Raw genomic sequence first — 72,089 nt, 5'->3', positions numbered from 1 at the left:
CGCCCTCTCTCACCACTCCTATTCAGTATAGTACTGGAAATTCTAGCCAGAGCAATCAGGCAAGAAAAAGAAATAAAGGGTATTCAAATAGGAAAGGTGGAAGCCAAATTGTCTCTATTTGCAGACGACATGATAGTATACCTAGAAGACCCCATTGCCTCAGCCCAAAAACTCCTGAAACTGATAAACAACTTCAGCAAAGTCTCAGGATATAAAATCAATGTGCAAAAATCACAAGCCTTCTTCTACACCAATAACAGACTTAAAGAAAGCCAAATCAAGAGTGAACTGCCATTCACAATTGCTACAAAAACAATAAAATACCTTGGAATACAACTCACAAGGAACATAAGGGACCTCTTCAAGGAGAACTACAAACCACAGCTCAACGAAATCAGAGGGGACACAAACAGATGGAGAAACATTCCATGTTCATGGTTAGGAAGAATTAATATCGTGAAAATGGCTATACTGCCCAAAGTAATTTACAGAATCAATGCTATACCCATCAAGCTACCATTGACTTTCTTCACAGAACTGGAAAAAACACCATGAACTTCATATGGAACCAAAAGAGAGCCCGCATAGCCAAGTCAATTCTAAGCAAAAAGAACACAGCAGGGGGCATCACACTACCGGATTTCAAACTATACTACAAGGCTACAGTAATCAAAAAATCATGGTACTGGTACCAAAACAGAGATATAGACCAATGGAACAAAACAGAGGCACCGGAGGCAACACAACATACATACAACTATACAATCTTTGATAAACCTGACAAAAGCAATGGGGCAAGGATTCCATGTTTAACAAATGGTGTTGGGAAAACTGGCTAGCCATGTGCAGAAAGCAGAAACTGGACCCCTTCCTGACACCTTACACTAAAATTAACTCCAGATGGATTAAAGACTTAAACATAAGACCTGGCACCATAAAAACCCTAGAAGGAAATCTAGGCAAAACTATCCAGGACATAGGAGTAGGCAAGGACTTCATGAACAAAACACCAAAAGCATTGGCAACAAAAGCCAAAATAGACAAATGGGACCTAATCAAACTCCACAGCTTCTGCACGGCAAAAGTAACAGTCACTAGAGTGGATCGGCAACCAACAGAATGGGAAAAAATTTTTGCAGTCTACCCATCTGACAAAGGGCTGATATCCAGAATTTACAAAGAACTCAAGCAGATTTACAGGAAAAAAACAAACAAGCCCATTGAAAAGTGGGCAAAGGATATGAACAGATACTTTACGAAAGAAGACATATATGAGGCCAACAATCATATGAAAAAATGCTCATCGTCACTGGTCATCAGAGAGATGCAAATCAAAACCATATTGAGATACCATCTCACGCCAGTTAGAATGGCAATCATTAAAAAATCTGGAGACAACAGATGCTGGAGAGGATGTGGAGAAATAGGAACACTTTTACACTGTTGGTGGGAGTGTAAATTAGTTCAACCATTGTGGAAGACAGTGTGGCGATTCCTCAAGGCCTTAGAAATAGAAATTCCATTTGACCCAGCAATCCCATTACTGGGTATATATCCAAAAGACTATAAATCGTTCTACTCTAAGGACACATGTACACGAATGTTCATTGCAGCACTGTTTACAATAGCAAAGACCTGAAATCAACCCAAATGCCCATTGATAATAGACTGGATTGGAAAAATGTGGCACATATACACCATGGAATATTATGCAGCAATCAGAAATGATGAGTTCGTGTCGTTTGTAGGGACATGGATGAATCTGGAGAACATCATCCTCAGCAAACTGACACAAGAACAGAAAATGAAACACTGTATATTCTCACTCATAGGTGGGTGATGAAAAATTAGAACCCATGGACACAGAAAGGGGAGTACTAAACACTGGGGTCTATTGGGAAAAGGGGAGGGCCAGTGGGAGGGGAAGGTGGGGAGGGATAGCCTGGGGAGAAATGCCAAATGTGGGTGAAGGGGAGAAGAAAAGCAAAGCACATTGCCATGTGTGTACCTACGCAACTGTCTTGCATGCTCTGCTCATGTACCCCAAAACCTATAATCCAATAAAAAATTAAAAAAAAATTTGTTCTAACATTAATATAGGTACGGGTCAATTGTTCATATTTGGAAGCTGAAGCATTCCCTGAATGCACATGCAAATTATTTTGAAATAACTTGCCCAAGATTTTATTTTAAATATTGATACTTTTAAAGAAGGATTAAAGAGCACAGCTTTTTAAAATGCACTTTGAAAAATATCAGTGAATTTGTTAAAGGTAAAACCTTTTCAACTTTTTTCTAGTTAGGATTATTATATTATTTCCTAATTAGTGTAAAACAACACAGGAAAGAAAATATGCCCTGGAAATAAGCTTTATCTTAAAACTCAAACAAAACTAAAGCAATGTACAATAAATGAATGTGTTGCTGCTGCTGCTGATGTTCTAAAAAACTGATGTATCATCTCTCAGTGGCAAGGCTTAAGACGGAAAAAAAGATAGGGCATAGGAGAGCAATCAGAAATATGCAGGTCACTTGAAAATTAGGTAATGAGGGAAAATGCCAAGAAGAGGTTTTTAGTCTGTTATTCTTCCAGTTTTTGTGTTGAGACAAGGTACTCTTTAGCTTTGGGTCTAATAATTTTTGGTTTCAAAAAGAGTGATTTGAAACTTGCCTAGAGGTTAATATGGGTAGGACTGTGAGGAAATCAGATTGGCAGTGAATAGGTGGTGACAAAGTGAGAAACACTTCTGCAGAATGAGGAACAAATTATTAACTAATTTATTACCTATCCTGGCAGAAACAGCTGCTTAGATAAGTCTAAAATCTCCTCTCAAATCTAGAATTACTTGGTGGGAAGGTGGATGGTAAGGAGCTTATAAATAGCAAAATCAATTTGCATTTTGAGTTTACTTGTCCCTGTCCTGCCCATACCCAGGAAAATTAAGTGAAGTTTTAATAAAATTAACTGAAGTTTTACTCTTTTCTTTTTTTGGCCACATCTACAATTGATAAAAAGAATTAGCCATGTGGTGAGAGACGAAGCTGCAGTGATTGTCTGCTGCACTAATTTTCAGAATTGCACATTACAGTGACCTAAGAAAATTTTGTCAAAGATCTCAAATTTAGGCTTTCTACTGAAGATTTTGATATAATAGATCTAGTAAGGCCTGAATGTGTTGAAAAATGTTTTCTTGAAGTTGAAAACAGTGGCATGTTCCTGTGGTTTCTAAAAAGCCAAAGAATTTAAAAAAATAAAAGCAAAAAAAAAAAAAACCCTCAATGTTTGAATACACTCTTGATTTAGAACTTCAGAATAGATAATGCAATACATAAATTGCCATATCTCAAAAATGTAAATCTCAAGAATTGGCATTTGATAGGTGCTACTTTCTTCCAAGTTTTCCTTTTCAGTAATATTAGCCTGACTTTTCTTTCTCTACATCTGTGATTGTGAAGTGAAAGAAAAATATTGGCAGTATCTCAGCTTTCAAAATAAAACCTTTTTCTTCCCACCATTAATCATTCACTGCCATTCAGAGAGTCTTAATTTGCTTATGGGTAATCTTTCAATAAGTAGAGGCTGACCTTTTCATGATTTCATGTCCCTTTGTCACCATGCAGGTGATTATCTGTCAAAAAATGTTCATTACAAGTTGGGTTTTCTCAATTAAAACAGTAGCAAATCCAAAACATTTTTTTTCAGTTAAAGTTGTATGATAAGCTATCTCAATATGTCTTTTGAATTTATAGACCTTTAGCATAATCAGAATGTCAGTTTCAAAACTGAAATCCATAAAGTCAGTAAAAACACAGATAGTATTCTTTTAATCATTTAGTTTTAGCAGTTCTATGAAGTAATTATCTATTTCGTTAGCAATCTGGGAAAAGTATATACAAATAAATTTTAAGTGAATAAATGTTGGAAACGTTATGAAGCAGGCATATGAGTCCTTTTAGCAATTTTTATTATATGAGGGCCTGATTTTCTGGTAAAACATGTTACTAGAGAAAAAAATATTTTATTTGGATTATACACAATGATTTAGTATCACATTCATAGCAAATATAAAACCACAAGGCCTCTATTTTAATGTGGCGCACAGATTTGTTTGTTTGCCTCTATAAATTGAGTCAATTTTTAAAATTTAGAATAGTACAAATATCTGGACTTTCAGGCTTGTCTTTAAAAATCAAACCAGGTGTCCCCTGAGTTTCTGCACTGTTTGGTCTGCTGTACAGAGGTTGCCCCATTACAGAAGGCATGTATTCTTCAGTTTGTGACTTTGCCCACCTCAGTTCCTCCCTTACTAGGGTAACCTTCCTTTTTTTAAAGTATTTGAATGTACAACTCCTTTGTTGTAGCATATTTTGGTAAAGATTTCAAGGTTTTTAAGTCAGCATGTATTTGTTTATAATATATATTCCATAGATTATATTAATCCTTCAGTTATGGGGTTGAATTTCAGAATTTAGAATTTTTAAACACTTTTTCTTTATTTATTTTACAAAGAATCATCTGCCACACAGATGATTAAGCCACACAGTTTATGGTACATTGATATAGTAGCTTGAGCTGACCAATATACTAATGGTGTAGTTCCAGTCCAATTCTTGGTGCCTGAAAACAAGAAGAAACAATGATATAGTTCAAATTAAAAAGTTGGCAAGCTCAGCCAGGTGTGGTGGCTCACGCATAAAATCCCAAAACTTTGGAAGTTTGAGGTGGGCAGATCATGAGGTCAGGTGTTTGAGACCAGTCTGGCCAACATAGTGAAAACCCATCTTTACTAAAAGTACAAAAAATTAGCTCAGCATTATGGCAGGCACCTGTAATCCAAGCTACTCTGGAGGCTGAGGCAAGAGAATTGCTTAAAATCAGAAGGTGGAGGTTACAGTGAGCTGAAATCATGCCATTGTGCTCCAGCATGGGAGACAGTGCAAGACTCAAAAAAAAGGAAAAGAAAAAGAGAAAAGAAATTTGGAAAGCTCTAGAGCCAGAAAGAGCCAATGGTTCAGTGTCAGTTTGAAGACAGAAAAGAAAAGGTCTCATTTTAAAGGCAGTCAGGCAAGAGTAGTTTCTTCTTACTCAGAAGATTAAAGGAGAGTCAGCCTTTTGGTTCTAGTCAACATTCCAACTGATTAGATGAGACCCACCTACATTGGGGGCAGTTTACTGAGTCTACCAAGCCAAATGTTAATCTCATTCAGAAGCACTCAGAATATCTGTGCATCCTGTGGTCCACTCAAGGTAACATATAAAATTAACCACCACAGTTGGGCCACTTTTTAAAATCTATTCTGACAGTCTGTCATTTAAGTATGCATGCAGATAATTTACATAGAATGTGATTATATGTGCAAGTAGAGGTTTAAGTATCTTCTCTATGTGTTTATTCTGTTTATTTTTCTTTTCCCCTATCCCTATTTCCCTATTTCTTTTATAATATTTGATCTTCTCTCTCTTTCCCTCTAGTATCCCATTTTGACATATTTAATGTTTCTGGAGAACATATATATTTATCTTTTTTTAGTGATTGTTCCAGGTGTTATACACACTTAACTTTTAAATTTACTTAGAATTAACTTTTTACTACTGCAAATAGATTGTAAGAAACCTTACCAGCTTCAATGTCCCTATACTGTCCTCTCTTTATGTTATATTGACTTCTTTTTTCTTTTTTTGAGATGGAGTCCCACTGTATCACACAGGCAAAAGTACAAGTGGCATAATCTTAGCTCACTGCAGCCTCTGCTTCCTGGGTTCAAGTAATTTTCCTGCCTCAGCCTCCTGAATAGCTGGGACTATAGGCATGTGCCACCATGCCCAGCCAACATATATATAGTATTTTTTGCAGACGGGAGGTTTAGCCATATTGGTTAAGCTTGTTTCAAACTCTTGACCTCAAGTGATCCACCTGCCTCAGCCTTTAAAAGTGCTGAGATTACTTACAGACATGAGCCACCATGCACAGCCTGTTATACTGACTTATATATTATACCTACAAACATCAAGAACCTTTTCAAAAATGTTTTCATTTTTCTTTCAACTGTGAAAAATATTTTAAAACTGAAGAGGAGAGGTATATATAGTCTTTTGTATTTATTCACATATTTATCATTTCTGTTTCTTGACTTTTTTCAAGTTTTTTTGAGCTTATGATCAAATTTTCCTTTTTTGTGAAAATTTCCTTTTACAATTAATTTTGAGCAGGTCTTCAGATAATGAATTATCTTAGTTTTCTTCCACTTTAGATATACTTATTTGATCTTAATTCTTGAAGAATATTTTCACAGGATATAAAATTCTAGGGAGATGGTTCTTTTATTTTCAGCATTTAAACTTCCCCTAGATGCCACGGGTTAAGATGAGATTTTTGCAGTCATCATTCTACTCTAAGTAGTATATCATATTTCTCTAATTTCACAAACTTTTGTGTTTGGTTTTCAGCTATTTGTTTACGATGCGTCTGATCTTGGATTTATTTACATTTATCCTGTTTGGGAGTTATTGAGTATATTAAAGCTATTATTAGTTACTGAGTGTTTTTGGTCATTAAATTTCTTAAATATTTTTTCTCACCACACTATTTTGCTTCTCCTTCTAGGGCACCAATACTATGAATGTTAAAACTTTTGGTATTGTCCCACAAGTCCTTGAGATTAGGCTAATTGTTTTTTCAATTAATTTTCTCTATACTGTTTGAAATGGATAATTTCTAATTCTCTATCTTCAAGTTCAGTTATCTTCTACCTTGTCTTCTCTATTCTACTATTAAAACTTTTCAATAATAATGAGGTTTTTCTAATTCCCATATTTTAATTTTTAGTGGTAAAATATATTTTGTTATTCTTTTTCTCTATGACTTTGTTGAAAACTTCTATCATCCTATTCATTTCAAAAACAGTGTCTGCCTTTACTATTGTATCATTTTTATAAGAGCGGTTTTAAAGTCCTTGTGAGATAATTCTGATTTCTGTGTCCTCTGGGTTTTAGTACATGCTGATTATTATCTCCCATGACATTAAATATTTTCCTGCTTCTTTTATTTATTTATTTATTTTTTTTTTTTGAGACGGAGTTTTGCTCTTGTTACCCAGGCTGGAGTGCAATGGCGTGATCTCGGCTCACCGCAACCTCCGCCTCCTGGGTTCAGGCAATTCTCCTGCCTCAGCCTCCCGAGTAGCTGGGATTACAGGCACGTGCCACCGTGCTCCGCTAATTTTTTGTATTTTTAGTAGAGACGGGGTTTCACCATGTGACCAGGATGGTCTCGATCTGTTGACCTCGTGATCCACCCGCCTCAGCCTCCCAAAGTGCTGGGATTACAGGCTTGAGCCACCGTTTCCTGCTTCTTTCTATGTGGAGAAATTCTGAATTGTGTTCTAGACATTTTAAATATTATGTTATGATTGTCTGAGTCTTGGTTACAACCTATGAGGAATGTTGATATCTAGTTTAGCAGGCAATCAACGTGGTGAACTTCAGGCCCCAAGTTCTGCTTAGCCTTTTAAGGGTTGTGGTTTTAGTGTTAGTTCCATTTTCAAAGTCTTTGAAATGCTATTTATATCTTTCTATGTTTTCTACACCCAGTGGCTGGCCTGAGATTTTGGTGGTGGTCTATATCTTATTTCTGTTTTCAGAGTTCTTAGTATAATATTTAGGGTCAGCTTCATGTATACAAAGCTCAGGGGTGAGGCCAAGAGTGTATAAGCAACTTCATCTGTTGTTTACCTAAATTTCTTTCTCTCCATTGATATCCCCAGTATTTTTTGTCCAGAAAACTGAAGATTTCATGATCCTTCTCCCTTGTGCACTTTCTATTACTGTGGCTTCATCCAAGGCCAAGCAGAAGAAGGGCAGAGACATAAAAATGAAACAGGGATTTGCCTATCCCCTAAAAACTACAGCTCCTATGGCTGGAGATAAAGGTTATCCTTCCTCAGAGCAGTAAAGTGTGTCCCTTGCTGTGACGCTGTTACTAATAGAACATTCCTACCCCATAAGTCAGAACCAAAGGGTTTGTTGTTGTTGTTGTTTTGAGACAGAGTCTCGCTCTGTCATTAGGCTGGAGTGCAGTGTTGCGATCTTGGCTCACTGCAACCTCTGCCTTTCTGGTTCAAACAATTCTCCTGTATCAGCCTCCTGAGTACCTGGAATTAGATGTGTGCACCACCATGCCAGGCTAATTTTTTCTATTTTAGTAGAGACGTGGTTTCACTATGTTGGCCAGTATGGTCTCAATCTCCTGACCTCGTGATCTGCTTGCCACAGCCTCCCAAAGTGCTAGGATTATGGATGTCAGCTACCATGCCCATCCACCAGAGGGTCTTCTATAGCTTTCTCTATTTATCCTAATGCCCACTGCCAAGTCTCAGGATGTGTTGAGTCCAGACCAGGGAGATACTGGAAGGGAAGAACACAGCATGGTAACCTCACCACTAGTGTGGTTAACTCCAAATTCTGGTTTTCTCTAATTTGACTGCTCTTTATTTTTCATAGGTCTTAGATAGCTGCTCAGTGCATTCTCTCAAAAATTAATAGCTGCCTTCAATGATAGATAAGGATGAAGTGTGCTTACTGTGTATAACTCAGAATCAAAAAACCATGGTTGAGTTTTGAAACCAACCTTATGACCTGTTTTGTTTGGAAGTATGCTAGACAAAAATGTGCCAAACTAAAATTTTATTTAACCTATGATAAGTTTGCTCTTCATTTTAATATGATTCTTAATATAAGATTATTTACTATAAATAGACAACAGATGCTGGAGAGGATGTGGAGAAAAAGGAACACTTTTACACTGTTGGTGGGAGTGTAAATTAGTTCAACCATTGTGGAAGACAGTGTGGCGATTCCTCAAGGCCTTAGAAATAGAAATTCCATTTGACCCAGCAATCCCATTACTGGGTATATATCCAAAGGACTATAAATCGTTCTACTACAAGGACACATTTACACGAATGTTCATTGCAGCACTGTTTACAATAGCAAAGACCTGGAATCAACCCAAATGCCCATTGACGATAGATGGGATTGGAAAAATGTGGCACATATACACCATGGAATATTATGCAGCAATCAGAAATGATGAGTTCGTGTCGTTTGTAGGAACATGGATGAATCTGGAGAAAATCATCCTCAGCAAACTGACACAAGAACAGAAAATGAAACACCGCATATTCTCACTCATAGGCGGGTGATGAAAAATGAGAACACATGGACACAGAAAGGGGAGTACTAAACACTGGGGTCTATTGGGGGGAAAAGGGGAGGGCCAGTGGGAGGGGGAGGTGGGGAGGGATAGCCTGGGGAGAAATGCCAAATGTGGGTGAAGGGGAGAAGGAAAGCAAAGCACACTGCCATGTGTGTACCTACTCAACTGTCTTGCATGCTCTGCTCATGTACCCCAAAACCTAAAATCCAATTAAAAAATTTTTAAAAAGCTATTTATAAAAACCCAGTTCCAATTTAGTCATTTAACTCAAGAAATAGTTGCAGAACAGTTAGTTTAAACAAGACAATTTACTAGGTGCTACAAGATATAGTGCTATTTCACATGGTGTCAAGGCAAAACAAATTGTCTGGTAGTATAGAAGCCAATATACAACAGATTCCCCATTGTTAATATGAAAATTTTTTCACTTGGGAAGATCCAACTATTTTTTTTATCTTATTAATTTTAGTCTTGTGTCCTTACCTCAGCAGGCTGTCATGTTTATAATACTAAGAAAAATACTATTTTACTTTCTACTGCACATCTCTTTCCAGTTCTATATTTTGTTATATCAGATTGATTGCTTGAAAGCAGCCATGTTAGATTACTTACACCATGGAAATTGGCAAACATGAAAAACTTATGTGCTTTTCTCTCCAGTTATGTATGTTAGACAGTTAACAGCATAATATTGAATCTAATTATAGCACATTGCTATATGTATCATCAGAAAGTAATGACATGCTGTAGGAATATAAATGATGTGAGCAATAAACCCTTAATTGGAGAAATCAAGAAAGGCTTTGTGGAAAAGTAAATATTTCAATTATCTTCAGAAAAAGATGACACTTTAACAACTCTAAGGAACACAAAGGGTCTTTTAAAACAGTGACAGACTATATTACTGTTCCCAGCTATGCAATCCCCTTCTTGTTTTACACCACTTACATTGCTTTATGACTTATTACATATTTACTCTAAATAACTGTTGTTATTCATACATATGTGTATTTAATTCTTACCAAAAAGAAAAATATCAACTATGAAGTATTACAATATTTCATTTTAACTAATAGAAATCTTAGGCACAAATAAGTTGCCCATGATCACACAGCTGCAAGGTGTCGTTAAGATTTCACAGCCTTACTCCTTATCACTGGGTCAATCTCCCTCATTCATATTATGAATGCTCTATAAAATGCCAAGAACTGTAAATATAACATTCGATTCTAAGGGCCAACATGTTTTTTTATCCTTTTTTTAAAGCACCACCGTGCTGCCTTAATGTGGGAAAATTCCTCTTTCACTTTATGAGATGCATCACTTTTCAAATTTCTGCTACCTGTAATCAAAACCACCTACTTAGAAGATTGATCTCTTTTTGGGGAAAATGGGGTGCTATTTTGTTTGTTTGGTTTTATTGCCTTGAGTTAGAATGTTCTCTTCAAGAATACCAAAACTTAAACATTACTAATTTGCTTAAGATTCATAATGTTAATAATAAAATACTCGTTAGGGAAAGAACCAATGTTTTTTAAAGAGAGTTAACATCTTTGTGTTCATCTCAACAAATTAGAACCTAAGGTGTACCCTCTTATTGAACATTTTGTTCACATCACTTTAGCTTTTCCTAGTATCTCCTTCACGTCTTCACTTCCCAAACATTCTTCTCCCTAATATCATCTAAATTTACCTGGGGTATAATGGTGTTTACTAAGGTGAAGCATGAAGAAGAGCAGAGTTTTCCAGAAGGTTATTTTTTTTTGGTCAAAATTATTTTTATATAGGAGTTTTTCTATCTTTGAAATTTGCCACCTGATAATAAATAGAAGTTTGTCAAGAGTTTACTTATATCTGTAGTAGAATTCACTCACTGAGCTTTCTTTAATATAAACAAGCATAGAAATTAGGAATTTCACTAAATAAAAAATAGATAAATGATGAAATAGCTTGTCCTTATGATTGAATTTAGTTCTAAGTCTTCGGTTTAGAAAACGGTTTTTAATATCTCTGTTTACAAAATTCGTCTAGTAAAAGACACTAACCTTTTTTATTTCTTTATAAGCCCACATCTTTCTTAGTCATATTTTATCTACACACACACACACACACACATGAAAGTGCACTTTTTTATTCAATTGTTACTTTAGCAGTGTTTGCAATTAAGAACCAGCTTACTAAATGAACTGTGATTATTGCAAATTGTGGTAAGCACTAGTAATTAAAATGTTGAAGTAGAGCTAGCCAGTTTTGCTATGTGCCCTTTGAGAGAAGCATAAAATGATATTATGTCTTTAACTGCTATTTGTATTACAGATGAGAAAACCTGAAAAATCAGGCTTTTAGAATCCTTTGGCAGACACTTTAAAGCACAATGTGAAGTGGGGATTAACAGTGTTCCAGTGAATTCAAACTTTGATGATAGTCAATTTGGTTAATTTCACAGTGAAAGTGGCTTTTTCTTTCAAATGTGCAATCTTTAGGGCATAAACATACATGGCTTCCCCATGGGGAAAAAAATGAACAATAAACTATAACCTCTTCTTTGTGTTTTCAAGATGCTAATAGTGAGCCTTCTGGCTACAAAAGCAGGAGGGAACTCCTTCAGTCCGCAACCATCTTTTGAGGATCCTCACCCACCTGCTACTCCCAGTCAACCCTCCAGCTGTGTAGTCATTTGGCAGGGTGCACTGTTATGTATAACTTATAGCTGTTTGTGACTCTAAAACAACTGGTGAATACATATTGCCTGTTTGAAAACCCCCAAATGACCTGCAAGTGAAAAAAAAATGTAACCAGTGATTGATGATCATGAAAATGACCCAAATTTTGATGGTTTAGTGATTATGAAATGATTTGATGATCATGAAAATGACCAAATTTTTAGATTTAGCATTTGCTGACTCTACCATCAACATATTTGTTTCTTTTCTGCTTTTGCTCTAAATAATCCCAAAATGCTATCTGATTAACCGAAAGTTGTGACTTAGAGAAATATGTGCTAAGATGGATTATCATACACTAACTAATGCAAATAACATCAACAGCTATTCAAAAAAAAGGGCTAATGAATAAGCACTGTCTTTTATACAATTTAATTACAATACATCTCCATAACGTCCTCAGAAATTATAGAAGACTGGGGTAGGGAAAATATAAAGTCAGAAACTAAGGTGAAGCACAGATATTTGCCATTCTATGATGCTGAAACTATGCTGGTGACCACAAACATTCCAAGTGCATAAACCAATGGATAGGACTTCTGGTCTTGGCTAGAACAGATAACTGGATATGAAAATAATCTTCCCACCATAAACATTTGTGAATCTAGACAAAAAGTAAAAATCAACTGGTCTCAGACATTGCACAGCAGACAATATCAGGGTTTTTAAATTATAATTATTATACTTTAAGTTCTGGGGTACATGTGCAGATCTTGCAGGATTGTTACAAAGTATACCATGTCATGGTGGTGGTTTGCTGCCTTTATCCACCTGTCATCTACATTAGCTATTCTCCCAATATTATCCCTCCCCTATTCCTCCACCCCCAACAGACCCCAGTGTGTGATGTTCCCCCCCCGTATCCATGTGTTCTCATTGCTCAACAATGACTTAAGAGTGAGAACATGTAATGTTTGGTTTTCTATTCTTGTGTCGGTTTGCCGAGAATGATGGTTTCCAGATTCATCCATGTTCCAGTGAAGGAAATAAACTCATCCTTTTGCATGGCTGCATAGCATTCTGTGGTGTATGTGTGACATTTTCTTCATTCAGTCTATACTTGATGAGCATTTGGATTGGTTCCAAGTCTTTCCTATTGTGAACAGTGCCGCAATGAACACACGTGCATGTGCCTCTTTAATAGAACAATTTATAATCCTTTGGGTATATATCCAATAATGGGATTGTTGGTATAAAGACAAATATTGTTATTAAAAAGACAAAGAAACTCATTATTATTACTAGCTCTAAAGAGAGAAATTGCAATAATATAATGGTGGGGGACTTTAACACCCCACTCTCAGCATTAGACTGATCATCTACATATATAAAATCAACACAGAAGCAAAATTTAAACTGGACTTTATCCCAATAAACCAAATGTCTTTTATAGAGCATTCTATCTAAAAACTGCAGAACATATATTCTTTCATCAGCACATGGAATATTCACCAGAATAGACCATATGTTAAGCCACAAAATAATTCTCAAAAGAGTTTTAAAAATCAAAATTATATCAAAAACATCTCAGACCACAGTGAAATAAAGCTAGAAATCAATAATTGGAGAAACTTTAAAAACTAGACAAATATATAAAAACTAAATAACAGGCTCCTGGACAACCACTGGTTTCAACAAAAAAATTACAATAAATCAAAAAATTACTTAAATGAAAATGAAAACATACCATATCAAAACCAATGGATAACAGCAATAGTAGTGCCAAGAGGGAATTTTATAGCAATAAATGACTACATCAAAAAAGTAGAAAGATTATAAATTAACAATCTATCTCTGAACCTCAAAGAAAAAGAAAGGCAAGAACCAATCACAGAATTACTAGAAGAAAAGAAAAACAAAGATTAGAGCAGAAACAAAGAAAGCAGAGACTACAAAGACATTATAAAAAATCAACAAAACAAAAATGCAGTTTTTCAAAAAGATTAACAAAACTTATCAAAGAAAATCTGATTAACAAAACTGTTAAACTAGACTATCTACAACAAAAGAAATACCCAAATAAACAAAATCAGAAATAAAAAAAGAAGACATTACAACTGATACCATACAAATACAAAAAATTATCAGAGATTATTGCAAGCAACTATATGCTAACAAACTGGAGAAACTAAAGAAAAAAGATATATTCTTCAACACATAAAACCTACAAAGATTGAATCAGGAAGAAATAGAAACCTGAAGGGAGCAATGACGTGGATCAAGACTGAATCAATAATAAAACTTTCCCAACATAAAACAGCCTAAGACCTCATGGGTTCACAGCCAAATTCTACCAAATGGACATAAAACTTGTACCAATCCTCCTGAAACTATAATAAAAAAGTGAAAAGGAGGAAATTATTAACTCATTCTACAAGGCTAGCATCACTCTGATACCAAAACCAGATAAAGACACAAAAAATAATAAAACTACAGGGGAATATCCCTAATAATCATAGATGCAAAACTCCTCAGCAAAAACTAGCAAACCACATCAGCACAGCAAAAATACACCATAATAAAGTGAGATGTAAAACAGGAATGCAAGGATGATTCAAGATATGCAAATCAATAAACAGGATACACCACATAAAAAGAATAAAGGACAAAAGCCATATAGTCATCTCAATAAATGCAGAAAAAGCATACGACAAAATCCAACATCGCTCCATGATGAAAACTCTCAACATATTAGGTACAAAAGGAACATTTCTCAAAATAGTAAAGGCCACATATGACAAACCCACAACTAACATAATACTGAATGGGGAAAAGTTGAAAGCCTTTTCTCCAAGAACTAAAATGAGACAAAGATGCTCTCTTTCACCATCTATTCTACATAGTAATGGAAGTCCCAGCCAGAGAAAACAGGCAAGAGAAAATAAAATAGAAAGCCTCCAAACTGGAAAAAAGAAAGTCAAATTGATAATACTATCTTATACCTACAAAATCCTAAAGAATCCAGAAAAAAAGTTTCGATTTCATAAACGAATTTAGTAAAGTGGCAGGATACAGAATTAACATAAACAAAATCCAAGGAGAGCAGTACAAACATTTCTCAAAAATCTGAAAATAAAATTACAATTTGATCTAGCAATGCTACTGAGTATCTAACCCAAAGAAAATTAATATATATCAAATGAAAATCTATACTCACGTTTACTACAACACTATTGAAAATAGCAAAGATAACAGAATCAACCTAAGTGTCCACCCATAAGTAAATAAAAAGTTGTGTATATACACAATAGAATACGATTCAATCATAAAAAACACAAGATCTTGTCATTTAGAGCAACATGGGTGGAACTGAAGATGTTATCTTAAGCAAAATAAGCTAGGCACAAAAGAACAAGTATTGGCCAGGCGCAGTGGCTCGTGCCTATAATCCCAGCACTTTGGAAGGCCAAGGCGGTTGGATCATGAGGTCAAGAGATTGAGACCATCTTGGCCAACATGGTGAAGCCCCGTCTCTACTAAAAATACAAAAATTAGCTTGGCGTTTGGCACACACCTGTAGTCCCAGATACTCAGGAGGCAAAGGCGGAAGAATTTCTTGAACCCAGGAAGGAGAGGTTGCAGTGAGCCAAGACTGAGCCACTGTGCTCCAGCCTGGTGACACAGCAAGACTCCGTCTCAAGAAAAAAAAATACAAGTATCACAGGTTCTCACAAGTCAGACCTAAAACATTTCATAACGTGGTGGGAGGTAGACAGTGAGATAACAGATATTGGAACAGGTACTTGAGAAAAAAAGGGAAAATGAGAAGTGGGTTAAGGTGTACAAACATACAGTTAAATAGATGGAATAAATTTAATGTTTGATAGCAGAATAGGGTGACTACAGTTAACAAAAATGTATTGTCCTCTGGGTGATGGGCACCCTGAATATCCTTGAATGACTTATACTTTACATACATGTAATGAAATTTCACATGTACTCCATAAATTTGTACAATTTTTTTTAAATTGTTAAATAAGAAATATGTATGATCACAAAGTAGGTAACTTAAAACAATATAAAATTTATTCTCTCAAAATTCTAGAGCCTAAAAGTCCCAAAATCAAAGTGTTAGCAACTTTCCTCTGGAGGTTCTGAAAAAGAATCCGTTCCATTCCTCTTTATATATATATCCAGTGGTTGCCAGTAATCCTTGGCGTTTCTTGGCTTATACGCATATCACTCCAATCCCTGCCAATGTCTGCACATGGCATTCTCTCTATACCTCCATGAATCTGTGTGTCCTCTTCTCTTCCTGTAAGGGCCCATCCTAATCTAGTGTGACAATCTTAGAACCTAACTAGTTATATCAATAAGGACCCTCTTCCCAAATAAAGTCACATTCTGATATTCTTAGTGTGGTGGACATAGAAATGTTTTTTGGGGTTGGGTGGGATAAACTATTCAATCCATCATGGAGTCCAAGTCCTGAACTGTAAGGTTAAGGTGATTCACATTTTTATTCCCCAGACACCTAGACCATATGGAATGAACACCAAATAAGAGACACAGCCAGGTGTCTGGCCCATGCCTCTCATCCCAGTCATGCTGGAAGCCAAGGTGAAAGAATTGTTTGAACACAAAATTTTGAGACCAGCCTGGGTAACATAGTGAGACCTATCTCTATAATGAATTTTTAATTAGCCAGGTGCAGTGGCTCATGCATGGAGCCCCAGCCACTCAAGAGACTGAGGTGAGATGACTGCTTGAGCCCTGGAGTTCAAGGATGTAGTGAGCTATGACTACACCACTTCACTCCAGCTTGGGCAACAGAATGAGAACCCATCTCTAACAAAAAATATAAAACAAATACAAAACGTGAATACACTAAAAATATTAAAACTAAAAGTCTGTCCTGCAACTTTGAATACTTTGTGGATTTTTTCCCCTATTTCAAACATATATATCATATATTGGTCCCTGGAAGCCCATTCCCAAAAGGCCATGTTCTCCACTGTAACAACATCAACAACCATGAGCTGCAGTGATCTGTCAAAACAAGCTTTATTCACAATAGCTGTTTCAAGTTGCAAAGCACTTAAACAACACAATCGTAACCCAGTAAGAGCACACAAGGCAATTTTGAAATCCCTTCCACTTTGACACAGACCTCGTATGTTCACTCAAATCCCACATCTACCATGATCTAATAATTATATGTCTGTGTTTACCAGGTTATTAGTAAAATAATATCACAATCATGTTACATATAAACAACACGAAATACTGCTTTTTTCAGTGGAAGATGTGGATGTTATAAGAAACAAAGGAAATGGTCCATAAAGTCCATCTCAGACCAAAATCTTGGCCTACTTCCAAATTTCTAAGGCCATATGATCAGTTATGGTCAGACATACAAAGAACCATTTGATCCAATCATTAAATTTCCCCTGTGCAAATTCAATCTCTGCTCCATGGTTCTGTTTTCATTCATCCTCTTTCTTCTCTTTCTTTTTTTTATTGCATTTTAGGTTTTGGAGTAGATGTGCAGAGCATGCAATACAGTTGCATAGGTACACACATGGCAGTGTGTTCTCTTTGCTTTCTCCCCTTCACCCATATTTGGCATTTCTCCCCAGGCTATCCCTGCCAACCACCCCCTCCCACTGGCCCTCCCCATTTCCCCCAATAGATCCCAGTGTTTAGTACTCCCCTCTCTGTGTCCATGTGGTCTCATTATTCATCACCCGCCCATGAGTGAGAATATGTGGTGTTTCATTTTCTGTTCTTGTGTCAGTTTGCTGAGAATGATGTTCTCCAGATTCATCCATGTCCTTACAAACGACAGGAACTCATCATTTCTGATTGCTGCATAATATTACATGGTGTATATGTGCCACATTTTCCCAATCCAGTCTAACATTAATGGGCATTTGGGTTGATTCCAGCTCTTTGCTATTGTAAACATTGCTGCAATAAACATTCGTGTGCATGTGTCCTTATACTAGAATGATTTATAGTCCTTTGGATATATACCCAGTCATGGGATTGCTGGGTCAAATGGAATTTCTATTTCTAGGGCCTTGAGGAATTGCCACACTGTCTTCCACAATAGTTGGACTAATTTACACTCCCACCAACAGTGTAAAAGTGTCCTTATTTCTCCACATCCTCTCCAGCATCTGTTGTCTCCAGATTTTTTAATGATCGCCATTCTAACTGGCGTGAGATGGTATCTCAATGTGGTTTTGATTTGCATCTCTCTGATGACCAGTGACGATGAGCATTTTTTCTCCTTTCGTAAAGCGTCTGTTCACATCCTTTGCCCAATTTTGAATGGGCTTGTTTGTTTTTTTCCTGTAAATCTGTTTGAGTTCTTTGTAAATTCTGGATATCAGCCCTTTGTCAGATGGGTAAACTGCAAAAATTTTTTCCCATTCTGTTGGTTGGCGATTCACACTAGAGACTGTTTCTTTTGTCGTGCAGAAGCTGTGGAGTTTGATTAAGTCCCATTTGTCTATTTTGGCTTTTGTTGCCAATGCTTTTGGTGTTTTGTTCATGAAGTCCTTGCCTACTCCTATGTCCTGGATGGTTTTGCCTAGGTTTCCTTCTAGGGTTTTTATGGTGCCAGGTCTTATGTTTAAGTCTTTAATCCATCTGGAGTTAATTTTAGTGTAAGGTGTCAGGAAGGGGTCCAGTTTCTGTTCTGCACTTGGCTAGCCAGTTTTCCCAGCACCATTTGTTGAACAGGGAATCATTTCCCCATTGCTGGTTTTTGTCAGGTTTATCAAATATTGTATGGTTGTAGCTATGTTGTGTTGCCTCTGCTCTGTTCCATTGGTCTATATCTCTGTTTTGGTACCAGTACCATGATGTTTTGATTACTGTCACCTTGAAGTATAGTTTGAAATCCGGTAGTGTGATGCCCCCCGCTGTGTTCTTTTTGCTTAGAATTGACTTGGCTATGCGGGCTCTCTTTTGGTTCCATATGAAGTTCATGGTGGTTTTTTCCAGTTCTGTGAAGTAAGTCAATGGTAGCTTGATGGGGATAGCGTTGATTCTGTAAATTACTTTGGGCAGTATAGCCATTTTTGCGATATTAATTCTTCCTAATCATGAACATGGAATGTTTCTCCATCTGTTTGTGTCCTCTCTGATTTCGTTGAGCAGTGGTTTGTAGTTTTCCCTGAAGGGGTCTCTTACATTCCTTGTGAGTTGTATTCCAAAGTATTTTATTCTCTTTGTAGCAATTGTGAATGGCAGTTCGTTCTTGATTTGGCTCTCTTTAAGTCTGTTATTGGTGTAGAAGAAGGCTTGTGATTTTTGCACATTGATTTTATATCCTGAGACTTTGCTGAAGTTGCTTATCAGTTTCAGGAGTTTTTGGGCTGAGGCAATGGGGTCTTCTAGGTATACTATCATGTCGTCTGCAAATAGAGACAATTTGGCTTCCACCTTTCCTATTTGAATACCCTTTATTTTTTCTTCTTGCCTGATTGCTGTGGCTAGAACTTCCAGTACTATATTGAATAGGAGTGGTGACAGAAAGCATCCTTGTCTAGTGCCGGATTTCAAAGGGAATGCTTCCAGTTTTTGCCCATTCAGTATGATATTGGCTGTTGGTTTGTCATAAATAGCTTTTATTACTTTGAGATACGTTCCATCGATACCGAGTTTATTGAGGGTTTTTAGCATAAAGGGCTGTTGAATTTTGTCGAATGCCTTCTCTGCGTCAATTGAGATAATCATGTGGTTTTGTTTTTGGTTCTGTTTATGTGGTGAATTATGTTGACAGATTTGCGTATGTTGAACCAGCCTTGCATCCCCGGGATGAATCCTACTTGATCATGATGAATAAGTTTTTTGATTTGCTGTTGCAATCGGCTTGCCAATATTTTATTGAAGATTTTTGCATCTATGTTCATCATGGATATTGGCCTGAAGTTTTCTTTTCTCGTTGGGTCTCTGCCGGGTTTTGGTATCAGGATGATATTGGTCTCATAGAATGATTTGGGAAGGATTCCTTCTTTTTGGTTTATTTGGAATCGTTTCAGAAGAAATGGTACCAGCTCTTCTTTGTGTGGTAGAATTCGGTTGTCAACCCATCTGGACCTGGGCTTTTTTTGTGTGGTAGGCTCTTAATTCCTGCCTCGACTTCAGACCTTGTTATTGGTCTATTCATAGTTTCAGCTTCCTCCTGGTTTAGACTTGGGAGGACACAGGAGTCCAGGAATTTATCCATTTCTTCCAGGTTTACTAGTTTATGTGCATAGAGTTGTTTGTAATATTCTCTGATGATGGTTTGAATTTCTGTGGAATCTGAGGTGATTTCCCCTTTATCATTTTTTATTGCATCTATTTGGTTGTTCTCTCTTTTCTTTTTAATCAATCTGGCTAGTGGTCTGTCTATTTTGTTGGTGTTTTCAAAAAACCAGCTCTTGGATTTATTGATTTTTTGGAGGGTTTTTCGTGTCTCAATCTCCTTCAGTTCAGCTCTGATCTTAGTTATTTCTTGTCTTCTGGTGGGTTTTGAGTTTTCTTGATCTTGCTCATCTAGCTCTTTCAATTTTGACGATAGGGTATCAATTTTGGATCTCTCCATTCTCCTCATATGGGCACTTATTGCTATATACTTTCCTCTAGAGACTGCTTTAAATGTGTCCCAGAGGTTCTGGCATGTTGTGTCTTCGTTCTCATTGGTTTCAAAGAACTTCTTTATTTCTGCCTTTATTTCGTTGTTTATCCAGTCAACATTCAAGGGCCAGTTGTTCAGTTTCCATGAAGCTGTGCGGTTCTGGGTTGGTTTCTGAATTCTGAGTCCTAACTTGATTGCACTACGGTATGAGAGGCTGTTTGTTTGTTATGATTTCAGTTGATTTGCATTTGCTGAGCAGTGCTTTACTTCCAATTATGTGGTCAATTTTAGAGTAGGTGTGATGTGGTGCTGAGAAGAATGTGTATTCTGTGGATTTGGGGTGGAGAGTTCTGTAAATGTCTATCAGGTTTGCTTGCTCCAGGTCTGAGTTCAAGCCCTGTATATCCTCGTTGATTTTGTGTCTGGTTAATCTGTCTAATATTGACAGTGGAGTGTTAAAGTCTCCCACTATTATTGTGTGGGAGTCTAAGTCTCTTTGTAAGTCGTTAAGAACTTGGCTTATGTATCTGCATGCTCCTGTATCGGGTCCATATATGTTTAGGTTCGTTAGCTCTTCTTGTTGTATCGATCCTTTTACCACTATATAATGGCCTTCTTTGTCTCTTTTGATCTTTGTTGCTTTAAAGTCTATTTTATCAGAGATGAGAATTGCCACTCCTGCTTTTTTTGCTCTCCATTTGCTTGGTAAATCTTCCTCCATCCCTTTATTTTGAGCCTTTGTGTATCCTTGCATGTGAGATGGGTTTCCTGGATACAGCACACTGATGGGTTTTGGCTTTTTATCCAATTTGCCAGTCTGTGTCTTTCGATTGGTGCATTTAGTCCATTTACATTTAGGGTTAATATTGTTATGTGTGAATTTGATACTGCCGTTTTGATGCTAAGTGGCTGTTTTGCCTGTTAGTTGTTGTAGATTCTTTATTATGTTGATGCTCTTTAGCATTCAGTGTGATTTTGGAATGGCTGGTACTGGTTGTTCCTTTCTATGTGTAGTACCTCTTTCAGGAGCTCTTGTAAAGCAGGCCTGGTGGTGACAAAATCTCTGAGAACTTGCTTGTTCACAAAGGATTTTATTTTTCCTTCACTTCTGGAGCTCAGTTTGGCTGGATATGAAATTCTGGGTTGAAAGTTCTTTTCTTTATGGATGTTGAATACTGGCCCCCACTCTCTTCTGGCTTGTAGAGTTTCTGCTGAGACATCTGCTGTGAGTCTGATGGGCTTGCCTCTGTGGGTGACCCGACTTTTCTCCCTGGCTGCCCTTAGTATTTTCTCCTTTATTTCAACCCTGTTGAATCTGACGATTATCTGCCTTGGGGTTGCTCTTCTTGCGGAATATCTCTGTGGTGTTCTCTGTATTTCCTGTATTTGAGTGTTGGCCTGTCTTGCTAGGTGGGGGAAATTTTTCTAAATAATGTTCTGAAGAGAACTTTCCAGCTTGGATTCATTCTCTTCGTCACATTCTGGCATGCCTATCAGACGTAGGTTAGGTCTCTTCACATAGTCCCACATTTCTTTTTTCTCTGATCTTGGTTTCTCGTTTTATTTCATTGAGTTGATATTCAACTTCTGAAATTCTTTCTTCTGCTTGGTCAATTCGTGTATTGAAACTTGTGCACGCTTCGTGAAGTTCTCGTATTGTGTTTTTCAGCTCCTTTAATTCATTCATGTTCCTCTCTGAGGTATCCATTCTTATTATCATTTCCTCAAATCTTTTTTCAACGTTCTTAGTTTCTTTGCATTGATTTAAAGCATGTTCTTTTAGCTCACAAAAGTTTCTCATTATCCACCTTCTGAAATCTAATTCCGTCATTTCGTCACAGTCATTCTCCATCCAGCTTTGTTCTTTTGCTGGTGAGGAGTTTTGGTCCTTTCTAGGTGGCGAGGTGTTCTGGTTTCGGGTGTTTTCCTCCTTTTTGCGCTGGTTTCTTCCCATCTTTGTGGATTTATCCACCTGTCCTCTGTGTTGTTGCTGACTTTTCAATTGGGTCTCTGAGTGGACACCCAGATTGTTGATGATGAAGTATTTGTGTTACTTCTTTGTCCTTCTACCAGTCTAGCCCCTTGGCTGTACGACTGCTGAGGTCCACTCCAGGCCCTGCTTGTCTGGGGTGCACCTATAGCAGCTGCAGAACAGCGAGGGATGCTACCAGTTTCTTTTTCTGCTATCTTTTTCCCAGAATGATGCCTGCCAAATGTCAGTCTTTTGGATATAGAGGGGTCAGGGAGCTGCTTGAGGAGAGAGTCTGTACTTTATAGGAGCTCAAGTGCTGAGCTGTGAGCTCTGTTGTTCATTCAGGGCTGTTAGGCTGCTATGTTTAATTCTGCTGCAACATAACTCATAAAAAAACCCTTTTTTCTCAGATGCTCTGTCTGGGGGGTTTGGGGCTTTTTTTGTGAATGTCCGCCTTGCTGTCCTGCCCAGCTAGGAGGCAGTCTAGTCACTATTTGCCTGCTGAGACTCTGCCCTGCTGGTGTGAGGTTCGCCCTGTTGCTGCAGATTCTGTCCTTCTGCTGTGGTCTCCGCCCTGTTGCCACAGACTACGCCCTGCAGTGGAGTCTCTCTGTTGTACCGTGTTGCCTTAGCAATGGCAGGCTGCATCAGCAATGGGCGTGTACCTCAGTAAGGGCTGATTGCCTCGGTAATGGCGGATGTCCCTCCCCCACGGAGCTGCTCTTTAAGAAAAGCTCCTCACCAGGAGCATTTGGAATCGCCGTTTTGTTTGTCACACTGTGCTACCCCAATTGCTGTGTCCCTGGGATTTCCTGGGCTAGGTCACTGTCCAAGTCTCGTTCAATCTCAAGTTCAGCCCTCTCAGGTCTCAGTTTGCCGGTTCAACAGGGCACCCGTAACAGTGCTCTTTTGTATGGAGTGCTGTGGAGTGCCTCTGCGCTCTGGCACTAGCCGGAGTTGCACCGGCTGCAGGCTACACCAGCCTAGACCTCTGCCTGGCATCCCGCATTTCTTTTATACCTGGGAATTTCCCAGTTCTGTGGGCAACTAAGATCTGTCTGGAAATGCGTCCCCGACTCACCAGCTCTGCGCATCAAGTGAGAACTTCACTCCTGGGTTGTTCTCCCAGCACCATCTTGAGTCCTCCCCCCACATTCATCCTCTTTCTTAGCTCTCTTCCTATCCATAAAATCTCAGTAGGTCTCTTTTATATTCAGAGTGTTATTATTACTTGCATGAATCTAGTTTATACGTTGGAACGCTCCAAGCAATAAATATCAAATATGAACATGGAAGGTAGTATATGGTAGGAGGAAAGATGAGGGCATTTGACCATCAGGCAACCTAAGGGTCTAATACAGCCTACTTATATCACTAAGTGAAACACATTTGGTCCTGATTTCTTTAAAAACCAAAGTTGACATTCTTAAAATATACATCCTGAAGTGTTTAAAAATAAGATTTTATTGCAACTGCAAGTTATTTTTAAATGGTTCAGTCAAAAAGATGGAGAGGCAGACATAGATAAAACTAATATGACAAAATGAAAACTGTTGAATCTAGATGTATTAAGTATATAAAAGTTTACTAGTCTTTTTTTGGGACAGGAGAGAACTTTATTACGGATGTCTGGGCACCCAGGATGGCAGCAGGCTCAGGACTAAAACGTTCGGGGATCCTAACAGAGGACGCAGGTCAGCCTATATGCTGTTTGAGGCTGGAAATTGAGGCAGGAAGTCGCTTTCAGACAAAGACAATCAGGTTTTACAACATTCAGCTTCCAGGTCATTTGACTCTATAACCTTGCAGTTGAGGTAAGGGGTAAAAATGTGAAGAGAGGCGATCCAGAGAGATCAAAAGAACAGGAAATGCAGAAATCTGCTGGTTGCAGACCTAAAAATGTGCTCTGGTGCACTTATCTATGTAAAGAGGGGGGTTCCCAGTCTGCTTTACTTTTACTTAACTACCACTAATATGCTTATTATCTAAACTATATTCTACTCTATTTCATTATAGTTTCCTTCCACATTTTCCCCCTTTAAAAGGTTCCTTTTAAAATCTGGACGCTATTATCAGAAAGCGTTTACATCCTTCTTTATACACAGAATGTAGATTCCAAGTCTCCTCACAGGCAACTTGCTGGCTTGGGAATTACTTTGCCTCTGTATTTGCTCCTACTGCTGCTCGTGTAATTCATGGGAGCAGAAAGGCTTTAGCCTTTCCTGGCCTCCCTGCAACTGTGCCTGTCTTAAGTTGCTCTCATCTTTCAGAGTCTTACACATCATTGGCTAACAAGTCCGTGGGAGTTACCTTGCCTGTGTATCTGCTCCTAGAACTGCTCATTTCCTTCACAGGAGCAGACTGCCTTTTGCTATGACTTTAGCCTCTGCTGGCCTCCCCACGGCTGTGCCAGTCTTAGGTTCTGCTCATCTTTCAGAGACTCTTACCAGTCATTGGCTAACCAGCCATCAACCCGGGGGGCACACAGGCAACTTATTCCCTTGCCTGTCAATTATGCTGCTGGTGCATCTGCTCCTAAAATCAATTTAGCCTTTGCTGGCCTCCTCGTGGCTGTGCCTATCTTAGGTTGCTCTCATCTTTGAGGGCCTTACCCATCACTGGCTAACCAGCCATCCACCTGGGGACAAACAGGCAACTTACTTGCTTGCCTGTTGATTACGCTGCTGGTGCATCTGCTCCTAGTGCTGCTCGCTTCCTTCATGGGAGCAGACTGGCTTTTGCTATGACTTTAGCATTTGCTGGCTTCCCCGTGGCTGTGCCTGTCTTAGGTTGCTCTCATCTTTCAGAGTCTTACCCGTCATTGGCTAATCAGCCATCCAATGGGGTGGAACACAGGCAACTTGCTTCCCTGTCAATTACACTGCTGGTGTATCTACTCCTAGTGCTGCTCGTTTCCTTCATGGGAGAAGACTGGCTTTTAGTATGAATTTAGCCTTTGCTGGACTCCCTGCGGCTATGCCTGTCTAAGGTTTCTCTCATCTTTCAGAGAGCCTTACCCATCATTAGCTAACCAGGCATCCACCTGCGGGGAACACAAGCAACTTGCTTGACTGTCAATTACACTGCTGGTATATCAGTTCCTAGTGCTGCTCATTTTCTTCATGGGAGCAGTCTGGCTTTTAGTATGAATTTAGCCTTTGCTGGCTTTCCCGTGGCTATGCCTGTCTTACATTGCTCTCATCTTTCAGAGAGCCTTACCTGTCACTGGCTAACCAGCCATCCACCTGGGGGACACATAGGCAACTTACTTGCTTGCCTGTTGATTACGCTTCTGGTGCATCTGCTCCTAGTGCTGCTTGCTTCCTTCGTGGGAGCAGACTAACTTTTGCCATGACATAAACCTTTGCTGGACTCCCTGTGGCTGTGCCTGTCTTAGGTTGCTCTCATCTTTCAGAGTCTTACCCGTCATTGGCTATCCAGCCATCCACCTGGGGGACACACAGGAAACTTACTTGCTTGCCTGTCAATTATGCTCCTCGTGCATGTGCTGCTCGCTCCCTTCATGGGAGTAGACTGGCTTTTGCTATGACTTTAGCCTTTTCTGGCCTCCCCGTGGCTGTGCCTGTCTTAGGTTGCTCTCATCTTTCAGAGAGTCTTACCCATCACTGACTAACCAGCCATCCACCTGGGGGGCACACAGGCAACTTATTCACTTGCCCATCAATTACGCTGCTGGTGCATCTGCTCCTAGTATGAATTTAGCCTTTGCTGGCCTCCCCGTGGCTGTGCCTGTCTTAGGTTGCTCTCATCTTTCAGAGAGTCTTACCCGTCATTGGCTCACCATCCATCCACCTGGGGGACATAAAGGCAACTTACTCGCTTGCCTGTGAATTACGTTGCTAGTGCATCTGCTCCGAGTGCTGCTTGGTTCCTTCATGGGAGCAGACTGGCTTTTGCTATGACTTTAGCCTTTGCTGGCTTCTTGCAGCTGTTCCTGTCTTAGGTTTCTCTCATCTTTCAGAGAGTCTTACCCGTCATTGACTAACCAGCCATCCACCTCGGGGGCAGATTTTTGGCTTTTATCTTGGAGAGAAGCATGGGTAAGCTAGATAGGAGTTAAACCTAGAGTTCTTTCCTTTGCCTTTTGCTTTTGCCTCTGTAGGATTTATATATTACACCCTAGCACGTTATTTTACAATGGATATTTAAGGCTTAGCCTCTTTACTTCATCCTACACATCTGTGGTTTTTAAGCCACATGTACAGTGAGAAAGGGGAAAGATGAAAAAAGAAAATACTCTATAAAATACTTCTGTTAATTTAATAGCTTTCTGCCTTTTCGTGAGATAAGCTTTTTTTCTCTGGGTAATGGCTGATACCTACTTAGTGCCATTATATGTGGTGTTTTGTCATCACTGCCTCTACTGTCAACTGTATGTATACTCCTAAACAGGAGTGGCAATAAACAAGGGAATATGAGACAGCACCTAATATAAGTACTATGCTCCCTATGAGTGTTGAATTTGTCCAAAGGATGAGAACCATCAACCAAAAATAGAGTCTGAAGTTGAACCTTTTCCAGCTTCAGACTGGAACATGGGCATAACTTTCTCATATTGGCAGTGATTTCCACAACTACCTATCCATTGTTGTTAGCTTCTAAACAGCAGTTAAATTTACCACAGACTCTTCCTTCTGAGGCCAGCAGATCATCTAATGCTAGTTTCTTTTGCTAGACTGCATTTCTTACTTCAGTAGATTGTACAGCTATCAAATCTAAAGCTTTAGATGTTTCATTAGTTATAATTTCTAAGACTGCCTGTAATCTGATAATACAATTAATCATGTAGATGGCAGTATGATATCCCCACATCCCATCTTGTGCCCAAGAAGCCAAACTGTAACTATTCTCTCTGAAGGCCAATCTGTATCTCTCCAATCACCAATTTAACCTAAGCCTCAGCCTAGGTCAGAATATGAGATGTGAAAGTTTTGTATGTACACTTATCTGCATGTGCTCATACACACAGACACACACACGCGCATGTACATACAAATATAATGATAGAGAATAAGGAAGGCCGGGGAGAACAGACACACATGAGTAACATTATTTAGTCCACCAAACAAGGCCACTAGGATTTCATTTTTTGTGGCCAGGACTTTCAGGCACTAGGATGGGTTATCAAACTTAATCCTAACTTTTTTCTATTAGACTGAGCTTTCTTTTGACCATTTTAACGTCTGGAATCAAGATATATAAAGAGAATCTAGGCGAGCTGGGAGAAGAGACAGAAACAACTCTTTTTGGGAAGTGAGTAAGAGTTAGAGTGGGACCCATATTGAAAATATCTTGATTTTGGATCAATGAAATCTTCAAGCAGAAATTCTTGCATGCCTAGCTCTCTGTGGTGGGATGGGTCCAAGAGTCAAAATTTCTGATGAGTCTAAAAATAAGAGTAAATAAGCAGTGGAACTAAAAAGGGATATACAAATCAAAAAAATTGAAAGAGCTAGAGGAATAACTTAAAAAGATACTCAAAACCTAGCAGAAGACAAGAAATAACTAAGATCAGAGCAGAACTGAAGGAGATAGGGACACAAAAAATCCCTGCAAAAAAATCAATGAATCCAGGAGCTGGTTTTTCGAAAAGATCAACAAAATAGACCACTAGCCAGATTAATAAAAAAAGAAATCAAGACATGTGTGAACTGATGCAGATGGCTTTTCAGAGTCTCAGTGATGAAGGTGAGATGTAGGGGTAAAGGTGAGGAAAGATAGAATTCATTGTCATACTCATAAACAGTTATTACAAGGTCTCCCTGGACCTTGTCTTTAAGGTACTAACAGTTGGACTTTCTCCATATGTATTAACTTACTATCTGTCTATATATGTGTCTGCATTTTGGTTGCATTCCCTAAGAGTTTGCTTTTTTAGGGAAGGATCTACAGTATCTCTCATATCTCAAATGTGTATTCTGTTTGATACTCTTTCCTGACAATTGTGCATGTTAGAAAATACTTCATCCTTTTTTTGAGGGGAAAGAATCATATGAGCATATGTGGAAAATATCACAACGGAAAATGTAAAGTAAAAATTTCCAGGAGCACACTATTAATTTATTCCCCAAATAATACATATTTCCTCTGTCCTGGAGATAAGTCAGTGATCAAGAAAGGCAAGATTTCTGCACTCCTGGAGGTTATTTTCTTAAGCAGTCTCTGAGTATAATGAGGACCAACACTATAAATCTATAGTTATGAAATGATGTCTGTATGTAAAAATAACAACAATAATAGGCTTAGGATGTATTAAGTGCCGGCTGCTAGAGCTTGAATAATTACAAAGTGGAGGGAGAAATTATTTCAGGCAGCAGAGTTGTATGACTAAAGCATGACTACAAGAATGCAATGAGAAATGGACTGGTTTGCCTGAAGTCCAGAGGTTGCATATGGAAACAGTTGGGGACAACATTTGAGAGATAGATAAGAAACCACTGAAAACTTGTGAGCAGGGAAGTGACACGATAAAATTGATGATGACACAGTAAACATGGAATCTGTGGTACTATCCCCTTTATGGTTTTTTTTATTGCATCTATTTGATTATTCTCTCTTTTATTTTTTATTAATCTGGCTAGTGGTCTATTTTGTTGGTCTTTTTGACATTTTGTAGCCTGGCCCAGTAAAACAATACCCACACCTGCCTCCACATTTAGTCACCCAGTATTACTAAAAACCTGATTATTTCTTTCTTGGTAATCATGCTTGTACTTACTAAATCCTCTTCTTCCAACTCCTCAAAGAATGCTTTCATTGAATGAGTCTTTCTTCCACCTTTTACAGAAAGGACACATAAAAATCAACTCATTAAATAGAATTTCTGCCTCAGTCCTATAAAATAATAATTGAAGATAATGGTTATAGGTTGACTTAGTATCATTTCTACACATTAGATTTCTGCATGTCCTTTATGTCCTGTTTTTAAAAAGGGTTAATTTTGCTTAGAAAAAAATTTCATCTCTGTAGATTTGTATGTGGGCACTGGGCTGCCAAAAACAAACCTATCAAATAATGATTTCATTTGGAGCCCTTAATTTGAGAATCTTTAGAAACACACTTTTTCCCATATTATAATCAACTCATATCTGTTGCATATTATTTATCTCTTCTGCTTTCTTTGGTTAAATTCTGTTTTAACCTTCTGTGTTCTATCTTTCACAGTGTTCTGATTTCTAAACTACATCAAGTAGACAGAGTGTAATATTAAAAACAGGATGTCACGTTAGCCTCTTAAATTGACAAACAGAAAAGTGATTCTAATAACAGATTTATCATTGCAGCTATATTAAGAGATCAAGGTGAAGTTAAATACTCAAATGCAACATCAACCCCAAACTGCCTATTACAAAGATTATCTAGGCAAGAAAGATTATGTATGTTTCATGGCATCATGAAATTTACTCGAAGAAAAAAACTGAATTCAGAATAAATGTAGTCAGAAATGTCTTTAAAATATATCCATAAAATTTAACTTGTAACTAAATAATAGTACCTTCCATAACCTACTGAAAGAGATTGAAAATCTAACTCAGACCAGCATAATATATATTTTAATAACACATTTTAAAACAAGGAGTGTGTGTCAGCTTTATCTTAAATTCAGCAAGACAGAGATACAAAAGAAATTCATATAAATCTTGAAAAATCTAAAGAAATAAATCCAAGTCACAATTTAGTGCTAACAATGATACTTTTCTATAGTCAATGGCACCAGTGATATTTGTATTATCCTTTTCATCCAAAACTAAAATTGTTACGATCATCAGAACCTACCTATTTCTTCAATGAGTACACTTGTAGCTAGTTGAAAAAGAGGCCTCATACATTGCTTTATATAAAATATAATTCATTGATAAGAAAATGGTTTCTATAAACATAGCCACTTACATTTCTACCTTCATTTCCAACATTTTCAAAATATTTGCCACCCACTAGGCCTCCCAATTTTGTTTTTCAGTGTTGATTTTAAAACAGTTCAGTAGTTTTAAAGTAGGTGACCATTAAAAAGGAGAAAAGAAAAGCTAAAGATTGATAAAAGTTGTCTAAGATTGCCCTTGAGTCATGTTTAGATAGGACCAGAAGCAAGATTTAAGAGTTCAGAATTTCTGCCTTTTATCTGCATTCTACCTAGAAAACAATCTAGAAAAAGTGGGAGGCAGGTTTTCTGCTAAGCTTCAAATCACACATCTCTGAGGCAACAGTGACATGGGCTTGCTTGGAGTCAGAAAAATTTGTGGCCTGTAGAACTATCAAAGAAAAGTATTTTATTTTCAAATGAGAGGTTGAGTTTCCTTATCCAAAATGCTTGGGCCAAGAAGTGTTTTGGATTTCTGATTTTTTCAGATTTTGGAATATTTACAAATACAGGAGATATCTTGGGAATGGAACCCCAAACTAAACATAAAATTCAGTTATGTTTCATATATACCTTATACATATAGCCTGAAGTTAATTCTACAAATTATTTTAAGTAATTTTGCACATGAAACAAAGTTTGTGTTAAGTACTCACAAGTGGAATTTCCTACATGTGGTGTCATGTTCGTGCTCAGAAAGTTTCAGATTTCGGAGCACTATGGATATCAGATTTTCAGATTAGGAATCTTTAATAACAAAAACAATAATTTTATCTTTTTCTTTACATATGTTATAATATTCCTTATATTTCAGTTGCATTATCTTTATATTTATTGAGGTTGCTTATCATCACATAGTTTAAAGGATCCAATAGTATATAAAATTATATTACAAAGAAACAGTAGTCCTCTCCTCAAACTACATTTCACAAGTCTTATAGAAAAGCACTCTCAACAATGGTAGCCTTCTCTTAACCTCTGAGAAAAGATTTAAAAAAACACTTATCTGAAGAATGTAAAGTGCTCTTAATTACCAGGCCCAGAGAGACATTAAAATGAGAAAGCAATCATGCCCTACTCCCTTCTTGGAGATATGTAGTCCTTTCTTGAAACTGCCTGTACAGCCAATCATCAATCAATGTTATTTTTGTAAACTAATGAGAATTCCTGACAAATAACTTTGTAGCAATCCACACCCTGCCCCCTTTTAATGCCTTTAAAAATCCACTTGCATCTGCTTCTAATCAGTGTATATTCAGGACAATTTGAATCTATGCTCTTGGGATGCAATCCTCAAACTTGGCCCAAATAAAGTCTCTTATTTACATTAATTGTGCCTCAGCTTCTTCCTTTTAGGTCAACAACTTCATAAACCCAAATAGCTTTCATTTTGCTAATTCCATACTTTGTATTTTAATTTTGAACAATGTTTCTTGACATCCCACTAGAAAAGCTAAGAAGTTAGCTAAGGATGCAGTGTGATCTCGGTTCACTGCAACCTCCACTTCCTGGGTTCAAGTGATTCTTCTGCCTCATCCTCCCAAGTTGCTGGGACTAAAGGTGTATGCCACCATGCTCAGCTAGTTGTTGCATTTTTACTAGTGATGGGGTTTCACTGTGCTAACCAGGATGGTCTCGGTTTCCTAGCCTCATGATCTGCCCATCTCAGCCTACCAATGTGCTAGGATTAGAGGCCTGAGCAACCTCACACAGCCAATAAGCAATTATTATTATACCCAGGCTATCTGAAAATATATCAATTTTAGACACACTTAACAGCTTGACATAGCAATGAACTTTAGACTTATTTCCATTTTCTCCCCAAAGTTTGAAGGTATGACTATCTAACTTCCAGTACTGCTTTGAAAAATCTGAGCACATGACTATGTTTACCAATCCTTGTGAGTAATTTGATTTTTTTTTATTTTTTTTTTATTTTTTATTGGATTATAGGTTTTGGGGTACATGAGCAGAGCATGCAAGACAGTTGCGTAGGTACACACATGGCAGTGTGCTTTGCTTTTCTTCTCCCCTTCACCCACATTTGGCATTTCTCCCCAGGCTATCCCTCCCCACCTCCCCCTCCCACTGGCCCTCCCCTTTTCCCCCCAATAGACCCCAGTGTTTAGTACTCCCCTTTCTGTGTCCATGTGTTCTCATTTTTCATCACCCACCTATGAGTGAGAATATGCGGTGTTTCATTTTCTGTTCTTGTGTCAGTTTGCTGAGGATGATGTTTTCCAGATTCATCCATGTCCCTACAAACGACACGAACTCATCATTTCTGATTGCTGCATAATATTCCATGGTGTATATGTGCCACATTTTTCCAATCCAGTCTATTATCAATGGGCATTTGGGTTGATTCCAGGTCTTTGCTATTGTAAACAGTGCTGCAATGAACATTCGTGTACATGTGTCCTTATAGTAGAACGATTTTTTTTAGTTTTGCATCCTTCAAAAGATTTCTCTTTGTCGCTAAAATTCTGAAATGTCCTCATGATGTTCTTTGATGTGGATCTAATTTCAACCATTGACCTAGGTACTAAGTGAACTGTTTCAAACTGGAAACTTATGCCTTGGCACATTTTCCTGAGTTAATAATCTTATGTATATCCTCTCATTTTCCATTTTCTCTTTCTTAAACGCCTATTGTTTGAATAATAGGAGTTATCATCCTCTTTGATTTGACCTGAAGTTTTCTCATCTTATTTCCTAATTTCTTTCACTTAATCTTTTCACCCTGCTTCCCTAGAAAATTTCTAAACATTATATATTATAATCATTATATTTGTATATCAAAAACTGTTGAGCAATTCTTATCTATCAGGCACTGTACAATATTTCTTTCCCATAAAAGACAATTCATTGCAAATATCTACTATATTTGGTTTTGATTTTCTCAATCTTTCCATTAATTTGATTTTCATTTTTTCTTCTTTCATCTGTACCCACCTGCTAGGCCCACACTCATTCCCAGTTTTCTTCTACTAATACACTGAATAATTTATGACTCTGTTACTTCGGCACTACTTGTCCTCTCCTATTAGCCTCCTATTTCAACCTACTGTAGGTTTCCCATCAGGTAGTACCCCACTTCACTCTTTGGGACTTCTTTCCTAATTTTCACTGGGTCTGAATCAGAACTTCATCAGTAATTTTTCAACCCTCAACCTTCACTTTTCTTACGGTTAATTTCACACTGAAGTTCATTATTGAACTTTTATTAAACTTTTTTTTCATGAAGGTTTAATGAACTTCACTTTGAAGTTTATTTTTAAACATTTTTTTTGTATGGTTGCCATCAAGAGGCATGCTTTTCTTTGTTATTAACAAAAGGCATTAATTAGCAACCATTTAACTTATATGTTTTGAAGGAAATAAACAATGTTACACCATAATTTTTCTGACATTTGATAAATCAAGGAGACTTTTCAGAGCCCTTCCATTTCTTAACGTGATTCATAGCCTTGAGATTTCTGCTCTAGATTTCTACCAACTGGCTCATGGAGCTGATCATTTGAGAAACTGGCATCAAAATAACACATATCCTTCCAGATTCATGCAGGTTTTTCATTATGTAAATTTTTACAACTTCCTCTGCAGGAGCAAATTATCGCACACTAGATTTTGTTTTCTACCTATTCAAATATGTTTCCAATTATTCATTTATATTCATTCATTCACGTATTCCAATTATTCATTCAGTAGGGGTGTGTGTGTGTATGTGCGTGTGTGTGTGTGTGATGTTAAATGACTGAAAAGTAATGTATACAAAGTTTAGCCTTAAAATGTTGTTTTATATCTATTATACATCTGAAATGAGCTGTCAGCCTTAATTTTCCATGACTTTAGAAAACCTTCCACAGCTGTATTTTATTTACCCTTTTATTGATGGGTTTCTTATATGTTTTTTTCTCTCCAACTGCTTGTTTGGACTTGTTTCAGCAGCTCCTAAATTGGATGCTACTGAAAGTAACTTTCATTAAAAACTTTGAAATCTATTTCTCATAGGTCAGAAGTTGAATTCTACCTAGATTAGAATGACATGCTAGAGTGACAGGTCAGCGACTTGGTTCTCTACTAAGCAGACCTTGTTCTTTTGCCTTTGATCTAGAAGACATCCATTTTACTATAAATACTCCTGAGCAGGCATTAAACAATATTGAGTGGCTATTTTTATTCTTTTTTCTATTTATTTTATCCAAATCTATAACACTTTAAGTAAAAGCGGGAAATAAAATGCAATGTCTAAGTATTTTTTACTTTTGGTTTCCTTTTCTATTCGAGGATAAAATAAAATCATCTATGTGAAATAACTTTGTAAACTTGAAAAATTTTACATAAATATAAGACTTTGTTATTTTATCAGATATTAATTGTAAAGTTAATATCTGGTATTTTCCCAACCAACTTGTAGTCTGATGAATAATGTCCTCCAGAGAAGTAAAAACAACCATGAGTCCAAACTTACTGGGTTTCAAGAAAGAGAAAACATTGCAATATTAATAAATGTTTAAAAAGATCTAACTCTATGCTTTCTACAAGAAACTCACATTAGCTATAAGGAAACATATAGGCTAAATACAAAAGTATACAATAAGATTTTTCCATTAAAAACATAACCAAAGAAGAGCATACGTGTCTGTACACATATCAAACAAAATTACAGAAGAGAGGCCTTGGAGGCAACATCACACATCTACAACCATCTGGTCTTTAACAATCTGACAAAAACAAGCAATGGGGAAAGGATTTCCTGTTTAATAAATGGTGTTGGAAAAACTGGCTAGCAGTTTGCAGAAAGCAGAAACTGGACCCCTTCCTGACACCTTACACTAAAATCAACTCCAGATGGATTAAAGACTTAAACATAATACCTAATACCATAAAAACACTAAAAGAAAACCTAGGTGAAACCGTTCAGGAAATAGGCATAGGCAAGAACTTCATGACCAAAACACCAAAAAGCATTGGCAACAAAAGCCAAAATAGACAAATGGGACCTACTTAAACTCCAGAGCTTCTGTACAGCAAATGAAACAATCATTAGAGTGAACCCAAAACCAACAGAATGGGAAAAAATTTTTGCCATCTACCCATCTGACAAAGATCTAATATCCAGAATCTACAAAGAATTAAAACAGATTTACAAGAAAAAAACAAACCCATACAAAAGTAGGAGAAGGATATGAACAGACATTTTTCAAAAGAAGACATATATGAGGCCAACAAACATATCAAAAATGCTCATCACTGATTATTAGAGAAACACAAATCAAAACCATATTGAGATACCACCTCATACCAGTTAGAATGGTGATCATTAAAAAATCCTGAGACAACAGATGTTCGAGAGGATGTAGAAAAATAGGAACACTTTTGCACTGTTTGTGATAGTGTAAACTAGTTCAACCATTGTGGAAGACAGTGTAGTGATTCCTGAAGAACCCAGAAATAGAAATTCCATTTGACCCAGCAATCCCATTACTGGGTATATACCCAAAGGATTATAAATCATTCTATTATAAAGACACATGCACACCTATGTTCACAGTGGCACTGTTTACCATAGCAAAGACCTGGAACCAACCCAAATGCCCATCTACGATAGAATGGACAAGGAAAATGTGGCACAAGTACACCATGGAATAACTATGAAGCCATAAAAAATGATGAGTTTGTTTCCTTTGTAGAAACATGGATGAATTTGGAAACCATCTTTCTCAGCAAACTGACACAAGAACAAAAATCACACACCGCATATTCTCACTCATAGGCAGGTGTTAAACAATGAGAACATATGGATACAGGGAGGGGAGCATCACACACACTGGGGTCTGTTGGGGGTGCCGAGGAAGGACAGCAGGGTGTTGGAGAGGTCAGGGAGGAATAACGTGGGGAGAAATGCCAGATATGAGTGATGGGGGAATGGAAGCAGCAAACCACGTTGCCATGTGTGTACCTACACAACAATCCTGCATGATCTGCATATGTACCCCAGAACCTAAAGTACAATTACAAAAACAAAAACAAAAAAATAGACTTTAAGTCAAAAATTGTCAAAAGAGAGGTCATTATATAATTACAAAGGTTTCAATTCATCAAGAGGATATAACTGTTATAATGTATATGTAGCCAACATTGAAGCATCTAAGTACATAAGGCAAATATTACCAGATTTGAAGGGAAACAGATGGCAATACAGTAATAGCAGAGAATTTCCACATCTCACTTTCAACAATATACACAGGTCATCCAGACAGAAAACAATAAAAACCCAGCCAACTTAAACAACACTATAGACCAAATGAACCTATCAAGTATAATTTCATTTCAATGAAATGCAACAGAATATATACTCTTTTCAAATGGACATAAAATATTTTCTAGGATAGATTCTATGTTAGACTACAAAATAAACCTTAACAAATTTAAGAAGACTGAAATAATATTAAACATCCTTTCCACTCAATATATTAAATTTAAATTAGAAATCAATAACAGGAGGAAAATCAGAAATTTACAAATATGTAGAAATTAAACAACATATTCCTGAATATTGATCAGAGAAGGAATCAAAAAAGAAAATGAAAAAGTATCTTGACACAAGTGAAAATGGAAAAATGACATATCAGCACTTATGAGATGCAGTAAAAGCAGTTCTGAAAGGGAAGTTTATAGTGACAAGTGCCTATATTTTTAAAAAGAGAAATATTTCAAATGAACAATCTAATGTTATACCTCATTAAAGAGAAATTAAATACAAAGTCAACAGAAGTAAGAAATTAATAAAGAATGGAGCAGAAAAAAATGAAATACAATCTAGAATGACAATAGAAAGATCAACAAAAGTAAGATTTGATTTTGGAAAGATAATGCTGACAAATCTTTAGTTATATGATGGAAAAAAAGGAGAGATGACTCTCAGGTAAGTATAATTATAAACATAAGAGAAGACATTATAACTGGTAACAAAGAAATACAAAGAATCATAAGAGACTACTATAAACAATTATGCACAAATTGGATAACCTAAAAGAAATGGATAAATTCCCAAAAACATACATCCTGCAATACTAAACCATCAAAAAAATGAAACTAAGAAGAGACAAATAAAGAGTAAGGAGATGAAATCAGTAATGAAAACCTCCCAACAAAAAAAAGTCCAGGACCTTATGGATATGCTGGCAAACTCTAATGACCATTTACACTAGAATAATTGTTAATCTTTCTCACAGGCTTCCAAAAGAAACTGAACAATAGGGAACATCTACAAACTAATTTTATAAGGCCAGCATTACCCTGATACCAAAGGCAGACAAGTACACTACAAGAAAAGAAAATTACAGGGCAACATCCCTGGTACACAAAGATGCAAAAATCCACAACAAAAACTAGCAAACCTAATTCAACAGCATATTACAACAATTATATACTGTGATCAAGTGGGACCTATCTCTGAGGTACAAATATGGTCCAATATGTACAATTTGATATGTGAAATTAACAGAATGTAGGATTAAAATACAACTATCTTAATAGTACAGAAAAAGCATTCCATGTAATTCAACATCCTCTTATAATTTTTTAAAATCTCTCTACAAATGAAACACAGAAGGAATGTATCTCAACACAATGAAGGCCATAGATGATAAGTTTATAGACTAACATACTCAATTTTAAAAAGTTGAAAAACTTTTCCTCAAAGATCAGGAACAAAACAAGGAAGCCAACTCATGCTGGTTCTCAGTATTATACCATGAAGTCATAGCCAGAGCAAGTAGGCCATAAAAAGACATCTGAGGCATGCCAATCAGAAATAAAAAAGTAAAATTATCCATTTGCAGATAACATATTCATATATAGAAAACCCTAACGACTCCATCAGAAACTACTAAAACTAAGAGACAAATTCAGTAAGGTTACAAGATACAAAATCAACGTACAAAAATGGGTTGTGTTTCTATATACACAATGAACTATCCACAAAGGAAATTAAGAAAACAATCCCATTTACAATTGCATCCAAACATAAAATATGAAGGAACAAATTTAACCAAGGAGGTAAAACTTCTGCACATTAAACTCTATAAAACATTAATAAAAAAAACTAAAGTTACAAATAAATAAAAAAATATTCTGTGTGAAGCAATGCTGACTAGCTCTTATAATCAGCTGGCTGATTATTCTACTTCTAGCTTTTCCTTAAAAAAATTAAATTTCAGGCACACATAGGAGAGGAAAAATCCTCCAAATTATCCTAAGAGTCACAAACTTTACAATTAGAACATACAGATTAATTTCCATTAAGCTTTTCCATTAGTACACATAGATTGTTTCATTTTTCATTAAACACTGGTATAGTTATTCCTAGCACAACAACTATATTAGATGTAATTTTTAAAGGGAAACATAGGAATACTCATGTTTTGGGTAGTCCTTTTCTAATTAATCAAATAGTGGTTAAATCTCCAATTGCATTGTGCCCACGTCACGTCTTAATTTACAAAGGTGACTGGGGGACAACATGGAGAGTCTGATGCCATTAAGAGATTTTTAATGTTGAGAGTTGCTGAAGAAACAAGATGCACAGCATGCCACACAGGGCCTCATGGGAAAGATGCTAAGGTGGTCAGGAGGCAGAAGACAAGAGCAAGAACATCTAAGGCCACTGCCTTTATTGGGGGTTCTATAGGAAAGGACAGGCAGGGCAAGATTGGGATTGGCGAACATGAACAATTTTAGTAGGTGGGCTATAGGGGTTACCTCTAGTTGCCTGGCTCATGGCTCTGGGGTGATTCAAGCACAGGAATATTGCCTCTTGGTATATGTGAACCAGTAATAGGAGGTATAACTAATGGTTAAGTTTAACTGTTAAAGAGTGACAGCTCTTCTCTCCCTAGGAAATAACCTTTCAAAGAGAGTAAAAAACTTCATTACCATAGTTAACCTAAAAGCAGCCACCAAATAAGAAAGTGTTCAAGCTCAATATTTAAGTATTTCAATTCTACTCACTTTACTGAACCCCTAACATCACATTGGACTAATCTATTAATAGAGGCAACAATGTTAGTATAAGTAACAAAAACATTCTCTCCTGCATAAGCTTATATCAGACTGGAATAACTACTGGCACTTAACAGCCCAATTATAATAACTTATATTCTAAACACCTTATTAAACTGTTAACCCAACTCAGGCATGTCTTTAAGGAAAGATTTTAAAAAGTAAAAGGAACTTGGCAAACCTTACCCCCACCTGTTTACCAAATACATCACCTCAAGCATTACAAGTATTAGAGGCACTGCCTGCCCAGTGACACGTGTTCAATGGCTGCGGTATCCTGACTGTGTAAAGGTGGCATAATCACTTGTTCCCCAAATAGGGACTTGTATGAATGGCCACCTGAGGGTCTAACTGTATCTTACTTTTCATCAATGAAACTGATCTACCCCTGAAGAGGCGTATATGACCAAATAAGATAAGAAGATCCTATGAAGCTTCAGTTTCCTAATATAAACAACACTCAAAAAACTTACAGGTATTAACTCATCATCCACGCATTAAAATTTTTGGTCGGGGTGACCTCAGTGTACAATATAACCTCCAAACAATATAAACTAAGATGCACTAGTTTAACTAAATTATCACACATTGACCCAATAACTTGATCAACAGACCAAGTTACCCTATGGATAACAGCAAAATCCTATTCTAGAGTTCATATCAACAATGGGGTTTACCACCTCAATGTTGGATTAGGATATCCCAATGGTGCAGCCACTATTAAAGGTTCATTTTTTCAATGATTTAAGTGCCACATATGATCTGAGTTCAGACTGGAGACATCCAGGTCGGTTTTTATCTATTCAATATTTCCCCCAGTATGAATGAACAAGAGAAATAGAGCCTACTACACAAAGCCCCCTAACCCAACAGATGATATTATCTCATCTCAATTTAACAAAAAATTTCCCCTGCCTGATGACAGGGCTGGTTAAGATGGCAGAGCCCGGTACCCATGTAAGACTCAAAGCTTTATAATCCCAGGTTCAATTCTTCTTAACAGCATGTTCATGATTAACCTCCTCCTACTAATTATTCCTGCCCTAATCGGCATTTGTAACACTCATCAAACAAAAATTCTAGGCTATATACAACTACGTAAAGGGCCCAACATCATAGGTCCCTATGCAATACTTCAACCAGTTGCCAACACAATAAAACTTTTCATAAAGGAATGCTTATGACCCTCCACATCCACTATAACCCTCAACCTTAGCCCTTTCCATTGCCCTCCTCCTATGAGCTCCTCTCCCCATGTCAGATCCCCCAATCAATTTCAACTTAGGCCTTCTGTTTATATTAGCCACATAAAGCCTTGCCATTTATTCCATTCTATGATCCGGATAAGCACCCAATTCAAACTGTGCACCAACTGGTGCATTATAAACTGTAGCCCAGACAATTTCACATGAAATCACCCTAGCCATCATTCCGTTATCAGTCCTACATTTAGTTTATATACACCCATTACAACACAAGAATATTTCTGACTTCTACCACCATGACTCCTAGCCATAATATGATTTATCTCCACATTAGCAGAAACCAACTGAGCTCCTTTCAACCTAACAGAAGGAGAATCAGAACTAGTCTCAGGTTTCAACATTGAATATGCTGCAGGTTCATTCACTCTCCTTTATAGCAGAATACATAAATATTACTATAATAAATGCCTTAACTCCCTCTATTTTTCTAGGAACACCCCACACCATAATTTCACCAGAACTTTACACAATAAATTTAATCACCAAAACCCTTCTCTTAACCACCCTATTTTTATGAATTCGAGTGAATCCTCAGTTCTCCTATGACCAACTAATGCATTTATTATGAAAAATTTTTTCATCACTTACACTAGCACTATGCATATCATATATATCTCAATACCTATTCTAACATCCAGCATCCTACCCCAAACACAAGAAATGTGTCAGAAAAAAAGAATTACTTTGATAGAGTAAATTATAGAGTTTTAAATCCTCTTATTTTTAAGGCTATAAAAATTGAACCCACACCTGAGAATTCAAAACTTTCTGTGCTATGTATTATGCACTAAAGTAAGGTCAGCTAAACAAGCTTATTGGACCCATACCCCAAAAATGTTGGTTTACTCCTTCCTGTACTAATTAACCCACTAGCCCAACTCACCATCTCCCTTACTATCTTTACAGAAACTTTCATTACAATATTATGCTCATACTGATTCCTCATCTGCACAGGTTCAGAAATAAATTTATTAGCCATCATGCCAATCCTAATAAAAAACATAAGCCACCACTCCACAGAAGCAGCCACCAAAAATTCCTAACACAAGCAAGCATATCCTAATTCTTAAAATAGCTATTCTAACAACATGCTCTCCAGACAATGAACAATTACTACCCACATTAACCACCTTTCATCCATAATAATATTAATAGCTCTGGCAACAAAACAAGGAATAGCCCCCTTTCACTTTTGACTCCCAGAGGTAAGCCAAGAAACCCTCCTAATACCTGCCATACTTCTCACATGACAAAAACTACCTCCCATCTCATAACTTCAAATCTTTCCATCAATCAACACAAATAACCTCTTATTAATTTCAATTTTAACCATCATAATTGGCAGCTGAGGAGGACTTAATCAAACACACCTATGTAAAATCCTAGCCTATGCTTCAGTTATCCATATAGGATGAATAATAGCAGTATTAACCTATGACCCAAACATCACCATCCTAAATTTACTTATCTACTATATTCTAACAACTTCTATATCCATAATACTTAACTTAAACTTGAATACTAAAACCCTATCACTATCCCACACCTGAAATAAACTAACTTGATTAATACCTATTATTCCACTAATTCTATTATCCCTAGGAGGCCTACAACATTAATAGGATTCTCTCCTAAATGAACAATCTAACAAGAGTTTACAAAAACAATAACCCAATTATTCCAATTACTATAGTGATAACTCTACTAAATCTATACTTTTACATATGCCTAATTTACTCTATTTCAATAACAATATTTCCTACATCCAACAACATAAAAATAGAATGACAATTCAAAAACATAAAACCCATACTGTTCCTTCCTCCATTGATTTTTCTTCACCCTCTTTCTACATACAACCCTGTCAATATTAATCACAACTAAGAGCCTTCAAAGCCCACAGGAAGTAAATTATACTTAATTTCTGTATCAATTTTATGGACTGCAAAACTTTACTTTGCAACAGTTGAACACAAATCAACTACTTTCATTAAACCAAGCCCTTCCTAGATTGATGGGGCTTTAACCCACAAAAATTTAGTTAGTAGCTAAATAACTTATAAACTGGCTTCAATCTACTTCTCCTGCCATAAGAAAAAAAAAGGCAGGAGAAGTCCAAGCAGGATTGAAGCTGCTGCTTTGAATTTGCAATTCAATATGATAGTATCTCCTCAGGACTGGTTAAAAGAGGTCTATTTCCCCTGTCTTTAGACTTACAGTCTAATGCTTCCTCAGCCATTTTACCTTTTTCTACTTATGTTCATCAACTGCTGATTATTTTCAACTAATCATAAAGATATCAGAACATTACATCTATTATTCAGTGCATGAGCAGGAATAGTAGGCACAGCCCTAAGCCTCCTAATTCCAGCAGAATTAGGCAAGCCAGCAACCCTACTAGGAGACGACCATATCTATCTTATTGTCACCACTCACACATTTATTATAATTTTATTTATAGTAATACCAATCATGATTGGAGGCTTCGGCAAATGACTTGTCCCCCTAATAATTGGTGCCCCTGATATAACATTCCTTCAAATAAGTAGCAGAAGCTTCTGACTTCTCCCCACATCCCTTTTACTCCTACTTGCATCCTCAATACTAGAAGCTGGTGCTAGAACTGGCTGAACAATGTATCCTCCCCTAGCAGGAAGCCTGACACATGCAGGAGCCTCTGTAGATTTAACTATCTTCTCACTCCACCTAGCAGGTATTTGTTCAATCCAAGGAACTATAAATTTTATTACCACAATTATTAATATAAAACCTCCAGCCATAACCCAATACCAAACACCCCTTTTTGTCTGATCCATCCTTATTACAGCAGTTCCAACCACTGATATTACTATATTACTAACTGACTGTAACCTTAATACTACCTTTTTGATCCTGCTAGTGGAGGTGACCCTATTCTATACCAACATTTATTTTGATGCTTTGGGCACCCCGAAGTCTAAATCCTTATCCTACCAGGTTTTGGAATGATTTCTCTTATCGTAACATACTACACAAGTAAAAAAGAACTATTTGGGTATAGGTATAATATGAGCCATAATATCAGTTGGTTTCCTAGGGTTTATTGTATGGGATCACCACATATTTACAGTAGGAATAGATATAGATACACAAGCATATTTTTCCTCCACCACTATAAGTATCATTATCCCTACCAGAGTCTTTAGCTGATTGGCCACATCACACGGCAGCAACATTAAATGATCTCCCGCAATACTCTGAGCTTTCGACTTTATCTTTCTCTTCACAGTAGGCGGCTTAACAGGAATTGCACTGGCTAATTCATCACTAGACATTATTTTACATGACACACATTATATATTAGCCCATTTCCACTATGTCCCATCAATAGGGCAGTGTTCGCCATTATAGCAGGCTTTATCCACTGGCTCCCTCTATTTTCGGGCTACACACTTAACAAAACCTATGCTAAAAATCACTTCACCATTATATTTGTAGGTGTAAGCTTAACTTTCTTCCCACAACATTTTCTCAGCCTATCTGGAATACCTGGATGATACTCCAACTACCCCAATGCACCACTGCATGAGATATTATTTCATCTGCAGGCTCATTCATCTCATTAACTGCAGAGGTACTGACAGCCTTCAGAGTCTGAGAAGCCTCTTTCTCAAAATGAAAGTTTTTCCCATTGAACGATTAAATCATAACTTAGAATGACTTTATAGCTGTCCCCATTTTTATTAGACATTCAAAGAATCAGCCTATGTAAAATCTTAAATGAAAAAGGAAGGATTCAAATCTCCAGAAACTGGTTTCAAGCCAATCCCATAAACCCTATAACTCTTTCAAGAAGACATTCGTAAAATAATTACATAACTTTGACAAAGTTAAATTATAGAGCAAACTCTATATATCTTAATGGCCCACCCAGCCCAGCTAGGACTCCAAAATGCCACATCCCCTATTATAGAACAAATCGTTTTCCATTTGTGTGCACCCTGCCCTGGTACACGGTTCTGGCCCTAACTCCATACATGGCCCTGTCACTAGCCTGGCCCTAACCTTATCACTGGTCCTGCCATGGTCCTTGCTTTGCTTTGGCATTGCCTTGGTCCTGACATTGCCCTTCCCTGTTCCTGGTCCCAGGCTTCTCCCTGTCCCTGCATTTCTCTAGCACTGGTCTGGACCCTGGCCCTGCATTGGACCTGCCCTACCTTTGTCTTGCCTTTGCTCTGTGCTATCCTGGACTGGCTCTGCCTGTTGCCAGTGCTAAGCTGGCCCTGTTTTGTCCTGGTCTTCCCATTGCCCTCTTCAACCCTATCCTGGTGCTAATCCTCCCTGGCCAGGTCCAAGCACTGTATTGGATCAAACCTGACTCAGCCCAGGACATTCCCTGACCCTGCCTCAGTCCTTGCACTCAGCTCAGTGTCACTCAGTCCTGGCACAACCAGGCCCTGTCTTGGCACTTGCCCTGCCACCCCTGGCCCTGTTCCTAGTCCTGCCCCTGCCATGCCTCTGCCCTACTTTTGGCTATGCCCAGTGCTACCTTAGTCATGCTCTACCCCGCCCTGGCCCAGCCTTTGATTTTTCCTAGTCCTTGTTCTGTGCTGGCTGTGCCATTGCTGTGAACTCTCACTAGCTCCACCTTGGCCTGGCACTACACTGGCCCTGGCAATGTCCTGGCCCTACACTGGGCATCCACAACACAGGACCTGCCCTAGGCCTGCCTTTTCCCGAGCCCCTCCTTGGCCCTGTGTTGTCCCTAGACCTGCCCTGGCTATGGCACAGTGCTACTCCTGCCCTGCCCATGTCATAGACCTGCCCATGCTCGGCCCTGAAACTTCCATGCCTGGTTCTGCCCTGGACCTGTGTTATCCTAGGTCTGCCTCAACCCTGACCTCGCCCAGACCCTACCCTGGCCTGCAATGTCCCTCCCTACCCTGTTCTTGCACTGCCCTGGCACTCCCTTTCATCTGCCCTGGCTATAGTTCTGACCTAATCCTGACCTTGACTTGGCCACTCCCTGGTCCTGCCTTTTCCCTGGATGTGCCCTTGTCCTGGTCCCTTTCTGGCCCTGCCTTATTGTGGGACCTTCACTGTTCCTGCACTGCCATCTCCTGGCCCTGTCCTTACCCTACACTGGTCCTGTCCTTCCTTGGCTCTCAGCTACCCTACCCCAGCCCTTCCCTAGTCTTGTACTGGCAATGCCATGTCTCTGCCCTGACCCTGAGTCTACCCTGATCCTGGGTCTGCTCCTGGAATTGGACTTGTCCCATCCCTGGACTGTGACCTTACCCCTGGTTTTTCCCTGGCCATGACCCAGCCCCAGCCCTGTCCTGTCTCTGGCCCTACCTGGTTCTGGTTTTGTTCTTCCCCAGCCCAGAATGGGCACTGCACTACCCATTGCTCTGCCCCTACCCTGCCCTAAACTCCCCATATCAGAGTCTTCCCTGGGCCTGGCCCTGATTTGGCCATGACCCTTACCCTGCCACTCGTCTTGCCATATCCCTGACACTTACTTGGCCCTGGTTCTGCTCTGGTTCTGGTCATGGTACTGCCTTAGTCCTGTCCCTGCCCTGGCCCCTAGTTACCCTTGCCTTTCCATGGTCCTCTGCTATGCTAATCCTGCCATTCCCAGTCCCTGCTCTGAGCATGCCCTGTGCATTCAGCCTGGCCCTGCAGTGTCCTGTCTTGGCGCCACCCTAGCCCTGCCTTTATTAAAGTCTTGACCCTAAAGCTGCTCTTACCCTTCCTTGGCTCTTCCATATCCTTGTCTTACCCTCACCCTGAATTCCTGCACTGGCCCTCTCTGCCTTCACATGGCCTTGGCCTTGCCTTCTCAAAGGTCTTGCCCTGAACCTGGCCCTATTCTATCATCCTCTATCTTGGTACTGTATTGGAACCAGCATAACCTGGCCCCTGCTTACCCTGGCCCCGTTCCAGGTCCTTCCCCTGTTATGGCTCTGCCCTGCTTTTGGCCATGTCCTGCACTATCCTAGCCCTGTAGGGTACAGTCCCTGGCCCTAAACTGGCCTTCTACTGCACTGTCCCTACCTTTCCTTTGTCCTGTTTTGGTTCTGCACAGGCTGTGCCCTTACTCTGAACACTCCCTGGTCCTGCCTGCTCCATGGCCCTACCTTTGCATTGGCCCTGTCCCTGAACCATTCTTGGCTCTGCCTTTCCTCTGGCCTTTCCCTGGTCTTGTCCTTGCCTTGACCCCCTTTCTGGCCCTGTCTTGTGGGACCTGCTCTGTCCATGACAAGGGCATGGTCCCTGGCCATGCATTGATCCTGGCCTGACTCTGTGCTATGCTAGTCATTCCTAAGCCTTGATCTTGTCCTGTTCCTGGTCTTGCCCTTTTTCCCTGACCCAGCCTGTTTTGGCCCTCACTTTGTCCTTAGCCAAGAGCTGGTCCCAGCCCTGACCTATGACTGCCACTGTCCTTGCTTCTGACCATAGTCCTGCCAGCGTTCTGGTCCTGCTATAGTCCTGCCCCAGCCATGTCCTAGACCTGGCCATGGATCTACCCCTGCCTTGGCCCTAGAACAAGCCCTGGCATTGACCCTTCCTTGCTAAAGTCCTTACCCTGACCCTAGCCTGGCCCCAACACTGTCCTGATTCTGATTTTCCTGGGCCCTATCCTGGTACACTGCTCTGGTCTTGGCCTAGACACTGGCACTACCACTGTCCTGGCCCTAGCCCTAGCCCTTCTGTGGCTTCATTTGGTCCTGACATTGCCCTTTCCTGGTCCTGGTCCTGGTTCTGGTCCTGGCCCTGGCCCTGTTCCTAGCCCTACCCTGGACCTGGTCCTGTCCGAGTGCATCTTTCACCCTGTTCTGGACCCTAGCCCTGCACTGGAATGACCCTGTCTTTGCCCTGTACTATCCTGGCCTGTCTCTGTTCTGTGCTGGCACTGACCTGGCCCTACCATGACCTGGTTCTTCCATCACGTTACCCAACCCTGCCCTGGGTTTGTCATGGTCTTTCCATGTCCCTGACCCCTCCCTGATCATGCCCTAGCCCTGTCCAGGATATAACCCTCTCTTATCCCTGGACCTTCCCTGGCCCTTCTTCAGCCTTTGCACTCAGGGCTCCATATCACTAAGCCCTAGCACAAACTGGAACCAACATGCCACTTGCCTCACTGGTCCTGCCATAGCCCTGACCCTGAATTGACCCTGTACTGGCCCCAAAAAACACTCTCTATGACCTAGCTCTGATTCCTGCCCCGTCCTTGCCCTACCCTAGTACAGCACTTGACCTTGCCCTTGCCCTGCCATATTTGAGGCCTTGTCCCTATCCTTGTCCTGGTACTGACCTACCATGGCCTTGCCCTTCTGTGCCCTAGTCTTGCCCTCACCCTGCATTGTTCTTGCACTGTTACTGCTCTACACTGGCACTGCCTTGGTTCAGTCCCTGCCTTCTCTGGGCCTGGACATGTCTGGTCTTGCCCTGTCACTGCCCTGGCCCTGTCCTGGGAATACTCTGTCCATCTCATGACCCTGTCACTGCTGTGCCCTCATCTGCCCTGGAGCTGCCAAACCCTGGGCCCAGTGCTTGCCCAAGCCCTGCTCCTCGTCCTGTCCTTGCCTTTGGCCAGACCCTGTGCTACCTTAGTCCTGCTCTGCTCTTACCCTATTCTGGTTGTATCCTGGCCCAGACCAGCCTTTACAGTATACCAGTCCTGGTTCTGGTCTAGATGTGCCCTTTCCCTAAACCCTCTCTAACACTGCCCTTGATCTGGCCATATCCCTGAACCAACATGGCCTGGCCCTACAGTGGCCATGGAAACGTCCTGGCCATGAACCTGGCATGCAATGGCAGTTGACCCACCCTATATATGCCTTCTCTCCAACCCCTCCTTGGCCCTGCGTTACCCCAGGACCTTTCCTGTCTATAGCACAGTGCTGACCCTGCCCTGTCCATGCAAAAGACCTAACCCTGCTCTGCCATATCCTGGTACTGCCTTGACCCTGCCCTTCTCCAGCAATCCTGTGGCTCTGTGTCATCAGTGTCCTCCATCGGCCCTGAACTTACCCTGGCCCTACCCTTGACTTCCATGACCCTCCCTACTCTGGTCTTACCCTGCCTTTGGGTCTGCCCTGTAGCTCTCTTTGCCTTGGACCCTACATGGCCCTGGCTTTTCATGGGACTTTCTCTGTACTTGCCCATGTTCTGATCCCTCTCTGGCCCTGCCTTGTTATAAGCAATGTTCTGTTCATGTTCTGGTCCTGCTCTTCCCTGTCCATGCCCTGCCATCACCTGGTCCTGTCCTTGCTCTACACTGGCTGTGCTCTGTCGTGGCCCTGACATTTCCCTGGCCAAAGCCCATGTCCCTGCCATGTCTCTGCCCTGGCGCTGGTTCTACCCTGTTTCTGGTACTTCCCTGGCCTTGTTTCTGTCATATTCCTGGCCCTACCTGCCCTTATCTGGGACCTAACACTGTCTTTGACCTGGCCGAGATGAGCTCTAACCTGCCCTTCCCTGCCATCTTTCTGCCCTGATCTAGCCTGGCCCTTCTGTTAATCTTCATTGCACTGACCTTGCCTTCACCCTGAATTGACCCTGCCCCAGGCCTGCCTCTGACCCTGTTCTGGCTCTGATTTTCTGGGCCCTACCCTAGTAAGTTGTTCTTGTCTTAGATTTGACCCTGGCTCCATTGCTGTTCTGGCCCTAGCTCTGTGGCTGGTCCTACTACAACCCAGGTCCTAGCCCTGCTTTGTCTTTGCCTTTGTCCTGACATTTCTCTTTCCTGGTGCTGGTCCTAGCCCTGCCTTGGAGATTCTCTGGCCCTGATCTGGACCCTGCCCCTGCATTGGAACTGCCCTGCCTTTAACCTATGCTATCCTGGCCTGGCCCTGCCCTGTGTTGGTGTTTACCTAGCTTTGCCATGTTTTGGTACTCACAATGCCGTGCCCAACTCTGCCCTGGTTGTGTCCTGGCCCGGTCCAAGCTCTGACCCCTCCCTGGTCCTGCCTTGGCCCTGTCTTGGATCTAACACTGACTCAGCACTGAACCTTCCCTGACCCTACCTCAGCACTTGCATTCAGGGCTCAGTGGCACTCAACCCTGTCACTACCCAGCTCTGTCTTGGAAGTTCCTCTGCCCACTCTATGGCTTGATTCTGGTCCTGTACTGCTCTTGCACTGCCCTCATTCTAGTCCTGTCACAATCCTAGCTGTGGCCCTACCCTTGACCAGGTCCTGACCCACCATTACCCTGTGATTTTGTGTCCTGGCCTTATCTTCACCCTACATTGCCTAGCACTAATCCTGCTATACCCTGGCTATGCCTTCTTCTCCCTGGCCTTACCATGGCCCTGCACTATGCTGATCCTGGGCTTATTCTGTCCATGATATGGCCCAGACCCTGCATTCCTCTGCCCTGACCCTACAATGCACTGGACCCAGTGCTTTCTTGGCTCTGTTCCTAGTCCTGTTCCTGCTCTGACCCTCCCTGCTTTTATCCATGCCCTGTGCTACCTTACTTCTGCTCTGCCCTGACCCTATGCTGGCCATAACCTGCCCTGGCATTATCTTCGCCTTGTTGTGGTACTGGTTCTGCCCTGACCTTGCCCTTTCCCTGGACCCTCCCTAGGCATTCCCTTGCTCTGGCCTTGTCCCTGCCTCAACTTTGACATGGCCCTACACAGGCCCTGGAAATTCCCTGGCCCCACACCAGCCATGCCTTGACATTGGCCCCATCCCTGTCTTTCCCATGGCCCCTAATTGGCTCTGTGTAGTCCCTGGACCTACCCCAGCTATGGCACAGCACTTTCCTACCCTGTCCTGTTCCTACCATGCACTGGTTCTTCCCTAGCCCTGCCTTTCCCCATTCATTCACTGGCCCTGTGCTACCATATTTCTGCCTCGGCCCTCACTGTTCCCTGGTCCTACCTGGTCTGCCATGGCCTTCCCTACCCTGACTTTGCCCTGCCCTGCCACTCCCTTTGGTCTTCCCTGGTTCTGATTCTGACCTGGCCCAGCCATTGTCTTGGCTCCTCCCTGGTCCTTTTACCTGGTCCTTCTCTGGCCTTGCACTTGTCCTTTCCCTGGCCCCTTCCTGGATCTGCCTTGTGGGCTCTGCCTGGTACATGCCCCAATCCACACCTATTCTGCACCTACCCTGCCATCCCCTGGTCCTTACTTTCTCTACACTGGCCCTGCTATGTCTTGGCATTGCACTACCCAATCCCTGCTCTGTCCTGGTCCTGCGCTGGTCCTGACCTTGCCATGTCCCAATTCCTGACCCTGCCCGATTTCTGGCTCTGGTCTTCATCTTGTCATATACATGGAGGTGACTGTACCCCTAGTTTTTCCCTGGTCATGAAGCAGCTTTGGTCCCACTCTGCATCTTGCCCTGAACCGCTTCTGATGCTGCTATAGTCCAACCCTGACTATGCCATGCCCTACACTGCCTAGGCCACAACTGTGTTCAGGCCCCGACTTCACCATGGTCTTCACACTGCCACTCATCCTTCCATAGTCCTGATGCTAATTGGTCCTGGTCCTGCCCTGACTCTGGCCTCTCCCTTCTATTGACTGGCCCCATTAGAGCCTGGCATTGACTTGTCCCTGTTCCTGCCCTAACCCCTACCTGCCATAGCCCTCTGAGATGCTGGGTCTGCCATGTCTTGGTCTTGGCCCTCTGAGATGGATCTGCTCTGAGTGTGGCCTTGGCATTCAGACTGGCCCTGCCCTAAACCTGCTCTCCCTTGTACATGGCCCTGCAGTGCTCTGCCCTGAACCAAGCTTACCATTACCTGGGCTGTAGAGGCCCCAAACTGAACCTGTCTTGGCCATGTGCTATCCTCCCCAGTGCTGGTTCTGCCCTAGCCCCACCCTCACCCTGACTTGGACATGTCTTATCCTGCCCCCATCCTGGACCTATACTGGCCATGTTTTGGGTCTGGCTTGGCCTCTCATCCTAACATGACCCCAGGTCTGCGAGTGCTCCTGGTCCTGTTATGCTCTGATGTGGACTTGGACATGTCCTGGACCTGATTTGTCCCAGTCCTGCCTTAGCATGTCTGTGCCCTGCCCCACCAAGGCTCTTCCTGTTCTGTCCTATCCTGGTATTCCCATGGCCCCATCGTGTCATTGCACTGTCTCATCAGGCACTGGTTGTGCCCTGGCCCAGATTACCCATAATGCCTCTTTTGACCTATACTGACTGTGCCCTGGCTTTTTCCCTGTTCTCTTATGACCTGTATCTGGTTCTAACCTGCCCTCACCTGTCATCTCATTGCCCTTGTGGTGCCAGGCACCTGGCCTTAACCCTGTCATAATCCTGGCCCTAGCTCTGCCCATATCCTAACATTGTTCTTGCCTTTATCCTGTGCCTTACCCTAACCCTGGTCTGACCATGTCTCTGACCTTGTCCTGGGTCTGATTTGCCCACAATCTACCTTGGTACATTGTTCTGGCCCTAGCCCCCACCCTGGCTCTGTCACTGTCTTGCCCCTACCCCTGTTACTTCACCTGCCATGGCCCAGACCCTGCTTTTGCTTGGGCTTTGCCTTGGCACTGACATTTCCCTTTCCAGGTGCCTGCCCTGGCATTTCTCTAGCCCTGATCTGAACTTTTGCATTGGACCTGCCCTTCTTTGCCCTGTGCTATCCTGGACTGGCCCTGCTCTGTCTTGGCACTGAACTGATTCTTCCATGTTCTGGATCTCCCATTACCCTGCCCAACATTGTCCTGGTTATGCCCTGGCTCTGACCCCTCCCTGTGGTCCTTCCCTGGTCCTGTCTCAGATCTAATCCTGACTAAGCCCCAGACCTTCCCTGCCCCTGCCCCTGCCCCGCATCTGTGTGTGGACCATCATTTGATTCTGGCCCTGCTGCTCCTGCTTACTCTTGTCATGGCACCAGGCCTGCCTGTGATCACTATCCTGGTCGTGTTCTGGTCCTGATCTTGATGTGGACATATCCTGAGCCTGATTTGTCCTGGTCTTGCCTTGGCCTGTCTCTGCCCTGGTCCATCATGGCCTTTCCCAACCCTGCCATGGCCTATGTGTGACATTGCCTAGACTTTCCCTCCACTGGTTGTGCCTACCCTGCCCAGCCCTAGTCGCTCTCTGGATGTGCTCTAACCCAGCCTTGGCTTTTGCCCTGCCTTCTCTATGACCTAACTTGGCTCTGCCCTTATTTAGCCAGGGCGCTCCCTGAGCCCTACCATAGCTCTGAACATAGACCATCCTTGATCCAGGTCCTGAACCTGCTCTTCCCTGCCCATACCCCTAACCCTGCCTGGGACCTTCCCTTGCTCTTCGGTGCCCTTAGATGCTCTGCCCTTGGACTTACCCTGCATTGACCCTGTACTGGGGGTCTCTGCCTTGCCATTACTTTAGCCATTCCTTCTCCCTTGCCTTGGCCTGGACCTTCCCCAGGCTGATGCTGGAACTACCCTGTCCATGATATGGTCCTACCCTGTCATCCAATGTCCTGACACCACCATACCATGGCCCACTACTTTTCCTGGCACTGTTACTAGTTCTGCACCTGCTATGGTCCTGCCGTGCTTTTGGCCGTGCTCTGTTCTACCCTATCCCTGCCCTGTCACTACGCTAGTCTTGGCCTGACCTGTACATGCCTTTGCATTGTCTTAGTTCTGGAATGCCCTAGCCCTGCCCTTGCTCTGGACTCTCCCTAGTCCTGCCTTCTCTGTGGCCCTACCCTTTCTCTGGCCCTGTTCCTGACACAGTCTTGGCCCTGGCCTGTCCCCTGGCCCTATGTTGGTCCTGGCATGGCCCTCTCCCTGATCTCTCCCTTGTACTGTTCTTGCCCATTTGCCCTATCCTACCTTGGACCTCACACTGCTCCTGAACCAGGCCTGACCCCTGCTCCTGACCCTGGCACTGCCATGGCGCTGGCCCTGTCATATCTCTCCCTCAGTTTTGTCCTAGACCTGGTCATGGCCTTGCCCTATCATGGACTCTGAACCCGTCCTGGCTTTTATTTGCCAGGACATACTCTGATGTGCTGTAATGGCCCGAGCCACCACCCTGACCCTGTCACTTTCCTGGCTCCAGCCCTGTTGCTGGTCCTGCCATGATCCTGGTGCTGCTCGTTCTTTCCTTGAACTTGTCCATTCATTGGACCAGCGCTGCATTTGTCCTGCACTATCCTGGCCTGGCTCTGCCTTGTCACAGTGCTGACATAGCCCTGCCATGGGCTGGCCCTTCCACTGCCCTGCCTGACCTTACCCTAATTGTTCCCTGGCCCTAACCGCATCCTGGTCCTGGTCTTGCCCCTTTGACATGGCGCTTCCCTACCTTGGCCCTCACCCTCACCCTGGCACAGACCTGGCCCCAGCCCTGACCTTGACCACTGGCCCCTGCTCCTAACCCTGGTCCTGTCATGGTCCTGCCCCAGCCTTGTCCTAAACCAAGCCATGGCACTATCCCTTCCCTGGTCCTGAACTGCTTAAGGTTTTATCATGGTACTGGCCTGACCCTGGCCTTGATTTGTCTGGGCCCTAACCCAGTACATGCTTTTCTGGCCCTTGCCCTAAATCTGGCCCTAGCCCTGTTGCTGGTCCTGCCATAGCCCTGGCTCTGGCCCTGAAAATCTTTCTTTGCCTTGTTCCTGACATTGCCCTTTTTCCTGGTCCTAGTCACAGCCTTGGCCCTATCTCAGCACTTCTCTGGCACTGGTCTGGACCCTGGCCCTGCAGTGGACTTGCCCTGACTTTACCCTGTGTGACCCCAGTTTTGTCCTGCCCTGTCCCAGGGGTGACTTGGCCCTGCCATGGCCTGGTCCTCCCACTACCCTACCTGTCCCTTCCCTGGTTGTTACCTGGACCTATCCTGGTCCTGACCCCTTCCACTTCCTGTCTTGACCCTGACTAAGCTCTGGACCTTCCCTGATCCTTCCTCAGCCCTTGCACTCAGGGCTGTCATTCAGCCCTGGTACTACCTGGTCCTGCCTTGACCTGAGCTGGCCCTGGTCTTGTGATATTCCTGGACCTGGCCCTACCCTCATCCTGAACCTGATCTGCCATAGCCCTGCCCCTGCAAACTATGGTCTTGCCCTCACCTTGCAATGGTCCTTCTCGTCCCTGGATCTGTCTTGGTCCTGGCCCTGCCTTCTTTTCAGATTTTCCCTGGTCCTGCCCTGGGATGACAACCCCAGGCGTATGCTGTCCATGATATAGTCCTGGCCCTGCACTTCCATCCTCTGCCCTGGCCCTGCCATGTCCTGAGCCCAGTGTCTTCCCTGGCTCTACTGCTAGTTCCTCCCCTGCAATGGCCCTCTTCTGCTTTCGGTCAGGCCCTGTGCTACCTTAGTCCTGCTCTGCTCTGGTCCTACCCCTACCATACCCAGTCCTGACCTGCCTTTGTCTTTTCCTGGTTCTTCTCTGGCTCTCTCCTTTATCTGGACCTTCCCTGGACCTGGACTTTGACTGACCCTGTTCTTGATGCAGCCATGCCTTGTCACTGAATCCACCTTGTGCCTGTATTGGTCTTGGTCTATCTTGGTCCCACCTTGTCCCCTGACCTGCCCTACCTATAGCCTGGCACTGACCCTGCTCTGTTCAAGCCATAGACCTCACCATGCCCTGGTGATGCCATGAATTTGCCCTTCACTAGTCATACCTTAACTCTGTGCTATCCTAGTCCTGCTTTAGCTTTGACCTTACCCTGGCCCTACTCTGGCATGCTGTGGCCCTCCCTTCCCTTTGTCTTGCCCTGGCCCTGACTGTGGTTCTCACATGGTGGTGTCCTTGTCTTGGCTCCTTTGTGGCCCTGTCTTTTCTGTGGCCCTTCAGTGGCCTTGCTCTGTCCAGACCCCTTTCTGGCCCTGCCTTGTTGTGGGCCCTGCCTGTTCCATGTCCTCAGCATGGCCTTCTATTACCCTACTCTGCCATCCTCTGGCTGCATCCTTGCTCTAATTTGACCCTATCTTTCCTTTGCCCTGTACCACCCTATTTTTGCCCTACCTTCTGCAGGTCCTGAACCTGCCCGGTCCCAAGCCCTGTCCCTCCCATGTTCCTTTCTGGCACTAGTCCTGTCCTATTTCTGCTCAGTCCTGGCCCTCATCTTCGTCCTGTCATTTCCCTGGCTGTTACCCTGCCCCTGATTTATTCCTGGCCATGAGCCATCCCTCTTCCTGTCCTGGATGTGGTCCTGCCCCAGTTCTAGTCTGGCCCTAGCAGTCCAGACTGGTCACTGCCATTTCCCTTGCTCTGCATTGCCAATACGAGGGGCTTGACCTGGCCCTGGTTCTGTCATGGCCCTCACTTGGCCATAGTCGTGATCCTGCCCACTCCTCCAGCCATTCTCCTGTCATCATCTATCCTGGCCCTATACTGGCCACACCATACCCTGTCCCAGGGTTTGACCTTGCCCTGATCCTAGTCCTTCCCCTGATATGGCCCTGTGCTGCTTTTGGCCAGGCCCTGTGCTACCTTAGTCCTACTCTGCCCTAGCCCTACCCTATCCTGGCCCTACCTTTGGTTTCTCCTTCTCCTGGTTCTTCCCTGGCTCTGCCCTTGCCCTGGACCCTAACTAGTCCTGCTCTGTTCTGGTTCTGTCCCTGACCCAACATTAACCTGGCCCTAAACTGGCCCTGGCAAAGTATTAGCCATGCAATTGCTGTCTTGGCACTGGACCCACCCTATGTCTGCTTTGATCATGGCCCCTCCTTGGCTCTGCATTTATCTGCCCTGCCCATAGTATGGTGGTGACGCTGCCAATGCCATTGAATTGACCCTGACCTGGCCCTGCCATTCTCTGGTTCTCTCCTGGCAGTAGCCCTACCCTGGTCCTGTGCTATTTTCATCCTATCTTGTCCCTAACCTTGCCCTGGTCCTACCCTGGCTTGCTATGTCACTCCCTATCCTTGTCTTGCTCTGTCCTGGTCCTGCATTTGGCCTCCCCTTGCTCAGGTTCTGAGCTGGCTTTTCTTGCTTTTGGACCCTCCCTGGCTTGCTTTTTCTCTGGCCCTTGTCTGGCCTTACCCTTGTCCTTGGCTCTCCCTGTCCATTCTCTGTCATGGCCCTCGCTTTCTGCCCTGCCCGTTCCTTGTCCCTGTACTACACTGGCCCTAGCATACCCTACCACTTCCCTGGACCTGAGCTGGGGCTGGCCATGCCTTCACTATGACTGTGCCTTTTGTCCTGTCTTTGGTTCTGACATAATCCCAGGCTTGCCAATGCTCATGGTTCTGGTCCTGTACTAACTGTGATCAGTGTTTGGACATGTCGGGTGCCTGATTTGTCCCGTCCTTGCCTTTGCCCTTCCCTGCCCTGTCTCTACCATGGCCTTGCCTGTTCTGCTCTCTCCCTAGACAGACCTAGCCCTGCCATGGACCACTAGTGTCATTGCCCTGCCCTATCCTACCCTGGCTGTGCCCTGGCCGTGGTCCATTTGTGGACCTGTCCTAACCCTACCTTGGCCTTTTCTTTACCCTCTGTATGGCCTGGCTCTGGACCTACCATACCATGTACCTGCCCTGTCCCTGACATATCTCTCTCCATAACCCTGCTCTTATCCAGGTCTGACCCTGACCCTGACCTTGACTCTTTCCTGGTCCCTGGCCTTGGCATAGCCCTTGTCTTGAACCACCCTTCCCTGCCATGCCCTGGTTGTACCTTCACTCTGCCCTGACCCTGCCCTTGGCCTACACACTGGCTTAGACCCTGACGTGGCCCTACCTTGGCCCTTAACCTAGCATTGACTAGGCCCTGCGCTGGACCTGACACTAGCCCAGACCTGGCCCTTGTCCTACACTTTGTTCTGCAATATCCGTGGACTTGCCATGGTCCTGAAATAGACTTGGAGGTATTGTGGCCCTGAATTGATCTGGCCGAGCATTGACCTGTCCCTGCTCTGGCCCTGCCATTGTGTTTCCCTGTTCTGCCCTGTCTTGGCAGTGAAATGACACTGCAACATCCCAGTCGTACCAATGCCAGATCTACCCTGCCTTGGCTGTGCTGTGGCCTGGTCCCACCCTCGATATTCACTGACCCTGCCACAGCCCTGGCTCTACCTTAGCATTGGTTCTGCCTTCTCTATGAACCAGTTCTGGCCATGCTGTGCGATGACCCTACCTTGTCACAATCCTGGCCCTACCCCCACCCTGGTTCTGGTCCTGATCCTTACCCTTCTCAGGCCCTTGCTTGGCCTTGCCCCTCTGTTATGGCCCAGCCCTGGCACTAACCTAGATCCTGGTCCTGGCCCTGCCCCGCTTGAGGCCTTACCCTGGTTCTTCCCTGGTCCTGATCCTGTCTGACCCTGAAATGCCTGGCATTACCCTGGCCTTGCACTGGTCTGGCCCTGACTCTGGCTCTGTCACTGTCCTAGCCACAGCCCAGTTGCTGGTGATGCTATGTCTCTGACCCTGTCCCTGGATTCTGCCAACACCATGAACCTGCACTATCCTTGCCCTTGTACTGTCCCTACCCTGGCCATTCCCTGTCCTTGCCTTCATCTTGGCAACACCCTGCCTGGCCCTTGCCTCAGCCCTACCCTAGGTTTGACCCTACCCTGGCCATCACTCTACACTTGGCTGGGCCCTGTCTTTGATCTGACTGTAGCACACACCCAGCACTTTGGGAGGCCGAGGCAGGCAGACTACCTGAGGTCAGAAATTCAAGACCAGCCTGACCAACACGGTAAAACTCTATCTTTACTGGAAATATAAAATGTAATTGGGCATGGTGGCAGGCACCTGTAATCTCAGCTACTCAGGAGGCTAGCACTAGAGAACTGCTTGAACCTGGGAGGTGGAGGTTGCAGTGAGCTGAGATTGTGCCACTGGACTCCAGCCTGGGAGACAAGAGCAAGACTCCATCTCAAAAACCAAAAAGATTAATGGGCAAAATAGTTCTAGGTTCCTAAAGTTGAGTGTTCTGAGCAGTAAGCTTTCATTACTGAAAAAATTTACTTACCAGAACATTCTTCAGTGATGTCCAAGAAGTGAGGTGTGTTTGCTCTGCAGAGATGAGTCAGGAGTAATCATAAGCAGGCGGCCTGTCAACTCTACCACACCAGAAACGATGCTCAACAGGGCTTAGGAACAGCAGTCTCCCCTCTGAACCCACAAGGTAAAGTCTAGGAGGACAGAATAGGGGAGTTAGCCATGTTACAGAGGAACTGCTGAGTTGGGAGGCACCAATAAAAGGAAAATGCCAGGATGATAGAAGTTTCTGGCTACAGTCTTCTCACATGGATTGTAATTAAAAAGTAGCTTTGGCAGCCATCCCAGAGCATGAGGAGAGATGGGGTGACAGAGCTGCCTGGCAGTTCTGGAGTTCAGCCCAGCCCTGGAGAAGCTAAAGTCCAGGGGGCCACCTGCATCTGCATGGCAGGAATCAAGAACATCACTTATTCTCCTCTTACCTCCAAATTGTCACTGTAAGATCCTGCTCTGCCACTTACTAGCTGTGTGACCTTAGGCAAGTTACTTAATGTTTCTGAGCCTCAGAAAATGGCAGCTAATATTATGGTTATTGTTATCAAAAGTGGTTAAATATTTATAGGGTCATGCACAGCCATAATCAGTTAGTACTGGGAAAGTCAAACATTCCTTCTGACACATTAGATGATAAATACTTAGACACTGTAATCCAACAAGCATTATCTATATATATGTATACATATATGTATGCATATATTTCATACATACATAACTATGGGCACTCAGACACTGGCTCTTTCACTAACAGCAATGACTTTCTGGCCAAGACTGCATTCTTTTCATGTGACATTTTCATGTGAAGTGTCAAAGGCTGCAGCCTTCTCGCCTGTCATTACACCGCATTGAGTGAGCCAACTCTGGTTGCACTCCTGAAACCTCAGGACCAGGACCAGGAAATGAGAGGTCAGGGGTGTCTCTTTAACAAAAGAACACTCAAGATATTCAAAAAGAAAATTTCCAAAATCCAGTAAAAAATAAAAAGTTAGAGTAAATGTAGATATTAACACGTAAAGGCAATGAAAACTCCCCAAGTTAGATCTATAAATTCTCTGCAGACTTTCCAGCGGTGACCACCAGCGGGGTGAGGAGTCGGCCTCGCTTTCCTCACAGCATCCTGTGCTGGTATCCATGGGACTGCAGTGCAAACTTTCTGTACTGTCTGAAGACACTTGTCCAGTGAGCCCCACTGCTTGGGGAGGAGGAGCCACGGCCAGAAACAGTCATTCATAAATGTTACCAGTTTGGAATGGCACTGTATGACCAACTCAGGATTGCAGCTCCAGTGAAAGTGCAGAGGGTGAGTGGACGCCGCATTTCCAGATGGATCTTTATTGCCCACAGACCAGGAGTGTAGGAGCCCCAAAGGCCGACAGCGTGGCAGTTTGGCTGGCGTGGCTGTTTGGGCCAGGACCACAGTGCAGCAGCACTCCGTACAAAATACACTGGTTTGGTTGCCCTGTTAAACCGGCAATTAGAGATTTCAGAAGGCAGATTAGCACATTCATCTGATTAAACAGAACTTACACAGAAACCCAGGCCAAAAGATTCATGGACAGCAAAGTTGTTTCAGCCGGCGCAGTGGGTCCCCACATGGGAAATCACACAGATCCTGGCACCCTTTCAGCAGGCGACTGAAACGTAAAAAAAGGGGGGGCTCTGAGGCAGGGAGCCAGGTGATCAGACTCGGCAAACAGGTGGATAAATCCAAAAAGATAGGAAGAAACTAGTGTAAAAAAGAGGAAAACACCCGAAACCAGAACACCTCGCCTCCTACAAAGGACCAAAACTCCTCAACAGCAAGGGAACAAAGCTGGACAGAGAATGACAGAATCAGACTTCAGAAGGTGGGTAATGAGAAACTTCCGTGAGGTAAAAGAACATGTTCTAACTCAATGCAAAGAAACTAAGAACCTTGAAAAAAGATTTGACGAAATGATAACAAGAATGCAAAACTTAGAGAGGAATATGAGTGAATTGAAGGAGCTGAAAAACACAACATGAGAACTTCATGAAGCATGCCCAAGTTTCAACAGCCGAATTGACTAAGCAAGAGAAAGGATATCAGAAGTCAAAGATCACCTCAATGAAATAAAATGAAAAGGCAAGATTAGAGAAAAGAGCACAAAAAAGAATGAACAGTCTCCAAGAAATGTGGGACTATGTGAAGAGACCTAATCTAAGTTTGATAGGTGTACCTGAATGTGACGAAGAGAATGAATCCAAGTTGGAAAATACTTTTCAGGATATTATCTAGGAAAATTATCCCAACCTGGCAAGGCAGGCCAATATTCAAGTACAGGAAATACAGAGAACACCACAGAAATAATCCACAAAAAGATCAACACCAAGGCATATAATCGTCAGATTCACCAGGGTTGAAATGAAGGAGAAAATACTATGGGCAGCGAGAGAGAAAGGATCGGTCACCCACAAAGGGAAGCCCATCAGACTCACAGCAGATCTCTTGGAAGAAACCCTACAAGCGAGAAGGAAGTGGGGGCCAATATTCAACATCCGTAAAGAAAAGAACTTTCAACCCAGAATTTCATATCCAGCCAAACTGAGCTTCATAAGTGAAGGAAAAATAAAATCCTTTGTGAACAAGCAAGTACCCAGAGATTGTAAAGTACCACCAGGCTTGCTTTACAAGAACTGCTGAAAGAGGCACTACACATACCCCAGTACCAGCCATTCCAAAAACATACCAAATGCTAAAGACCATCAACAAAATGAAAATTCAGCATCAACTAACGGGTAAAACAGCCAGCTAGAATCAACATGGCAGTATCAAATTCACACATAACAATATTAACCCTAAATGGAAATGGGCTAAATGCACAATCAAAAGACAGAGACTGGCAAATTGGATAAAAAAACAAAACCCATGGGTGTGCTATATCCAGGAAACCCATCTCACATGCAAGGATACGCAAAGGCTCAAAATAAAGGGATGGAGGAAGATTTACCAAGCAAATGGAGAGAAAAAAAGCAGGAGTTGCAATTCTTGTTTCTCATAAAACAGACTTTAAAGCAAAAAAGATCAAAAGAGACAAAGAAGGACATTACATAATGGTAAAAGAATCGATACAACAAAAAGAGCTAACGAGCCTAAATATATATGGACCCAATACAGGAGCACCCAGATACATAACACAAGTTCTTAACGACTTACAAAGAGACTTAGACTCCCGCACAATAATAATGGGAGACTTTAACATCCCACTGTCAATATTAGACAGATCAACCAGACAGAAAATTAACAAGGATATCCAGGACCTGAACTCAGACCTGGAGCAAGCAAACCTGATAGACATTTACAGAACTCTCCACCCCAAATCCACAGAATATACATTCTTCTCAGCACCACATCACACCTACTCTAAAATTGACCACATAACTGGAAGTAAATCACTCTTCAGCAAATGCAAAACAACTGAAATCATAACAAACAGTCTCTCAGACCATAGTGCAATCAAGTTAGAACTCAGAATTCAGAAACCAACCCAGAACTGCACAGCTTCATGGAAACTGAACAACTGGCTCTTGAATGTTGACTGGATATACAATGAAATGAAGGCAGAAATAAAGAAGTTCTTCAAAACCAATGAGAACGAAGACACAGCATACCAGAATCTGTGGGACACATTTAAAGCAGTCTCTAGAGAAATATATTTAGCAATAAGTGCCCACATGAGAAGAGTGGAGAGATCCAAAATTGACACCCTATCATCAAAATTGAAAGAGCTACAGGAGCAAGATCAAAAAAACTCAAAACCTAGCAGAAGACAAGAAATAACTAAGATCAGAGCAGAACTGAAGGAGATAGAGACAGAAAGAACCCTTCAAAAAATCAATAAATCCAAGAGCTGGTTTTTTGAAAAGATCAACAAAATAGACCACTAGCCAGATTGATAAAAAAGAGAAGAGAGAACAACCAAATAGATGCAGGAAAAAAACGATAAAGGGGATATCACCACAGAATCCACAGAAATTCAAACCATCATCAGAGAAAATTACAAACAAATCTATGCACATAAAATAGTAAACCTGGAATAAATGGATAAATTCTTGGACACCGGTGTCCTCTCAATCCTAAAATAGGAGGAAGTCGAAACCATGAATAGACAAATAACAAACTCTGAAGTTGAGGCAGCAATTAAGAGCCTAACACACAAAAAAAGCCCAGGACTAGATGGGTTCACGGCTGAATTCTACCAGACACACAAAGAGGAACTGTTATTATTCCTTCTGAACCTATTCCCAATAATTCAAAAAGAGGGAATCCTTCCCAAATCATTTTATGAGACCAACATCATTCTGATACCAAAACCCGGCAGAGACCCAACAAGAAAAGAAAACTTCAGGCCAATATCCATGATGAACATAGATGCAAAAATCTTCAATAAAATATTGGCAAGCTGAATGCAACAGCAAATCAAAAAACTTATTCACCATGATCAAGTAGGATTCATCCCGGGGATGCAAGGCTGGTTCAACATATGCAAGTCTATCAACGTAATTCACTACATAAACAGAACCATAAACAAAAACCACATGATTATCTCAATTGACGCAGAGAAGGCATTTGACAAAATTCAACAGCCCTTTATGCTAAAAACCCTCAATAAACTCGGTATCGATGGAACGTATCTCAAAGTAATAAAAGCTATTTATGACAAACCAACAGCCAATATCATACTGAATGGGCAAAAACTGGAAGCATTCCCTTTGAAATCTGGTACTAGACAAGGATGCCCTCTCTCCCCACTCCTATTCAATATGGCACTGGAAGTTCTAGCCACAGCAATCAGGCAAGAAAAAGAAATAAAGGGTATTCAAACAAGAAATGAGGAAGCAAAATTATCTCTATTTGCAGATGACATGATAGTATACCTATAAGACCCCATCGCCTCAGCCCAAGAACTCCTGAAACTGATAAGCAACTTCAGCAAAGTCTCAGGATATAAAATCAATGTGCAAAAATCAAAAGCATTCCTATACACCAATAAAAGACAAAGAAAGCCAAATCAAGAATGAATTGCCATTCACAATTGCTACAAAGAGAATAAAATACCTAGGAATACAACTAACAAGGTAAGTAAAGGACCTCTTCAAGGAGAACTACAAACCACTGCTCAATGAAATAAGAGAAAACATAAACAAATGGATAAACATTCCATGTTAATGGTTAGGAAGAATCAATATCGTGAAAATGGCCAAATTGCCCAAAGTAATTTACAGATTCAACACTATCCCCATCAAGCCACCAATGACCTTCTTCACAGAAATTGAAAAAACCACCTTAAACTTCATATGGAACCAAAAGAGAGCCCGCATATCCAAGTCAATTCTAAGCAAAAACAACACAGCAGGAGGCATTACACTACCGGACTTCAAAGTATACTACAAGGCTACAGTAATCAAAACAGCATGGTACTGGTACTAAAACAGAGATATAGACCAATGGAACAGAACAGAGGCATCAGAGGCAACACAACATATCTACAACCATACAATCTTTGATAAATCTGACTAAAACAAGCAATGGGGAAAGGACTCCCTGTTTAATAAATGGTGTTGGGAAAACTGGCTAACCATGTGCAGAAAGCAGAAACTGGACCCCTTCCGGACACTTGACACTAAAATTAACTCCAGATAAGACCTGGCACCATAGAAAACTGAGAAGAAAATCTAGGCAAAGCCATCAGGACATAGGAGTAGGCAAGGACGTCATGACAAAAACACCAAAAGCATTGGCAACAAAAGCCAAAATAGACAAATGGGACCTAATCAAACTCCACGGCTTCTGCATGGCAAAAGACACAGTCACTAGAGTAAATTAGCAACCAACAGAATGGGAAAAAATTGTTGCAGTTTACCCATCTGACAAAGGGCTGATATCCAGAATTTACAAAAAACTCAAACAGATTTACAAAAACAAAACAAACAAGCCCATTCAAAAATGGGCAAAGGATATGAACAGACACTTTCCGAAGAAGACATACATGAAGCCAACAAACACATGAAAAAATGCTCATCATTCCTGGTCATTAGAGAAATGCAAATCAAAACTACATTGAGATACCATCTCACGCCAGTTAGAATGGCGATCATTAAAAAATCTGGAGACAACAGATGCTGGAGAGAAGTGGAGAAATAGGAACACTTTTACACTGCTGGTGTGAGTGTAAATTAGTTCAACCGTTGTGGATAACAGTGTGGCGATTCCTCAGGGAGCTAGAAATAGAAATCCCATTTGACCCAGAAATCCCATTACTGGGTATATATCCAAAGGACTATAAATCCTTCTAATATAAGGACACATGCACGCAAATGTTCATTGTGGCACTGTTTACAATAGCAAAGACCTGGAACCAACCCAAATGCCCATCAATGATACACTGGACTGGGAAAATGTGGCACATATAAACCATGGAATATTATGCCGCAATCAAAAAAGATGAGTTTGTGTCCTTTGTAGGGACATGGATGAATCTGGAGAACGTCATTCTCAGCAAACTGATACAAGAACAGAAATGAAACACCGCATATTCTCACTCATAGGTGGGTGATGACCAATGAATATACATGGACACAGGGAGGGGAGCACCACACACTGGGGTCTATTGGGGGGAATGGGGAGGGACAGTCGGGGGGGAGCTGGGGAGGGATGGCATGGGGAGAAATGCCAGATGTAAATGAAGGGGAGGAAGGCAGCAAATCACACTGCCACGTGTGTACATATGCAACTATCTTGCATGTTCTGCACATGTACCCCAAAACCTAAAATGCAATTTAAAAAAATCTCTTCAATCCCAATAAAAATTCCAGCTAGATTTTTTTTTGAGATACAGTTTTGCTCTTGTAGCCCAGGATAAGAATAATGGCATGATCTTGGCTCACTGCATCCTGTGCCTTGCCTGGTTTAAGTGATTCTCCTGCCTCAGCCTCCCAAGTAGCTGGGATTACAGGTATGCACCACCTTGTGCAACTAATTTTGTATACTTAGTAGACATGGGGTTTCACTATGTTGGTCAGGCTGGTCTCAAACTCCTGACCTCAAGTGATCCACCCACCTTCGTGGTTGGGTTACAGGCAGGAGCCAGGTGGGCCTTTTTTTTAAAGTTGCCATTTTGCTTCTAAAACGTCTACAGAAGAAAAAGAGTTCGCAAATAGCTATGCCAATTTTGAAAAAGAACACAGTGAGCTGGGTGCAGTGGTTGGCACCTGTAATCCCCACACTCTGGGAGGCAGAGGCGGGTAGATCAGTTGAGGTTAGAAATTCGAGACCAGCCTGGCCAACATGGTGAAACCCTGCCTCTACTAATAATACAAAAATTAGCTGAGTGTGGTGGTGTATGTCTGTAATCCCAGCTACTTGGGGAAGCTGAAAGGGGAGGAAAAAAAGAGCAAAGTGGGCTGGTCACAGTAGCACACACCTGTAATCCAAGCACTTTGGGAGGCAGAGGCAGGTGAACTGCTTGAGTCTAGGAGTTTGAGACTAGCCTGGGCAACATGGTGAAACCCTGTCGCTACAAAAAATAGCTTGGTGTGGTGGCACTCCCCTGGGGTTCCAGCTACTTAGGAGGATGAGGTGGGAGGATTGCTTGAGCCCAGGAGGCAAAGGTTGCAGTGAGCTAAGATTGTGCCACTGCACTCTAGACTAGGCAAGAGTGAGACCCTGTCTCCAAAAAGAAAGAAAGAAAGAAAGAAAGAAAGAAAGAAAGAAAGAAAGAAAGAAAGAAAGAAAGAAAAACAGAGCAAAGTGATTCTCCTGCTTCAGCCTCCCAAGCGACTGAGAGGAAGCCTGCCATCTTTGTATTAAGACATAATATTATAAAACCACATAAATAACAGTCTGTTTCCAGGTCACACTGACACCAAGAGCACAGATTAGAAAGTCTGGAATAAATACAGCTGTCCTTCAATATGCACCAGGGATTGATTGCAGGAAGGCTGCAGACACCAAAATCTGTAGGTGCTCAAGTCCCTGATAAAAAATGGCATAGTGTTTGCATATAATGTATGCATGTCCTCCCTTATAGTGTTTTATTTTAATTTTTTGAGACAATGTCTCGCTCTGTTGCTGGAGTGTAGTGGCACAATCTTAGCAAAATCAGTCCTTCTCCAATAAAAAAAAAAGGAAACATTTAGGCCTAAGAAAGTTCTAAAAACTATAGGAAAAAAATTACAAAATTACACTCTGCATGCATTAATTCAACATTAATTCTATAGTACTATTACTTAAACATCATATAGAAAAGATTACTAATAGTTTTAAAAATTGGTTTTATAAAGATGATACCACTTAGCCTATACCTTGATCATATCAAACTGATCTCAAGCTTGCCTTTTCTTCTGGGGAATTTGTCTATTAGAAAATGCCAGCACCTCACAACACACAGTACCTTTCCAACTGATACAAGGACCCAGTTTTCTGTTTTGATCTTGTTCTTCTAATGGTGTCCTGTCTACCTGAATTCCAGAGTCCTCTCTGTTTAATGGCTGTTGATAATTTTCCTTGTCACTTTCTCCAGACCAATTATGATTTAAAAAAGAAATACACTTTAGCCTTACAAAGTATAACACTTAAAGCTATTTATATTAAAAGACTAAGAAGATTTTGAAGAAAAGCAAAAATTTTGAAGCTACATGGAACAGAAAAACAAAAACCAAATGAATTTTTTTTCTAAATCTCTTAGAAGTGCCTACTATAGGAATGGAAATATAATTATTACTTTTTTCTTTTTTTCTATAACATTGAAACAATAAATGGAATTATTTTTGTTGGCAAAAAGTCCCAAGATCACAGGTTCTTAAGAGATACTTATACTCAACCCTTTTAACTTATCTTTTTTCCTTTTTGGAGACAGTCTCTCACTTTGTCACCCGGGTGACAAAGTGCAATGGCATGATCTCAGCTCACTGCAACCTCGACCTTCAAGATATTAACATGTCTGAGCCTCCCGAGTAGATGTGATTACAGGCGTGTGCTACCATGCCCAGCTAACTTTTTGTATTTTTACTAGATGAGGTTTTACTATATTGCCCAGGCTTCTCTTGAACTTCTGGCCTCAAGTGATCTACCTGCCTTGGTCTCCCAAAGTGCTGGGATTACAGGTGTGATCAAGTGTGCCCAATGTGCCCAAACATCTTTCTTTAAAATCTATTTTTAAAAAATACACATAACATCTTGCTCTGTTACCCAGGCTGGTTTCAAATTCCTAAGCTCAAGCAATCCTCCCTCCTCAGCCTCTCAAACTGCTGAGATTACAGGTGCGAGCCACCATACCCACCCCCTTGTAACTTCTTAATACTAGTGATTTGGTGCAAAATCCTAACCAGACTTCCATGATAAATGACTCTAGATTAGTTAAGAGTTAAGAGTGTTCCTGTTTTAGTTTAGTTGACCTAGGGTAGAAAGACACATTAAAATCATCTCTATTACCTGGTGTGTAATTAAAATTTTAATAGCAAAACTACTGTCACTTACCAGTGTGTACATGTCTGGAACAATTTCCATTTCTTCACCTTCCATCAAGTATTTTCCCAAGTCAAAATCATCTGTCTTTTCTAAAATGTGACAGAAGAACTTCATCAGCTTTATCATATCTATCTTTAAAAAAAATCTCAAAACCAAAGGAAAAAAGACTAACAAGACTCAAAATAAAATACAATCAGATAAACATTTGAAAATATTGAAACATTTATTAAATTGATAATTTAACATTTAACATTTTAATTATCCTCAAAGGTGAGTGTTCTCTTTCTCCTATGGTTTTCTGCCTTCATTCCTAATGGAAGAAGATGCTACTTTTCAGTTAGAGATTAGTACAATTTTTTTCCTCATCCAAATTAACAAATATCTAAATAATAAAAATCGCTATCATATACTGTGATTAAATTTTGTCTTTTTCTTAAAGACAGAGGCTATAACTTACTCATTTTTGAATTTCTAGGGCCTAGAATTCTAAATAACCACAATTTTAAAAAATGTAAACATGAACTATTCATTTTTATGATGGTTTAAAGTGTCATAACATTAGAGTATAGCCTATGCAACTAATGTATATGTATATAGCATAGGCTATGCAAAAAATGTTTTGCCTTTTTTATTATCACAGCCAGCAATCTGTACTTAAAAGAAATAAAATTTCACTACTGAAAACCACATCTGATTCTATTCCAGTAAATGGCTGAATGGAACACCACTTTACCTATAATTTAGGTACAGATAATGTAGTGCTCCCTTTTAGGAAAGTAAATAGTAACCTCTACTGTTTCTCCCAGCTCTAAAATGATGAACATCTGCCTACTGTCATTTAGAAACATGAATAGAAAAATAACTTGGGATTCAGCCTTTAAGTTTCTGTATTGTATAACCTATTTAACACATTGTATATTTTTATAAGTTAGTTATTTTTTTATTGCATTTTAGGTTTTGGGGTACATGTGCAGAACATGCAAGACAGTTGCATAGGAACACACATGGCAGTGTGTTTTGTTTGCTTTCTCCCCTTCACCCACATTTGGTATTTCTCCCCAGGCAATCCCTCCCCACCTCATCCTCCCACTGGCCCTCCCCTTTTCCCTCCTATAGACCCTAGTGTTTGGTACTCCCCTCTCTGTGTCCATACGTTCTCATTTTTCATCACCCGCACATGAGTGAGAATATGCGGTGTTTCATTTTCTGTTCTTGTGTCAGTTTGCTGAGAATGATGTTCTCCAGATTCATCCATGTCCCTACAAACGACACAAACTCATCATTTCTGATTGCTGCATAATATTCCATGGTGTATATGCGCCACGTTTTCCCAATCCAGTCTATCATTGATGGGCATTTGGGTTGATTCCAGGTCTTTACTATTGTAAACAGTGCTGCAATGAACATTCGTGTGCATGTGTCCTTGTAGTAGAACGATTTATAGTCCTTTGGATATATACCCAGTAATGGGATTGCTGGGTCAAATGGAATTTCTATTTCTAAGGCCTTGAGGAATCGCCACACCGTCCTCCAAAATGGTTGAACTAATTTACACTCCCACCAACAGTGTAAAAGTGTTCTTTTTTCTCCACATCCTCTCCAGCATCTGTTGTCTCCAGATTTTTTAATGATCGCCATTCTAACTGGAGTGAGATGGTATCTCAATGTGGTTTTGATTTGCATCTCTCTGATGACCAGTGACAATGAGCATTTTTTCATATGATTGTTGGCCTCATATATGTCTTCTTTTGTAAAGTGTCTGTTCATATCCTTTGCCCACTTTTGAATGGGCTTGTCTGTTTTTTTCCTGTAAATCTGTTTGAGTTCTTTGTAAATTCTGGATATCAGCCCTTTGTCAGATAGGTAAACTGCAAACATTTTTTCCCATTCTGTTGGTTGCTGATTCACACTAGAGACTGTTTCTTTTGCTGTGCAGAAGCTGTGGAGTTTGATTAGGTCCCATTTGTCTATTTTGGCTTTTGTTGCCAATGCTTTTGGTGTTTTGTTCATGAAGTCCTTGCCTACTCCTATGTCCTGGATGGTTTTGCCTAGATTTCCTTCTAGGGTTTTTATGGTGCCAGGTCTTATGTTTAAGTCTTTAATCCATCTGGAGTTAATTTTGGTGTAAGGTGTCAGGAAGGGGTCCAGTTTCTGCTTTCTGCACATGGCTAGCCAGTTTTCCCAGCACCATTTGTTGAACAGGGAATCCTTTCCCCATTGCTTGTTTCTGTCAGTTTTATCAAAGATTGTATGGTTGTAGCTATGTTGTGTTGCCTCTGATGCCTCTGTTCTGTTCCATTGATCTATATCTCTGTTTTGGTACCAGTACCATGCTGTTTTGATTACTGTAGCCTTGTAGTATAGTTTGAAATCCGGTAGTGTGATGCCCCCCGCTGTGTTCTTTTTGCTTAGAATTGACTTGGCTATGCGGGCTCTCTTTTGGTTCCATATGAAGTTCATGGTGTTTTTTTCCAGTTCTGTGAAGAAAGTCAATGGTAGCTTGATGGGTATAGCATTGATTCTGTAAATTACTTTGGGCAGTATAGCCATTTTCATGATATTAATTCTTTCTAACCATGAACATGGAATGTTTCTCCATCTGTTTGTGTCCTCTCTGATTTCGTTGAGCAGTGGTTTGTTATTTTTATAAGTTACAGTTAAGAATTCAGTTTATTACTTTGGAAACTTGGCATGTTTTAAAAGAACCTGAAAGCCCTGTATTTCTATTATAAACCAACTAACTAGACATTTTATGGGCTTTGATCATTAAGGTAACTAAGATTACAGGTTTTGAAAACCTAATCATTTTTCAAGAAGATTTTTACTGAAATTAAACAGAACATTAACATTCTTTTACTAATAACTTCATTATGAATAGTGAACTAAAGCATTGTTTAATTTACATCTCCCATAAAGAAAAATAGGATATCTCACTCCACCTATATATCTAAACTCTGTAAGTCTTTAAAAATTAGTTACAAGAGGCCGGGCATGGTGCTCAGGCTTGTAATCCCAGCACTTTGGGAGGCCAAGGGGGCCAAATCACGAGGTCAGGAGACTGAGACCATCCTGGCTAACACGGTGAAATCCCGTGTCTACTAAAAAAATACACACACACACACACACACACACAAATTAACCAAGTGTGGAGGCAGGTGCCTTGGGGAGGTTGAGGCAAGAGAATCGCTTGAACCTGGGAGTCAGAGGTTGCAGTGAGCCTTCATCACGCCACTGCCCTCCAGCCTGGGTGACAGAGCAAGACTCCATCTCAAAAACAAAACAAAACCCAACCAACCAACCAAACAAGAAACTAGTTAAAAGAGAAACCGCATTAGCAATTGCATTAGGCGACTTACCGTGCTACCTTCGAGGAGCTGTGCACGGATGTAGCATTCTAGCTGGAGTGGAAGCAGAGGCAGTAAGGACAGGTTAAATCACTGTCCTGACATGCGTTTTGGAAAAGGGAAAACAGAGTGAGAGGGAAATTGTACTGGCTGACCAGGAAGCAGGAATCAGTGAGAATAAAATCTCTTTACTTAAAAAGAAAAAATTAGAGATGGAGTGGCTACGTTGCCCAGCCTGGGCCTCCCAGAGCCCTGGGGTTGCAGGCGCACTCCGGCCAGAAAGAACCCAGTCCCATGCTTACCCTGAGGCTATCGGGAGAGCCTGGTCAGCGTCCAGCAGGCTGCGGCAGAGCCTGCAAGGGCTCCCCAAGCTTAGTCTGCCTCAGCCCCACGCCCAACCCTAGCGAGCCCTGTTCAGGGGAACCCTTGCCCCACCTTGCGCGACCCCCTACCCCTCCCCTTGCCACCCCGCGACACCCCGCCATGCGACCCCCCACCCAGAGGCGCGATGCCCCACACCGCGACCCCAAGCCCCGCCTGCCCCCGCTGCGCCGCCCCGCCCCACCCAGCGCTGCAACCACGGCCCCATGCCGCGACTCCCCCGCCTGGAGCCATAATGACCCATGCCGCGAACCCCTGCACTGCGACCCCATGCCCC

General features: G+C 41.4%; 1 long non-coding RNA gene and 1 pseudogene across 2 annotated transcripts; one reads left to right on the top strand and one right to left on the bottom strand.

The window, feature by feature from the left end:
* Window positions 1-26,781: 26,781 nt before the first annotated feature.
* LOC118146820 (uncharacterized) lies at window positions 26,782-71,741 on the bottom strand. Of its 2 annotated transcripts, XR_004732851.3 has the most exons (5): window positions 71,444-71,741; window positions 68,097-68,176; window positions 60,128-60,234; window positions 58,575-58,737; window positions 26,782-29,283 (listed from the first exon to the last, which is right to left on the bottom strand). It is a non-coding gene; the product is annotated as an uncharacterized LOC118146820 (long non-coding RNA). The 2 variants fall into 2 exon arrangements; XR_013525303.1 differs by lacking the exon at window positions 60,128-60,234.
* Window positions 40,438-41,394, top strand: LOC144578995 (NADH-ubiquinone oxidoreductase chain 1 pseudogene; annotated as a pseudogene).
* Window positions 71,742-72,089: the final 348 nt, after the last annotated feature.

This window comes from Callithrix jacchus, chromosome 13 (assembly GCF_049354715.1).
Source record: "Callithrix jacchus isolate 240 chromosome 13, calJac240_pri, whole genome shotgun sequence".
NCBI lineage: Eukaryota > Metazoa > Chordata > Mammalia > Primates > Cebidae > Callithrix > Callithrix jacchus.
This window is presented reverse-complemented; position numbering and strand designations above follow the sequence as displayed.